The sequence below is a fragment of the Empidonax traillii genome, unplaced genomic scaffold (assembly GCF_003031625.1).
Source record: "Empidonax traillii isolate 1590-97213 ecotype Southwest subspecies unplaced genomic scaffold, ASM303162v1 scaffold15:size5535645, whole genome shotgun sequence".
In the NCBI taxonomy this organism is placed as follows: Eukaryota; Metazoa; Chordata; class Aves; order Passeriformes; family Tyrannidae; genus Empidonax; species Empidonax traillii.
The window spans coordinates 1,876,633-1,947,999 of NW_020955208.1; the positions used below are offsets into that span (position 1 = coordinate 1,876,633).

Below are 71,367 nucleotides of genomic sequence, written 5' to 3' on the forward strand. Positions count from 1 at the left end.
GAGTTTGAAAATAAAAGGACAAGCTAATAGGTGCAAGACTACATTAAAGCTACTGACCTCATCCCTCACAGGCTGCAAAGCTGGTTGTTCTGTGAGGGACAGAAGGGATGGAGCCTCTTCCCCTGCCCCTCCCCGTCTGAATGTTGGTGTCCCCCTTACCCTGAACTCAGTCCCCGTGTCTCTAATGGTAGCCCCAAACCCTTTGTGTGGTGGCCCAGCACAGAGCTGCATGTTGCTAGTAGGTTATTTAGGAGGTGAGGGTGGCTTTACCTGCAGGATGCTGCATTCCAGCTGCTGAGGAGGGTGCTGAGCAGAGCAGCTGAGAGCTGAACTTGCTCTGACTTTTTCTCAGCAGCACTGGCTGGCTTGTGCTCTACCAGTGCTCTTGCTCTTCCAGAGATCTCTGCACAATGGTGTGATAGTTTCACCATCAAAATGGCCAGGGGCATCTAAGAGGGGCAGTGCTGGATGGACCAAAACTGTGCTCATCCCATGGAGGCTGGAGCAAGGTTAGGAGTCAAGTAGAAAAACGGATCATGGCTCTGTGTCTTCTAAAATATTTTAAATTCGAGGGAGGGCCAGTGATGAAGATGGGGCTGATGGGTTTGGGGTTTGCTGTTGGTTTTGATATTTTTTGTCAGATGAATGAATCAGTCTCATATCAGGGATATCCAGGCTGTCCATTCAGTGCATGGCCAACATGGCCTGGTTCAGTATCTGTCACTGCTGTATTTATTTGCACAATATCTGCAGGGCTCGTTGTGCAATAGAGTCACCAAGGAATAAAAGGGTCAAAGCAGGAGCTCAGTGTGCTCAATGCTTTGCTGAAGTGGGGTTTGTTAATGAACATCTCCTATTTGGTCATCTCCAAAGAGAAGATTGAACCAGTTGCATCAGAAGACAAGCACTGGGCTGTTGCACAAACCAAATATCCTTTATGCTGCCTGAAGCACCTTGCCTGTGGTTGGTCCCTGGTGCTCAGAGACAAGATGAGATCCAGCCCCATTCTCCTTCTCCATTTTTGGGATGATGGGAATGAGGTCAGTCCCCGATTTGCAGAGAAGCAAATCCAGCATACTTTTGCCCTACCCATTTATTCCTCCTTCCAGCCTTGGCTTGAGGCTATTTAATCCTTCATATGCAGCTGTGATACAGAAAATTCAAACAAATCAGAGAAATGTCAAATGAGACTAGTTTGAAGAATGAGGGCAGCCTGTTTCTGAGCTCAGTTGAGATTGCTGAAGAAAAGAACACCTTAGCAGGCAGATAGAGTTAAAATTTGTATAATAAAGGATGCCACGTCTACCTGCAATCCTCACCTTCTCTTTCTGCCTTCTTCACCAACACTCCACAGTACACTCACCCCCATGAATGCAGCAAGGACAGCTTCGTCTCTCAAATCCCGAAGATCTCCTCCACAGTTAAATCCTCATGTCCCCTGAGCCCTTTAATGGCACCTGAGGTGGAGATCCCCCCATACAGATTTACCTCTCCGTGCTGAGCCAGCATGAAGCCAATTCAGTGCTAAGTGCGATGTTTCCCCCATATGTTCTCGCAGATAGAGCAATATTATCCTGTATTAGGGAAGTGGCTGACTATGTTGCTTGCAACATGCCAAAAGCCATAAGACTATATTGGTTTTCAGACCCCTGCTGTGTTGGCTTGGGCATTTTCTGTTCTCTTCTATCAGAGCACTCTGTTTTCGGCAGAGACGTCAGGACGCCAATGAGCCAATGAAAGAAATCTCCCTGGCATTTATCCTTTAGTATTTTTAGGCTCTTAATCTTGGGATGGGAAATCCAGTGCTGGAAAAGGGAAGTTAAAAGGATGGCTGATTTTCTTTATTCTTTTCCTAAGAATGTGTGTGTGGTGTTTTTATGGACAGTGGCGCCGACTGCAACTTAGGTCTTGTACAATCAATTAAAATGTCAGTGTGATGGGATCTCAACTTGGATATTTCTTGTACTCCCTTTCAGCAGTATATGATATGGGGGATGAATAGGAAAAAAATAAAAACTGACTAATGCTTGCTCTAGAAAGTCCTTGGTAAACAAATTTTGCTCTTGTGTAAGTTTGCTGAGCTGGTAGGTAGCAGAAAACAGAGCAAGAGCCCAAGGTGAATTTACAGACAAACCACTACCTAGGCACTAGCAGGAAAATCAGACTTCCTCAGCAAGTCATTCATCAACAGGGAATATTCTGAATAAGCCATATTTGACCCTTGTTTGTGCTGAAATAACTCCAGAGTATCATCCTGACATTGGTGGAGCCATTCTAGCTTCAAATTCATGTAACAAGCATCTCAGAGAAGTCAGGGAGCCAATTGCTTCAGGGTGAATTTAGCCAGCTGGGACTTCTTATTGCGTGAAGGTCTGGAGCATCACCTGAGCTGGATATTCCAGCTCACAAGACCCCTCACACTGCTGATGTGGGGCCATCCAGGGTACACTGCTGGGCTTACTGGTCTGCTAAAAGAGAACAAAGTAGATCTCAAGACTGGGATATGGACTCTAGCTATATCTTGAATAATCCCTCCAGACAGGAACCCCTAAAGTCTCAAAGGTGTCATGGAGATTATATTCTGGAGACAGCAATCTTCCCTCTTCCAGCATACAGGCAGAGGCCATCCAGCACAGGGTCCTGTCCAGAAGCTTGACATTCACAGCAGGAACACAGTTAGAGAGTTCCCAGCAGGTTCTCCATCTCTCTGGTTCCTACTATTCATATCCAGCTAATTAGTCCCACAGGTAATACTTTCTTTAAGCCCACCCTATTTTGCAGGTTTGGGTTTGTTCTCCACAAGTTGCAATATGCAGCTCTTCCTTCCAGAGCTGACTTTAGCAATCCAGGAGCTGCCTGAAGACCTGTGCACGCCACACATGTGCAGAAGCTGCCATCTCCTCCCTGTGGGACCCTCATAACCCACTTTTACTTCTAGGATCATCCAAGTCCCCCAGACATGTCAGCCAACAGTTCCCAGCGCTGTGTGACTTCTGCTCTGGCCTGTGATAGTTCCTATGAGAACATGGCCCAGCGAAAACAGAGGAAGGAGCCTTATCTATCAGACCTTTTCTCCCTTTGCAACCATGGTATTGTGTTTTTTTTTTCCTTTTGAATTTCATTTTGCATTTCCATTGACCTATACTTAAATAACTGTGGCTGAATCAAAACCCATTGTGAAACACATTTTTCTCCAGTGGGGGGATCGGCTCTCAGAAACTCTGTAACTTTTGAACAGCTACCCACCTGTCCCCTTCTTCCACGTTTTCCCAACACACTGGACTTTGTAATTTCCACAGTGTGGAAGCATTTTTCCCATTCTTACTGTTCTTGCTGGCTTAAAAAAATATTTAACATGTTCTACCAGCAACCCTGAGTCACACAGATGTCCTCTGTTCTATCAGTTTCTCCCAGATTTCACCCTTTTTTGTCATTCACAAGCAAAAATGTACACACCAAATCCCATCCTTCAGCATACCAGCTCCTGAACACTGCAGCTCACCTTAGGTGAGATGCTGGGACAGAAAGTGAAATTACTTGTCTTCTTTATGCCTTCAAGGGAGGGGATAGGATTGTGAGGGACCATCCCAAGGGGTGAAACACAGAGGAAGGTGTTAAAAGGGAAAAAAAAAAAAAAAAAGAAAGGGAAAAATGTAAAGAAGAAGAAAATAAGTCTTCTTGGTGGAACACAAATGGAATTCTAGCTAGGTATCATTTGCTGAGGAAATTGCATTTCTATTTGGGAATAAATGAGTGTAAAACTTGTTTGAGGCCCAGGTAATAATAGAAGAGGGGAGGAGGAAATTGAAATTTATGACTTTGCAAATGACTCCTGTAGAAAAGAGAGACACACATCAGAGATGTCTCTTTATCCTCCCCCACCCCCCGCCACTTCTCTCCCTCCTTGTTTTCTCTTCTTCCCGCAGATGAGGAGGACAGGTCTGCAATAAAACAGGTCTAAGCTCTGCAGGCCCGGAGATGCTGCGGGGAGGCGGGGGGAGAGGCGGAGGAGGGAGCGGGGGAGAGGGGACATTAGCACTTGCTGTAACATTGTCAGTGCCGATGTAAATGGACGTGCTACATAGTCAACAAGACACACTTGGCTGCCTGCAAGTGGGAAGTACTTAAATCTTGGCACTGATAAATGAAATATTTTTAAGGGAGCTAATCAGTGAAAATGGGGTTTCATCAGGCACTGACATGTCTCGCTTGCTTCAGCGAGTCCAAGAGAGAAAAATGATTGTGTGGCGCGGGCCGGAGCCAGCCGGAGATGGGGAGCGAGGGGAAGGGGGGTGAGAGGCGGCAGCTGAGGATGCTCGCGGGGCACAAGCCGTGGGGACCGGGGCCGGTGGCAACCCCTCCTCCGTGCACCCCCAGCCCCTGCCGGCCCCCCCCGGGGTGCCCACCCCGCGCTCCACGCCGGCTCCGCTTCGCCCGGGCGTGATGGATGGCCTGGCACAGAACGGGCTCCCTGCAAATCCCCAATCTGCAGCCTGCTGGGCTCAGTTGGATCAGCAGCAGGCTAGCTGGTATTTCTGGATAAACACTAATAAATCTTCCTTCTCTCCATGGCAAGCGGTGCTTCCTCTGCCTCCCCAGCCCCCCATCTTTCCTCCTCTCGCGCTGGTGCGAGGGGAGAAGGAGGAGAGGTGAATTCAGGGTGCAGCGATGGAAGCCAAGCCCTGAGATGGGCAGAGATCTGGCTGGGGAAAACCTCTGGACGATGGGCTTGCAAAGCCTCCCACAAGCCCTGCCACCTCCAGTTTTGCTGCTGGCTGGTGGGGAAGTGGGGCCTTGGTTTCACCGATGGATGTCACGATGGTCTTCCATTTCCCAAAGTCTGGGTGAGCTGTGGGTGCAAAGAGGCTCCCAGGAATCTGGGTTTGGCCCTTAGTCTCTGGGGAGGGAAGGGGAACACGATACAGGGCTTGTGTTCAGCATTTTCAACTCAGAGCTTCACAGTGGCTCTTGTCTTTGGTTCCATGAGTGTGCTGGGTCTAGATGAAAGCCACATGGACCAGTGCCTTGGGCAACAGAGAAATGGTCTGGGAAAAGTGGCTCTGACCTGGCTCTGACTCCTGAGTACACAACTCCATGGAGGTTCCCATGGGACTCAGCAGGTGGATGACCACAGACATCCCATCAGGACAAGGCAGACTTTTCACCTACATCAGCCAAAATCCAGCTGCTGAAGCTGTCCCTGTTACCAAACTACCTTTAAGTGACCTCAAAATCCCCTGTAAACCGAGATACAATCAGCTAAAGTAGCAACTCCTACCATGTCCTCACTCTGTACCAGTGAGGGACACCCCAGGATTTGTTCTCATCTGAAAGGAAAGATGTGAAAATTATCATCACTGAATGAAACTGTTTCAGCAGACTAGCAGAGAGAAGATGGAGATAAAAGAAGATGGAGAAAAAAAAAATGAAAAAAGAAAGAAATCCTGGTGCTTACATCCTTTAGTCATAAAGATTCAAAGAAGGATTCCCTCAGTAATCAGGAAATGAAAATGTCCTTCAATTACAGAGCATTTTAAGACATGATTATTTCATGTGCATGCTATTAAGAAAATGACAGTGGAAAATTCATCATGAAATAAATTAATACTTAAACATTTTTGAAAGGTTCCCTGGTGTATTCTTACCCTCCTCCCTTTCTGACACAATAATGTGTTGTTTCTAAAGAAAATTTTATTGGACTAGAGATGATAAAATACACAATAAAAAATACATTTGGAAAGCAAATTCATAACTACTTTTTTTAAAAGGAGGCAGCTTAGCTGAAAATACACAAAAATCAGAAGGACAATTTATTATTTTCTGCTAGTGGAAAAGAGACTTTTTTTTTCGTTTCCCCAAGTCAACCATGCTGATGTTTTGAATAATGGCCTCCCAAATTTGCACAAACCCAACAATTTTGCCTATACTTGTTTTTTGTTTTATTTTTTTTTTTAATTCTACATCTCTCCACCCTGCCAATGCAGCAAGTGTTAGACATCAAATTACAGTATGAATTTATAACGACTGTGGCGAAAGCTGATGCTCACTGGAAAATGCAGACAGCTGTAAGAAGTGTAGGATTTGATCTGATTACAAGTGAATTGGTGCTGGGGAGAGATACAACAGTGTGGCATCGGATAACTGAGCTCTCCAAATATGTCTGTTCCAGAGTCTGCTGGAAAGTCAATACAATTTTTTTTGGTGTGGGTTTCAATGGAGTTTGGCTCAGAGGGTGCCTTGTGGGAGCCACGTGGTATTGCACGTATTTACCTCTTGGCTGAGCCTTGCTGGGATGGTTGGAGATTGCCCTACCCAAATGCCCACCCCAGCCAGCAGCAGAATGACACCTCCACCCACACACCAGACCACCAACCAGCTCAACCAGAGCTTGGTGTCTGGTCCAAGCCAGCAAAATAAGCTTGAATTGAGGTTCAGGAGCTTCAAGTTGAGGTGGGAACCTCGTGGAGGCTCTGTAGATAAGCCACGAAGTTGCAATCTGAAACCAGAGAACGGGGTTTATGTTTATGTACAGTTGCCCAGATCTGCTCCTTCTTAGAGCAAGCAGGTGAGGGGATCACCTTGTTTTGAACAGACAAGTATGTCTGTTGGACTTGATGGGAGTTGGACTTGATGATCCTTAGGGGTCCCTTCCAACCTGAGGTATTCAATGATTCTATGATTATAAGCCTGCTCTGCCACTGTGGTTTTGTATTTGACCCGCATTATATGCTTGTGGAGTATCTATTTTTCTGTTCTATGGCTCATTTTTTTGAGGAAGGACCATAATTCATGAGGGGAGCCTGCCTAGATAACTCACAAGTGGGATATACATGGCTGTCTCTTACTGAACTACATTTTGCTGCTAACATGTATTATATTTGTACCATGCCAGAGGGGGTGTCTGCAGGTCTAAAAATGTTGGTTATAACAGCTACTCATGCTATTAGTATAGTTGTAGATATTGTATGATTTATTGATGTGTTTTTATTTCCCACTGGTATGGTATAAATATATTTATTTCACAAAAGTGGCCAATAAATTTCCCTTATGAATCCTGTTATCTGCACCATTAACCATTGATCATTTTTATGAGGTCACAATTTAAGGTGTACATGAATTTACACCTTAATTTGTGACCCTTTCCAAAATAATACATAGCCACTTCTGAACTATTCACCTCACAAGAAGCACTGCTCATTTTGCTGCTTCCTACTGCACTCAGTATTTGTTTCTCATCAGATGGTGTCCAAGCATCATGTGCTGTTCAACTGTTTCATCCTCTCAACACAGACAGAAAAGTGGATAAAACACTAATGAGATGAAACTTTCCTGTACTCAGCTCATTCTTTATGGCACTCTGGAATTCAGCAAAACAGAATAAGATGACAAAAAACCAACAACTAACCCAAAGACACACTTTAGTCTTCCTGCTTTAAAGACAGAGATTTCCTAACAACATCCAAAGAACAATAGGAATGCCAGAAATGCAGGTGTTCCCAAGTAACCCTCCCAATTTTCTCACTTTTCATTGTCTTATAAACAATCTTTAGGATGCTGGGCAGCATGGAACAATTGTAAGTCCATCCCTTCTACTAGAAGTTGCCTGGAGAGAGTATTTTGCTTGGCCAGGCTGTAGGCACTGTACTAACAAGCAATGCCAAATAATCTCCAGAGTTCGAGCACGTTCCTGGGGTTGTACACTGGTGATCACACTTTGTGTGACAGGCAGCTGTGCAAAGCACATGTTTATAGATATGCCAGGCACAGTGTCCTCAATCAGTGGCAGTGCAGCCCTTAGTGACCTGGGTTGAAGAGAGGAGACAGCTTCAGATCCTGCCTCCACTATCTGTTGCCCCCTTTTCATCCATCCTGTTTGTCCATGACCCACTTGGTGCCCAACTTGCCCACGGACATTTCATCAAACAATGCAGCAAAGAGTGTGATATTCTCCAGCCACCGATGGACAGGGCACGCAAGATGCTGCCCCATGTCATGTGTCACTGTCAGAGAGGAAATACAGGAAAGCTTTCACATCCCATAGGTCCTGAATGTGATGCCAAGTGATCAGGAGTCCCACAACCCTTTGATATCATGGGTGGGGGAGAACCTGAAAACCTTTGAGGGCAAATGTGTTCTGTAGCAGAGAGATTAGTCCTAGGTTTTAAACAACAGGTACGGCATGAGCCAGAGGCCTCCTTCCCCACGCCCCCTCCATAGCTCTCTTCTCACCCAGAGTTTGGCTGCACAGACTTTTTATTTGCACACAGTTGTCCTTAAAAATAATAAGTGACTATTTGCCTGTTCAAAGCCAGAAACAAGTTGACCAATTGCTGCTGTGTTTTACTTCAGGGTATCCATCTAAAGGCAGAGAGAGAATCAGTCTATAATGGTTTGCCTGGCTTGAAAACTCCATTTTGGGCCACAGAGAGTCATATTTCAGAGAGTATTGATCACAGTGCAGTTTGTGTTTCCTCACGTCCATGATCCTGTTTGCAGCCCTGTAAAATAATAACAGTACTCATGTCAGTAAGGTAATTACCATTGATCTAACACACTGTGACAAATTTTTCAGTCATGCCACTTGATTCATACTTAAAGTTATGGCACTGCTGACTGCTCCTTAAATAATTGAAGGATGCCTTCTGTAAATCAGCACACTCTTGCCAAAAAGTGGCAGTTTCTTCTTTGTTCCAGGCCTTGTTTCTTAGCTTCATCAGGGATTTTGAAATTAAACAGACAGCTTTCCACAGCCCACATAGTTCACACTTGGAGCAAATATCATCTGAGCTGGCAAATCACTTATGACACCTTTCTTTGAGAAAAGTGGGGGGGAAAAAAAAGAAGAAAAAGGTTAAACTACAGGGAAGATCAGGGTATCTGGGGTGGGGGGGAGTGGTGAGCTTGCTAGCAGGTGGTAACAACAAGAGAGACAAAGCCAAATTTGGTTGATTCAAAGCACACATGGAAGCACTCATCATCCTCTTGTGGGTGGGATTACCAAAGGCTGAAGAAGAGCAGGGAGAAGGGTCCCATCAGCAGTGAAGACAGTCCCTGTCTCCTGCTCCCAAATCCACTGACTACCCATGCAGGAGAACTTTGCAGCCTTTCTCCAGAGGAAATTGTTTAGGGGTCTGCACCTCCTCCAACCAGCCTCCAACATGCTGAAGGGGGCACCACAGCTTCTTGGCCTGAGCTCTCCAGGCTGGTGTGCCCAGAAAACATTCGAGTCTTTGACCTGCTTGTACTGTGGACATTAAATACTACTCCTGGCTCTTAAGCTGCCTTTGGGACATGGTAGCACTACGAGGCAAGTAATCAAAGAGAGTATGGGTTCTGGGTGGTGGGACCCACTGGCAGGGTAACCATAAACCAGCTTTACTCCTAGGGAAGTGTGGACACTTGGATCAGCTCACCACGGTTTTCATCAAACCATCCTCCTCAGTTGTCAAGGAAGCCTTGGAATTAGTTTTAACTGGACATCAAACACCATGGAGGAGGCATTTCTCACTGACAGTGATGCATAGATGTTCCCTTTGGCTCTGAAGTACCTTTTGGAAGAGCTTCTCTCACTTTCAAAAAAATATGAAGACGACTGAGGGAGATCGTCTGGTTGCTTTCCAAAAGTATTCCTTAGCAGGGCAATCCCTAATGGACAAGTTTGCCTGTGGAGCAGTCAATAAAACCTCCACGTCCCAGCAGGCTGGCCCTAGCTCCTGGACTTCTCAGCTCCTTTCTTCTCCGCTGTCCTATTTAGAGACCCTCCTTTGCAGTGTACAGAGGACTTTGCAGTTGACACAGGGGGGTTGCAGCTCAGGTTCAAAAACAAACAAGGAAAGACTGAACTGTATCTCTGTCATTGCCATGGCTCAACTGCTGCTCCTTTTGCTTCCACTAATTAGGAAGAAATACTTGACTGTGAGGGTGTGAGGGTGCTGAGGCCCTGGTGCAGGTTTCCTGGAGAAGCTGTGGATGCCCCATTCCTGGAAGTGTTCAAGGCCAGGCTGGATGGGGCTCTGAGCAACCTGGTCTAGTAGAAGGTGTCCCTGCCCATGGCAAGAAGGTAGGAATGAGATGACATTTAAGGTCTCTTCCACCCCAAACCATTCTATGACTCCACGAGTCTTGGCGGATTTTGTGAGTCCTTTCACAAGACTCCTGAGTTCAGGGAGTGTGCAGATCAGCAGCAGCAATCATGGCATTATAGCCTTTGGAGAACAAATTGAATGAGCAGTCCTTCAAGAGAGCCTCAAACCTGCCCCTTTGGCATTGCTGGGACACACAAAGCATTGGTTCTGGCTTTGATCCACTCTGCTACCTGTAAAGTGTCCTCTTTTGTGGGCATTCTTGTACCTGCTTGAGATGAGGCCAGAACAAACAGAAAGCACCTTAAAGGAGCTTACTAAATAAGTCTGGGATTGAGCAAACAGCATATTCGAGGGGTCAAATTTAATTCCTTCCTTCCTTTTGTATTCAGATTAGAGGCCAAGGTAGATTTGTGGAAGCCAGGAGACTCCTCAGCTAATGCTGCTTTTGCACTTAACCTGCAATTTACCTGTCAGTAACAAATACATAAAAGGCCAGCTAAGCTCTTCAAACTTCCAAACAATTTACCGCACCATCAGATGGGCTCTTTAGCATCCAAGAGCACAACAGTCTGTTCACATCTAAGAAAAACATCTGCTGCCTAAAAAAGTCCCCCTCAAAAATGCATCTGGTGAGATAAATGTGCATATTTAAAGGAACGGAGTGTTTTAAGTCAATCAAACCCCTCAAAAAATAATAATAAAAAACCTTCCAAAGAGACTACTTGCCAATGATGTATTGGCTTGGTTAAGAAGGGCTGTGTTTCCTGAGCGTCCTAAATTCCTCAACTCAAGTGCTGAGTGGAGGTTTATTAAGTGACCTGTCTGGATGTATATCAGCCTTGTCCCTAGTGGGGGTCCTATGTTAAATTCCATCATTAAAACCTATTACCAAGCTATCAAAACCCGCTGTAATTCCATCTAATGACCTCATTTCCCTAAGCATAACTCCACACAAGGTTTGCCGATGTGGTGTTACCTCTTGGTGGGCCGTGGCCCCTCAGCAGAGCAGGGGGTGGGGAGGGAGAGAGGGAGAAATCAATGTCTGCGGAGATGACAAGGCACACGGCCAGTGACTGGGGACCAAGAAACTATCCAATATCCCATTTCCTATCCAGTCTATTAGCAGTTGAAGTCAGCCAGGGCTCTGGGTTTGATTGAAGGCTTAGCTGAGACCAGATAGAGGAGGAGAAGCCCAGGCAACATGGCCACCAGGCGAGGCTCCTTTCCAGCCAGCTGGAAATCACTCCTAGAAGTCAGGGTGCATAAAAATGGATTATTGCATTAAAAGTTCAAAATGTTCTTTTTATTTCATTTTAATTTTTTTTTCTCGGGGTGGACACGAGGAAAAAAAAAAGGGGGAAAAAAAAAAAAAAGCCTTTCCTTTCTTCCCCCCGCCTCAATCCCCCTTCCACACACACCTCTACTTGCCATGAAATCATTTCGTAAATACAAAAAAGGCCCCTCAGGCTATTGGTGCCCAGACACTCATTTTTAGAGTGGATAATTGACTCCTTTCAGTTGATAATTCATAGCTTGCATATGCCAGCTAATACATCAGTGCCCAGAGACTCAGCGAGAGCCCCAAGCACAAATGGGAGAGGGGGAAAGGAAAAGAGGAGGAAAAAAAAAAAAAGAAAAAGAAATATTTCGGATGATAGATGAGTGCATTACGGCTTTATGAATGAATTATGTCCTGCAAATACCTTGAGCAGGAGAGACTGTCGGCCTGTATCTATACTAATCTGGGAGGAATTATGACGATTTTCACATTAAAAAGGGAAAAGGGAAAGAATTAATTGAGCAATTGGGCCATTAAAAATGTATGTCAGCATGTTCTGTATGTCCATTTTCCAATTTATCATACGCTAGGAAGCTTCCTCCCAGGGTGACTGCCATTTTTCTTCTCTTTCTTATGTTTGATCTTTTTTTTTATTTATTGTGGGTTCCTGTCAAACAAAACCAGATCAGGATCATTTTGACAAGACAAAGTCTGGGTATTTTTTTGCAGGGAGGAGTTGTCTTTGTGCTACCTGTCCAAAAAATACGGGTGAGGGGACCCTGATGAACTTCTTCTTTGCACCCCACAGCTCCTACAGTCAGTGTTTCTGACTTAACAAAATGAGATTAAATCACCCTGTTTGTAGATTTTTATTCCTTTTCCATCTGAGAAAGTTTGAGATGAAGTTTGGCCGTAGGTGGGCAGATGAAGTAGAGGTTTTATTTAAAAAGCTGTAATTTGCTGATGCTGGCTCACCTAAAAGCAGTAAGTGCCAGCACATGCAAACACCTGCTCTGCTCACATGTGTGATATGCCACACACCACTGCTCAAAAAATTCACTGACACAGAATGATGCATCGCCCAGCTCCTGCATTTATCTGTGGATCATATCCATTGTTGGCCAAAAATGAATTCTGGGTGGTTATAGTGTTTGTATTCCACATAAGTACCCTGTAGAAAGTGTTAATTATTTTCAGGTCTGAGAAATAATTTAGTAGATTAAAAGAATTTGCCAGTGGGAAAGTATTTTTAGAATAAAAGCAATATTGGGAACTGTTTTCAACTCTATAATTAGTAGGGTTGTTTGAATAGCTGAAATAAGAACAAAATTTTTTTTTCTCCTTTCCAATACATAAATATTCCACTATATTGGCTCAAAATTTTAGCACCCTTAAAAAACAGATCTTAGAATCTAGGAAAAAATACCAGTAATTCAGTGTTAAAAAAAAAAAAAAAATTAAAAAAAATCCTGTTTAAGACCTGCCAGCAAATTTCAAGCAGCCTGACCAACACATATTGTTTAACCCGTGTCTTCAATTTTCTAATCCAGGAATTATGCTTCACCTGAACTTCCTCTAATACAATTAGCGTGGTGTGTTTGCTGAAACATAATGCCTTCACAGAATAATGTTTTATGCTGCAAAGCATATCTAATCTCTTCATGCAAGCCACTCTACGGCAAATCATTTTGTAATGTGCAGAAAATTTTTGATGTTGTTTATGTTCTCGTGTTTATGAGGTCTTTAATTGATTGTAAGCTGCTCTTTAAGTACTTAAAGGCTGGTGTTTGTTTTTTTTTTTTAAATCCTATTAATTTTTCTTCTCTTTGGGTGGGGTTTTTTTTCGGACTTGTTAAATATTTGTTCACGCGACTGCTGAAACATGAGAGTGCTGGAGGAGAATTTCGGCAAATTATTGTGTTTGTATTCAGGAACTTTATGAAGAATATGTAGGTTTATTGTCTTACTTGAGGTGCAGTGGGCCCCTAAATTCCCCTGGATCACCGTGTAGATGGGACTGGGAATTCTGCCGTGGGTTTGATTTAGTTATTCTCTGCTCTTGTACACAATGAAGAGGCAAGCGCATCTCAGTGTAAATGTCACCCTCCTGGATATCAGAGCTTTTTTAGCAGCTGCTCTGCTGTACAGAAGCTTTTGGGAGGTCTTAAACAACCCCTGTGAGAAGACAGATGTGTATAAAAGGGATGTGAAACAGATTTCTGCCTCTGCAAATCTTTCTGAGGTGTCTGAAAGGCACCTGCGTTCCCCGAGACTCTACAGTTTTATATAGGAGGAAAAAGCAGGGACACCGACTGAGCAGCACCCAGCAGTCCTGCGCTCAGGGCACCGTGGCAGAACCACCACCAGCTCTTGGTGCCACCTGGCAAAGTCCCCAGTGCTCTCAGGCAGCCCCCAGCTACAGTTATTCCACTCCTCCCACTCAGGTGGGAGCCCTCTTCTCCATCAGGGGACCACGTATCCCTGTGGGCAGTTTTGTCTTCAGCAAAATGTTTTTTTTCCTCCAAAAAACAACCACAGCATTTTGTCCCTCAATCAAGGCCCAGAAAGAAACTAGGAGGGCAGATCAAAAGCCACACGTGTCCCCCCTGACCTCGCCTAGGGGACAAGGCTCAGACACCATCGTGGCTGAATGTGAGATTTGGAATCCTACACGTGGATGCAACCTGGAGGGGACCACCTGAACAACGGCTGGGAGAGGCAGGACACTTCTCGTCTCTCCAGCATCATTCAGTCCAGCTTGGAGAGCTGAGCTGCCCTAGGGAGATGAGGCTCAGTCACATGGCAGGGGAGGGCTTGCACCTTGCCTTGAGGGGTTGGGGCCTTCCTGAGACAGTGGGCTACAGCACGGGGTCAGCAAGGAGCCAGAGGCACATTGCCCTCTATACACTTTGCCTGGCTCTTCTTGTCCTGGCCACTCCTGGCCTGCAGCACAGCAGTCACCTTACCTTTCCATGCCTCTGTCCTCCACCCAAAGGATGTGGGAACATGCTGCTTTCCCCACAAAACCTCTCTGAGCTGGGGATGGCTCCTTGCTCCGGGTCTGCAGAGTGAATTAACCCAGCAGGCCCTCCCACACCATGGCAACTGAACATAGTTCACCCAAAAACCAGCACATCAGTCTTGCTGATTGCACATGCCTTCTTCTGGAAACACACATCTCAGCAAAGGATTAATGACAGCCAGAATCCCATTAAGAAAGAAACACAAGTTCCCCAGCTTACTTAATATCAGGTTTCTCGCACCTGGGTCACTGAAGTAGGACATAACCCGCAGAATGTAAAATGTCCTGTTATTGCCTTTGCCACTGACATGCACAGAGAGGTGTTGTGAGGAACAGGCATTTATAATCCAGCCTCCCTCAGACAGGCTAAGACACGCACAGACCTGAAGGGTGCACGTAACCTTTGCAGCAAGGTTGCTGGTATGTTCTCCCTATGACTTAGAAGTTCATGTTTCAGATGGAGATGCAGGAACATGGATTTTGTTTCTTGATATATCCCACGAAAAGACAGGGATGAATATTTTACTGGACAACTCCATGGAAACATTGCTTTTGAAGGTCTCAGCTGGCTGAAACACTGAAAACACCAACGCTGCTAAAGGTGGGATCATGCAAGTGCAGGTGGGTGGCAGGGACTGTGCACTGCTTCCATGCCCAAACAAACACGGAGCTCAGGGCGTGCTGAAGGCCATTTGTCTACAAAAGTTTAATGATTTTGCCAGTGTCTGTACATTATATAAAAGGAAAGTCATGACCTGTCCTACCTACAGCTAAACCCCAGGTGCCGGACAATTGTATGGTTTTCAGCATCTTGCAGGGGGATTTTTGTGCCTCCTCAAAGCTGTTTCAGGGCAGACCAGGCATTGACAAAAATGTTCCCCAAAATGCAGTCTGAGTGGGGAACAAGGGAGAAGCCTTCAGAGTCAGAGGCTTGTCCCTGTCCTGCTTCCCAGAGGACTTTACCTGAGAAAAATTCTGCTTCAGAGCACCTCAGTTTAGTATCAGATGATTTTATGCCTTTTTTCTGATGTATTTATCATTCTATGGTTACACCAAGCAAGAGAAAGGCTAAATAAATATGGAGAAATAAGTCTATATGCTACCAGGATAGTAGTCTTTTGTTTCCCCCCACACTGTGAGATTAGAGATTAGAGTTCAGTAAGAGACTGAAAAAGTAGAAGCTACATGTTGCCTTTTGTTTTATTTATAAACAATTTTTTTGCTTAAAAAACAAATCCTCAAATGTTACGTTTTAAAGATTATCTGTAAGTAGTTTTAACTCTTGTCTCCCAGAAGTACAGGGTAGACTCTTTTGACCTACGTTGTAGAAAACGCAGAAATCACTTCACTTCCTGAGAAAAAAAGGTGGAAACAAAATAAAAGTTAGGATTTCTGGAGAAGCACTTGCAGTGGGAACAGCTTCTCGATGGAGTCAATAGCTACACCCTGACTCAAGTGAACCTGGGTCTTGCTGTTTCAATACCTGAGTTGAATCCACACAGCCACACAGTCCCTCCAGCTGCTCAGCAGGATGTAAGAATCAATTAGACAAAATGTGTTTACTTTTGGTCAAACCTCTATCACTAGCAGTGCCTCCTATTGCATTTCCACGGAGATGCCACTGGGACAGAGCAGCAGCCTCAGTGTCCATGTCGTGCTGAGGTGCTCAAAGGACTCCTGCATGCAGCTATAAGGAAATGGGTCAGGGATGTGGCACCTCTCTGAAGCCAAACCACCAGTGAAAACCACCAGAAAAGCACCTGCATCCAATGCCATTTTCTCCACCGAGCTTTGTATTGGGTCCTTTCTGTGGTGAGATTTTTTTTTTTTTGAGAGAAGGATTTGTTATTATTAGTGATAATGAAATCAGCCATGCCCTTTTCTCCACCTGCCTTCCCCCAAATCTCTCTGTTTGGTTACCTGCCACTTCAGGGATCCCACACTCAAACTGTGCTGATAACTCGGGCACGGGACCTTTCTTATTGAACAAGGTGGGAAAAGCAGCTTCCAGTGTCAGGAATTTCTTCCAGACGTTCAGCATCTGTATTTAAATTAAGAGGCTTAAAGCTCTCCTGAACTTTTCCAGGTTTTTAATTTTAGTTTAACTTCGGGAGTGAAGTTTTCAGCCCGGAATATCATATCCGGAGTGCCATCTACCGCGTCTTCCAGGGACTGCCACGAAATCATGTCTGAGCTTGCAGGAGCACAGCTGTCGGGAGCAGTTCGCTTGGAATTCTGGATGCAGATGTTTGTGCGAAGGTAGGGCTGGTAGAAACTCAAGTACCCCAGCGGGAAGCTCAGCCCAACAGTGAGCCAGTTGCTCACTCCCCCACAGTGGGACAGGAGAGAGAATTGGAAGGGTAGAAGTGAGGAAACTCGTGTGTTGAGACAGTTTAATAGCAAAAACTGTCTGTGCAAGTAAAGCAAGACGAGGAATTAATTTTGCTACTTCCCGTGTTCAGGCAGGTGTTCAGCCATCCCCAGGACAGCAGGGCTCCATGACGTGTAACAATGACTTGGGAAGACAAACATCACCACTCCGAACATCCCCTCTTTCCTCCTTCTTCCCCCCAGCTTTTATTGCTGAGCACGACATCATATGGTGTGGGCTGTCCCTGGGGTCCGTTGGGGTCTGCTGTCCCAACTGTGTCCCCTTCCAACTCCCTGTGCACCCTCAGGTTCCTCGTTGGTGAGGTGGTATGAGAAGCAGAGAAGTCCTTGTCTCTGTGTGAGCCCCACTCAGCAATAGCTACAACATCCCCATAATCACCACAGCTTTGGTCACAAATCTACAACACAGCACCATACAAACAGCTAGGAGGAAAACTGATTCCATCCAAAACAAAACCATCCCAGCTGAAGAGAAAAACAAGAAGTTTGTTCTTCTTGCACCTTGAAGTTATGCAAATGTGTGCCAAAAAGAAAAAAAAAAAAATAGAAAAGCTTTTCAAAGTACTGAAAGACAAAATAACAGATTAACTTATCCTTTCAACCTCAAGCCATTTTGTCATGACCTGACACACAAAAAGTTATTAGATTATTCCTGTCCTTTGCACCTGTCTCTGTTTAGAGCAGCCCCCTTCAAAACTCCAGTGTTGGTGAAGTGAGATCATGTCTAAGGGAGAACCCAGGGCTCCTCCAGCATTATCAAATCTGTCACTCTTGGCCACAGCTTTCCTGTCCTCAGGAGGTGTCCAGGGCACCACAGTGCCTCTGTCACTGTGACATCTTAATTCCCTCATGTGGGAACCAGCTATGAGACACCTCAGTGGGACCCTTTGGAGCTCAGGTTTTAACCTGCAGAGCTCAGGCTTGTCATTTGGGTCAGGTATTTCGGTAGCCAAATGTCGAGGTCTAGCCTTGGGGAATGCTCAGTGGGGCAGGAACTCTCTGGTGTGTTATGTTGGGAGGCAGCACAACCACATCACAAGAAACGTGATAAAAATGAAGGCGGTTGGGATTCACCCAAACTGAGAAGATGCAGTAGATGTTGCACGCCTGCCCCAGCCGTGGGTGAGCTGGCAGCTCTTAGCTTGTCAGGGTACAGGGCACCCACAACTTCAGGGCAGGCAAATCCCAGCTCCAGGTGAGGAAATGTGAGGAACTGTTCATACCAGCGGAGCGAGCTCCACCTGCTGCCCAAATCCCTGCGAGCGGCAGGGAGAGCCGCAGCCTTTTCTGTGATTCCTCTCCAAAAGCAAAATCCTGTTGACTGGGGAGCAGGACCCACTGCATCCCACAGCCTTTCTACAAAGAGGCTCCTGTGGCTTAATCCCACCTTAATTCCTGGGCCAGACTGTGATAACTGGGAGCCTGTGGCCACCAGCATCCCCTGTCCCAGCCCCTGCTGACCCTGACATCAGCCTGGGGGAGTCGGGGGTACACAGCTCAGCCTGGCCTGGGCAAAGCACTCCCCAGGTTTTGAGGAGTCACAGCACTTTGGAATCATAACATGCTGGGGCCACAGCATGTCTGTCCACCTGCAGCCAAGTGAAATGTTACCCTGTCTTCTTGTTGTTGTTCCCAGCCATAATTAATTACAGCAGAAGGGTGAATTTGCCCGTCTTTTTGAATGGTTTCTTGCAGTCAGATGCAGGCAGATCACATGGGCCTGTGTAGGTATGTGGCTCTCTGGCTTTGGCTAAAGGATTGGTGTAATCCCCATAAATTCATTAACATTTATCAGCTCCCTGTTTGTGGCTATATTGCTCCATCTCCCCCTTTCTTGCCCTTCTGCCTCCATGGAGCAAAGATTTATCGGTGAATTAAAGCCGGAGAGCTCCTGGCCGATGAGCTGGGGAAGGAGGATAATTCTATTACTTGTCAGAGCAGTTAAGGGGGAAGTTGTGTGCAATAACCACAGCTCAGAGCACAGGCTCCAGCAGTTCAAGCTTGTGAGATGGCATAGGGGAAAAAAGTGGGGGAAAAAAAAAAAATCTGGCAGATGCCGTGGTGGCCAGGGCTGGGGTTTTCCTCAGGGGATGTCCATGGCAAGCAGGCTCAGCAGCAAAGCCACCCATGAAACTGTTGCCCCAATACCATCATCCCTCTGCACAGTCATGAACTGCACTATCCTATCAGATTTTAGCAGGATGCTGAGAAAGAGGGTGCTCCTGCCAGGGACAAAACCTGCACTGAGGCGAGAAGGATTGCCATGGCCAGACCTGTGCTCCTGCTCCTCCTCATCACTGGCAGCAGCAATTATGGGATAGAGAAGGGAATTGATCCAGCAGAAAACTAACATTTTTGGAGGAGAAAAGGAGATTAAATGAGATTTTGCAGCCAGATCAGGTTTCTAGTACTGATAGAAAGAAGGAGTTGGCTATGACAGTGGAGGCAGGACCATCATTGTGGCAGAGGGGTGGACTAAGACCAGCTGGGCTAATGCTGAGGACCAGAACCCATTTCCATCATGTTTTACTTTTAACTGTGATCTCATCAGCAAGAAAGTACTGTTTGTGGGCAATAACTTTGTTAGGGAACAAAAGACACCACAGTGCTCTGGCTGTCGCCAAATCATGAGCTCAGCCTGGTTTGTGCAATATTTATATTTCCCCCAATATTGTGCTGTGCCAAAAATACACACCCAGGCCCAGCACTGAAGGCTTGATGTGCAAATCTGAACTGAACGTTTGTGCTCTTCTTTTTTCAATTGTACTTATTGCTAGTGACACCTACCATGTTCATCTGGCAGCACAGAAAATGGATGCTGCCACCTTTCCTTGAGCTCTGCAGAGGATTTGTCTTTCCTGAAGCTTTCCATGCCTGGGATGCTGTACCAGGTCTTAGCCAAGGCTACATTTTTCTCTGAGGGTCCCTGTTCAGCCCCAGGGCCTTTTCCATGACTGGGGCCATCACACCTCACAGCTGCAGCAAAACTCTCTGGCTGCTCTTCTTGGGAGTGTCAGGGTATGTCCCGCTTTTTGTCAAGGGTGGGGAAGGATTCAAGGTATGAGGATGGAATAGGGGAAATAAATTACTTCCAGGGCTATCCTGTGAGTCTAGAAAGCCCCAGACACCCCCAAATTTGCATTGCTGTCAGCTAAATTGCCTCCAGAAAGATTCTTCAGGCAGCATTTGACTCTCATCTTAAGGCATGAGGATTTTGAGGCATAACACCTGGTGCTTGAGTATCACTCCTTGCTCTCCAGAGGTGTTTGATGAGCTCAGGACTCACCTGCCTGATGGCAGCTCCTCACAGCCAGGGTCACAGACTCCCACTCCTGTGACCCAGGATGTTTCTGAGCACACGCTGGCCCATGCAAAATTTAAGAACAAAAATGCCAGTTTGGAGTCTCTTCTGGTGTTTGCAAATTGTCAAGTCAGAGGCTTTGGTCTAGAGGCTCTGCCATGCTCAGAGAGGTCACTGTAATTGCAGGATGAGATCTGGTCATCTACCTTCAGCAGTTGCTGCTGAAAGGCTGAGGGTATTTATTTCCCAAGGTCTTCTCTTGCAGCCTTGGATATAAATTTCCTCCCATTTATTCGTTAAAGTCTCCACTCCTGTGCTGTGTTTGGGCTGTCAGCGGTTGCCTTGGATATTTAGGTCAATCACAGATATTATTTCTGTCTCTGGAGCTGGCAGCTCTCATCCTGGGCCTTGAGCTTTGTGCCTTGCCTATAAATAAAACACCATTCGTCCTCAGCACAGTGGGAAGAGGCAGTGATGAGCTCTGAGTGATCTCTCACAGGGAGGGGGCTCATTTCAAATAGCTCGACCCCTCAAAGAATTATGAAGCCCCCTATTAAGAATCCCTATTGCTTTAATAAGGAAGCCTGGTGAGAATTAGGGGATAAGAATAGGTGTTAGAGCCACTGTGTGAGGCAACTTATACTTGCAGCTGATCATTCATGGGCTGAACAGAAGTCTGTGTGCGGGAGACTGGGAACAACTGGTGAACAAGGACAGGCAAAGGCAGAGCTTGAGGGGTGCAGAAACATTTGTGTTTGCTTTAATCCTTGTAGATGCTGGTTTAACATATGTTCCCAGAGGGAATGAGCCCCCAGAAGGAGGAATCTCAGTGATCCAAAAGCTTCTGGACCATGGGTAAGGTCAATCAATGTTCTTATTGCTGACAAACACCAGTTCTCAGACCCAGTCTGACAGTAGGCTACAGAGCATTTTCCTTTTCAGATGAGTATATTGACATTAAAAATAAAAACCAAACAAAAAAAATAAAACAAACCCACAAAAAAAAGCTTTTAAATATAAGTCCTAACCAGAAGTGTCTTCTGGTGGATACTATATTGCTCAGCTCAGAGGTTTTTAGAGGCAGCCTTGTTGGCTGTAGAGACAACAAATACTTGTTAATTTGGGTGGTCATAATTCTGCAGCCATTTCTTCTCTAATGGCCTATGAATGCAGATCTATGCACTGGTAAGTAGAAGAGGATGTAAGTAGGAGAGGGCGGTGTTTTTTTCCAAATTATTCTGGGTACAAACAAATTTGAAGGATTGACTCGTAAAAGGGAAATGGGAAAAGCTTGCAAGACTGCTGAAATACACATCAGGCAGGCGTCTTTTACTGTAAATTATTCCTACCCCAAAGCAGCAGTGATTATAAGCTCTAGGTCTTTGTTTAATCTCTTACTTCTTTAAGAGTGCATGCATATTGTTTTGTCATTTATGGGAGTCATTTTGCAAAGTGGATCCAGGGTGTTTTCAACAGAGGGTTTACATTGCTCATGATTGACTGAGCTGATTCCCTTCCAGACACTCGTGTATGTCACTGCTGCATATATTAGAGCTGAGCACTTTCTATTTCCTTGCAAGGGAAATGAGCTCTGACGAATGGGGATGAGCTGAATATCGCATTATTTGGAGACTGAGATAAGGTCAGGGGCCAAAGAGAAGACATTTCTCTGAGTTTGCCCCAGTCTATACCTTCTCACTTTTTTTTTTTTTTTTTTTTTTTACACCTCCATGCTGTGTAAGAAGTAAAAATACATTTAAATAATATTCCAGGCACCTGGTGATTGTTATATTAAGAGGTGATGAATTGCAATGCTCAGAACAACTGACAACCCTTTGCCTCTAGATTTCCAACCACAACAGTGAGGTATGGGCCAGATTTTGGCAGGGGGATACTGAGAAGCTTCTGGGGTGGGGGGATTATCAAGCATTCACTGTGCCTGAAGCTGGGTCAGCCAGTCCTGCTGCCACCCTCCATCTCAGCATCCTTCCTGCTCCCTGAGCTTTGTCCTTGGCCCAGAAGAGCCCACTGCATGGTCTGGACTGCCAGGCTGCTCAGAATGGGCCAACTCCCCCATCCTCCTCAGAAAGGCATAGGTTTTCCTCTGAGCTGCAGCTCCTACTCACTGGTAAATCCATCAGTGCGAGCCCTGGCTCTTTCTAACTCGTTTGCATGTCCCCCCTAATTAGTACATATTTAACCATTATTGTGGATAAAAGGCAGGGACACATTGCAGTCATCCTCACAAATCATCTTTTGTCCAGATGGCCCACAAAGTACATTCTAAACTTCATTAACAGATTGCAACAATTAATTAACCGATGTGGGAATCACTTGGCTTGCCACTGAAGGCAGCTGCCCCCAGGAGGGAGTGCAGCCAGGGAAGGACCTACAAAACTCATCCCCAGCTGCTGGCTGGGAAAGGGATGAGGGGCAGCAATACCAGACATTATTACTGTTTTTTTCAAATTTTGACTTTTTTTTTTTTTTTTTTTTTAATTTCAAAATCCAATTTTTGAAGGAAATGCTGACTGTTTTCTTGAAAGATTTATCCTTTTGTTTCCCAAACTGGGAACTATGTGGCTTGAAATAGATCTGCCTTTCAAACCTTGCCAACGACAGGGAGCAGTTCTCTCATGGCCTTGGATGTATCTTTAGCTGTGTGAAGTTGTATCTCTTTTTTATACTCCAAAGTAAGCAGATTATAAAAAAAAATTTTCTCAGTCTGAAGCTCAGTACCTATTGATAAATCTGTAATGAATTTGTACTCTAGGCTATTAATTGCCTGGCAGATGTTTAGCCACAGGATTCCAGTGCAGATGGAGATCGATAAATGTTGAGATTAAATGATCCAACTATTTCAAAACCCAAATAATCACTGCTTGAGCTTGTTTAGTTTGGGCTGAGGACAAAAGTAAATTCCTTCCCTGTGGACATTTCTATAAAATATAGTTGACATAAGAAATGATGAGACTCTGGAAAACTAGATTGAGCCATAAATATTCATCTCTGTGGTGGATCCGAGAACAATAATTTAACTTTCTTTAATGCCCAGCTCTCAGAGTGCTTAACAAACTCTCTATTCTTGGCAATCCTCAGATGTTTAACAATTCAGAGCCCCTAATCCATAACTTGGGAGGGGAAAATGAAGATTTGGTTCGAATAAACCCCCAGCTGATGGAGTTAGAAGAGCTTCACTGTGGTATTTGCAATCAGCTAAAAAGAACAGAAGAGGACAGAGAAGAGTATCCTTGTCTGTAGGTATCTACAGCTACTCCAGATAGGCTCTCCTACCATTTCTTTGATGCTTTTAAGTAATTGCTTCCTAGGACAAGCACCCTCTACCAGCATTTGCATGCCCTTGACGGCAGTTTCCACCTCTCCCTCTCCTGGGCCCTCCCTGGCTCTTTTCAGCCCATGGAACCATGGTAGACCCTCTCCTGCTGCTTAAACATGCTCTGCCCAAGGGCAGGGGAAACCTTTCCTGGCCAGCTGCAGTCACAGGGGCACGTAAAAAATCCATTTACCTTCTGAAAGTGGTTTGCCCCAGCACCTAATCAGAGTCCTTGTCATCTACCTCCTTCCTGCCTGGAATGGGAATTTTGCTCTATGAATGAGCAGCCCAGTAACAGGGACCAGCGATGCTAAACTCAGTGTGTGGAGGTAGAGAATGGTTTTTAACCTGAATGGGGCAAACACTCAGGAGAAATGCTCTGTGTGCTCCCTGGGGAGGGTCCTACAGCACATCCCAAGCAGATTCAAGAACTCAAGTGACTCCTTCCCCCTAGAAGTGCTGCTTCTTCTCTCTGTTCCTCTGCCTTTTCCCATGTGATGCCTCATCCTGCCCCTCGCAGGGATAATGCAACACAGTGGGGGGGTCTCTTTGCTGAACTCTCCTTTGGTTTTCCCATACCTTTTCCCTTCATTTCTGGCTGTCAAAGAGCTCTGTTGTTGTTATAGCAACCTCAGTGTGGTTAAGTCTCTAGAGGCAAGGTTTATAGGGAGAGACAGTATATTTTATTAGACCGCCTGATAAAGCTGAAAGAGAAATATAAAAGAGGGGGAAAAAAAAAAAAAGGAGGGAGAGAGCAGCTCTCTGGCTCCCAAGCTCATCACAGGTCCTCAGAGCTGTGGGTAGAGGGGAACAAAGCAGGTACAGAGAAGGAGGTTACACTTGTGGGCACCAGGGCAGACCTGGCTTAGGCTTGGTCAGGCTGGTAATACAGCAGCCTGACAGCCCAGGAGTTGCAAGGGTGCTAATCTGGTGTTATGAGGTGCAAAGCAGTGACTCAGTGGGAAAGAAGACTCATAGGCAATGTTGTCTCTTCCTGACAAACACTTGTACTGTGCTGGCTTGCCTTCACTGCCCCACTATCTTCACAGCATCTCCCAGGCACTGGTGGCTGCACTTGCTGCTGCAGGAACCAACTGCACCCAGTGCCAAAATAACTCCAGTCCTTCTGATCCTCTGTGCATCTGCTTTTAACTTCTGATGAAGCTACTCAGAGCAAACCTTGGCAGCACCCAACCTAAATGCTCCTTTTGTGGTACACACCCCACCTGATGTATCAAAGGCAGAAGAAAACACTTCAAGGAGTTTAATCAGCAAGATAGTGCCTAGGTCAACTTCTGATCTAATCCCCAGCCATAATTCCAGCCCCTCAGCTGAGCCTTCTGCTCTTAACATTTCTTCCAGTGCATCTCCAGTAGCATCAAGTGTCTCCTTGCTCAGATCCCACCTGATCTGCTCTGCTCACTCAGGACCTGATCTCTGGCATCCATCAAAGACAAGCCACTGCTTTAAGGAGCCTCATCCCTCAAGCAGGCAGCGCTCCTGATGTTGGCACATCCTCATCAATCAGTCTGGATAAAATCCACCTTCTGTACAGCTGATGCTCACCTGAATGGGATCTATTTCATACGCTGACTGCTGGGGAAGTCTGTCATTCAGACTGTCAGTTTTCAGTTAAATTTATGGCTTGATGATAATTTTATGTAAATAATGAACTCAGGGCAAAAAGCTTTGCAGGCAGTAATGTAAAAGCTCTTTTCTTTCTGTCTGGTGTTTCTAATCTTCAGTATTGCTCAACTGGCAAGTCACCTTTCATTTTGCATATTCTGTTCTGTTTAACGAGGCCCTTGTAACCTCCTGAACAGAAAAGCAGATCAGGCAATAACTCACAGCCTATCTGCTGAAGAAAACACAAGCACTTAAAAGAAATGTAAATCAACTCAGCATTAAACAGGTGGCTCTGAGGAAGGATGGGCTTGCAAGGGGTCCAACAGAACGATGCAGGTTGGAGTCAGCTCCCTTGAGCCAAAAAGAGAAGAAAGGTCTGTGGTTGCTGTTTTCTTCTTTGTAAGAGGAGGGGAAGTTGCACAACACTAGATAAGGTAGTGCAAGTCTTCCTTTATTTTAATAGCTGCAGAAATTTTTATTTTGACATGCCTGATGACCACAGATGCTCAGGGATGTTCAGGGGTTGGATGGGGCTTTGAGCAGCCTGGTATAGTGAAAGGTGTCCCTGCCCATGGCAGGGCGCTTGGATCTAGGTGATCCTTAAGGTCTCTTGGCACCATAAACTCCGTTTCAGGCTGGAAGGGACAACAGGCTTGCATACCTAACATGCAACAAAGTTATAGGCTCAGCCTTCTGTAGGCGTTGAAGTGCTTTTTAAAGCATCAAGGACTTTCTCCTTAATCACAGCAAGGGATTGAAGGGATGACATGGAGGGATGATGACAGTGTATCCTGGATGGGAAGGTTGCAGTGTTTCAGCACTGCATTTCCTTGCCCTGAGTGCTGCTGCATGCAGGCTGTATGGTGCTATCCTGTACTGCCACTGCCTAATTGGATCACACTGGCTCTGATTACATTTAGGGACCTGATAAATAGCATATCTGAAAGCCACTTGCGCGTTACAGCCAAAGTGGCTCTTGCTGTAGGGAGTTAATTAAAGCCAAGGCTATAAAGCTCTTTATGCTGCTCTGGAACTTGGCTTTTGGGGGCAGCTGGAGGCATCAGTCTGAATGGAAACAATCTGAGGAGCCCACACAGACTTATTTCCATTTAGAAGCAGAGTTATCGCTGCGGTCCCAATAAACCGTGAAGCTGAAATGTGAAGCCTTGCCCAGAGCTTGTCTAGAGCTCATCACCAAAGCAGGTTTGATTAGAATATGTTGCCTCCTTGACACTGACATATGGTAAGAGTCCTTGGTTTCCAATATGTTTTTTTCTGCCAGAGTTTCATTTCTCTAGGATATTGGACACGGGAGGGAAAGGCACGGTCAGAAGACGGGGAAGAACTGTGAGAGTCAAAAGAGCTTGAGGTATTTTTGTTGCTCATTCATATGAAATAAAAGGCCAGTTTAACCCTTCAGTCCTTCCTTTTGGTAAATTCCCTTCATCCAAGGCTCCCTCACCCCCTGACAGCACCAGAGGTTTGTGAATGTGAACAGGAATCACCGTGTACCCACCTGTGTTGCAATGGCTGTGCAGACGACACCTCAAATGTAAAAGCACAGTCCGAAATGCTGTAGTGCAGGGGCAGATGGACATCAGTTCTGGATTAGGAAGAGCAAGGAGACTCTTAGGTCCTCCCTGGATGCCAGAGTACGTTCAAGAGCCCCGAGGTGGGATGCACAGCCTCATGGAGGCCCTGGGGAAGGCTGTCCAGCCATAGCTCTGCTCCCATGGGACACACAAGTTGCTCACCACACATCTCTGGTCGTGGGGATGGAGCCTGTCCATCAGGCAATTGTTTGTGGCTTGATACAGATAAGTTTCTATCCCATCACCATCACATTCCTTCAGTTTTGCTTCCCACATCGTAAAAGCAGACAGGTCACTGCTATTCTCACTCTAGACAGTCCATCACCACCTCTGACTGGCTCTTTCGTCTTATTAACACAGACCCATGCTCATGGAATGCAAACCAAGTACCTTGAGTCCTCTTGCCTGCCCAGACCCATGACACATCTGAGGGTCTGTAATTGCTGATCCAGGTGGCTGCTGCTCATCTCAGCCAACACCATCTTCCTAACTTCAGAAATGTGGTTTTTTCACTCCTAGCCTCCAATCGAAACAAAACCCTCTCCACATACTTAGGAAAATAATAAAATCCAGAAACCCTACACAAACCCACTCTGGCAGGCTGGATTGTATCACTGCTGATGTGAACTTTTGCTCTGCCATTTGCCTGAGGGACAATTACCAGCTCAGCAGAGCTTACCCAGAGGGAGCAAAGTGATAATCTTACAGAGTGAAATACAACTTTGTAACAGAGTGACCTGTCCTGGTGAGAACGTGGTCAGCAGCAACAGCACTGATACAGCTGGTGCCTTCTCTTTGCTGGGACTTGCTTTCTTGCCTTTGGAACGTTCAGGAGCTGCCAGTTTGGTGTTACTCCATCAGCTCTGGCCCCGTGCTGAGCCTCCTGCAGGTACAGAGCCCTGGGCAGAGGAAGGACAGATGACTGGGAGGGAGTTGATGTGATTCTGTCACCTCAGCTACGAATCTGTCTGGAAGGGTGACTGTGTGCCTCCAGCAGAAAGCACATCTAGGCAAAAGGGAAGTCTGGTGTGTAAGTCACAAGATGCAGTGACTTTAAGCAGTGTGTCCTCCTCTGCCACCAAATCCTTATGTGACCTTAGTGACATCATCTCCTGCTGCATTCAGTTCCCTACCTCCAAAATGCAAATGTTCACTCCTTTCTCTCTTTTGCCTGTTTGTTGCTACTCAGACTGTCAGGTTTTGGCGGCAGCCACAGCTTCTTATAAACACATTATATATATTGCCTCATATATACACATCCTGACCTCTGGGAGCCTACATCACTCTGGGCATTGATGCAGTAAAACCCAGAGTGCCTGTCTTTTATGTGCACTTAAAAACGTGAGGAGCAAGATGTACACCCTTACTCCTATTCACTCCCTCCACCTGCTGCTACATTCTTGCCTGTGAAGAATAATATGGCAAAATATTTCACACGGAATGGGCTTTCTCCTCTTCTCTCTTCAGCACTTTGCACCTGCTCATTAATGAATGTACACCATCCACACTGACCAGGGCTGGTGCTGAATTGAACTTCGAATGTCTTTTCAGTGCCATAGCCTAGATAATAATTACTTTTATGACTCACTCGACTCCATGCTGCTGGAGCACCATTAGGAGAACTGACAGCACAAATAACAGAAACATTAAGCCTAATGATGTTGCCAGTGTTAGTCCTGATAAAGTGTTCCCAGAGCCACCAAAGAAGAGCTTTTCCCTTTAGCAGTTGTCCCTCCCAGAGGAGTTGTTTTCTTCCCATCCCTGGCGTCACACAGGAATGTCAGCTTTGAGTTTTGGCAGTAGGAGTGTGGGGTGCACATGTGTGCCACGTGTGCTCATGCAGCAATCATTCCCATCCCAGGATGGAATCATAGAATCGTAGAAAGGGTTGGGTTGGGAGGGACATTAAATCTAATTCCATAACCTATGACATAACGTAATTCCAACCCCACTGCCACAGGCAGGGATGCCATCCACTAGAGCACTTTGCTCAGGATCCCATCCAACTTGGCCTTGAACACTTCCAGGCATAAGGCATCCACAGCTTCAAATTTTCAAACATCGACCAAATCCTCTGGAACAATTTTTCCCAGTGGCTCCACTCATCTTCTAGACAGTAAGTTCCAACCCCCTCCTCCCCAGGACCCCCCTTTATTCCCCATGAGGATGAGTAACTCCCTGGAAAGTCTGGCCAGAGATGAGAAGCAGAAGACAGATGTACCTCCACTGCAGTGATGCTTCGGTTACACCCAACGTGCATCTCACTGCGATAATTTACTCCTTTTTCCCACTAATTTATAATTCTCAGGACTGGATTTAATACTTCCCAAATTAGCTTTAAATAGCGTACCTAAGGATCATGAAGCTTTTTGAATGTGACAATGGACCTGATAGATCTAATAAGACACTTTAGTTCGTGCAGGGAGTTTTCACCGCTGTTATTCCCAAAAGTAAAAATGTTTCTGTGAAATAGGCATTTCCTTTTCTTTTAACAGGAAAATTCAATTTCTCTTCCCTTTTTCTTAGCCGGTTCCTCCTCTATGCCTTCATTGCCACAAATTCCCTAATCTCGTTATTCTTGGGTGCTGGAAAAGCATAATCATCTGAGCCATGAAATCGAAGACAACGGCATCACTTCCAGGGAGGTGACTTAAGTCGGAGGAATTAATTCTCCCAGCAGACAGCTCTTATTTAGAACAAATGTGATTTTCAGAACTGAAGCTCTGTTTTTAATGAGGCTCTGCAAAAATATATGAAGCCCAGAGCTGCTGGGAAATTCAGCATTGTGCCAGAGAAATGCATCAAGTCAAGAAAACAACAGCCAAGAGGATTGTTCAGTCAGTTCATCCCTCAGTTTCCTGCAGAGAAGGCCCGTCTGTGTATTTCTCACCCTCAGGAACTGCTGCCCCAAACAAGGGAATCTACAGCCATTTACTGAGTGTCTGAAACTGGCCTACCCAAAAGGTGTATTTTGAGGTTTAAGTAAGAAAAGAGTAAGAAAACACCCTCTTTTCAGCTCTGTGCCTCAAATTCCTTTCTTGCCTGCTGTCTTTCTCTTTACCCAGAGCAGGGACTGCCCTACTTGCACCTACATAGCGAAACAGCAAGGGCATAGATGGGACTGCTGGTCACATCCGTGGTGTCAGACCACATGTAGAGTGATTTCCAGGGATTTATGGCCATGAAAATGGGTTTATCCAGCAAGGATGCAGCAAAAAATCTGCCTTAGTTTTGGAGCAGGTTGGTGTCTTCAGATGAAGCACAAAAAAGAAAAACAAATTGTAGACCATCACTCAGGGTGAAGTTGGGAGGGTGGCCTTGGGAGATCTTTCCATGCTCTGCTGCCTGGGTTCACCTCCCAAGTCAAACAGCTCTGCCACTCCCAGGTGCAGCTATAATTGCCAGCCAAAGGCTCTTTTTCTCCAGTGAACTTGATGGCCCTGGGAAAGGTTCCCAACCCAGAAACCAACTCTGGCTGCTTATTTGCACCACCAGCCATGGGGTACAGGCAGCAGCGATGTGCCCACCCATAAGGAAGCTGCAGAAGCCAAACCTCTTGGGTTTACCAGCAGCATGTCCTTCCCACACATAGAGTCTACCTCTGAATGGAGAGTGCACAGACCCAGAAACAGCAAAAGGGATAAAACACCAGACACTTGCCACGGGAGCAGGTCCTAATGACAGCATCGTGTTTGCCTGGCTCATCTGGAGATAAAAAGATGAACCACAGATAATACTGATTTCTTATGCCGAGATAACAACAGTGAAGGGTTTGTTTCCAAAGGAAGATTCTTTCCTGCCTGTGTGCCAGCAAAAGAAATAATTTTTCTGTCAGACCTTTTAACGAACTTCATCAAATATCCATCTGGCACCGGGCCAGAGAGCTATGTATGACGCTGTGTTCACTGTCACAGCAGATGGATGTGAGAAACTCCAGCAAAGGTTTCAGCAGGTTTCCCAAACTGTGATGGTTTTGGGAGGGTACCCAGTCCTCCAGAGGCAGGCTTATTAAAAGCACTCTTGCAGAGAAATCTGGCTTTTTGAATTTGACAGAAAACAGGGGTCTGATAAGGAAGTGTGGTCCCAAAGCTGCCTTTGAAGTTTGGTCCTGATGTAGAGAGAGAGTTTAACAAGGTCTTTTTTTAGGGGTGCCTGGAGGATTGAGTAATAGAGCAATTCTCAAGTGTTCAGATCGGAAATTTCATCTGCAACCCGGGAAGTTTATTTCCTGGCAAAAGCATCATGAGAACCAGTGTCTTCTCAGGACAGGCCAGTTTCAAGATATCAAAATTTCCAGATGAGTATGGGCTCCCAAGAAAAACTCCTGGGGACTCTGCGTGCAAGGATGCCTTTAAAAACATCATCTGTCCTCCCAGGCCCTGACAGTTTCTGCGCTCTGAGAATTCAAAGCCACGTCAGCGTGTGCAGGTCCCACAGAGAGAGACTGAGTGATTAGAAATAGCAGGAGATCTGCTGATGGAAACAGCAAAATCTCTTCTGTACCAACTTTGTAAATGAGACTGAGCAAAGTGTCCAGCTGTCTCCTGCAGCCTGGTGGTTCACTGTGAGCCTGGGTGAACAGCGGTCTCCTCCCTGCTGGTCAGCAGTGGGGTCAGCTGGGACAGCAGAAGCCCCCAGACTGCATGGAGCAGGTCTCATTCATTTGATTTTAAAATTTAAAAAAATCAAGCTCACAGCTTCTTTAGGAAGTGAGTGAGAGCAAACGGCGTAAGACGACACCAGGGAGATGCTCCATCTCCTTAATCCATTTAGAGGGCTGTGCTGCTGCAGAGGATGAACATCTGCTGTGGCTTCACATCACCCTGGGGACATGGCCAGGGTATTGTTCTAAGGCCACTTCGAATGAGGAGCTCTTTGGGGTAATCAGTCTGAAAGTCAGGAGTTTTAAACAAATATACAAACCTCTACTGGAGCTTGTTATAGTGGGGCTGCCAGCGGTGTTTGGGGGTCTCTTCCCTGGATGCTGAAAGCTCAGCTGAGCTGACAGCATCTGACAGTGGGAGAAAACCAGCTTTTCAGCCTCTAAGTTGAGCACATTTGCTATGGACTCACTGGAGACTAATGACATAAAAGTTCCTTTTTTTTTTTTTTTTTATCAGAGGGACTTTGCAAATGGAAATTTCACATTTTCATGGATGTTTTTGCTCTTTCATGGACTTTTTTTTCCCTCTTCCAGGACTTATCCAGGGAAAAATGCCCAATTTCTTGCACAAGACAGACCTGGAAGGTTTGTACTTTGCTATGAACTTGTGAGTCCTGCAAAACAAGGGCAGTTCAGGAGCATTCAGGGAGCTCCTGAGCCAAAATCAGAGCAATAAGCAATGAGGGCTCCCGGGCAAGGGTGAGTATTTCACAGGAGGGAAGGATGGAAGGGGTCAACCAGCTCAGCCTAATGAAAGGAAAGCTCTAGAAAATCTGCAGCAAATCTAAAATGTTCCAGGGATAAAATTTTCCAGGAGGTAAGAAAGTATCTTGGTTAAAAGCCATTGTTGGTACAAGGATAAAAGGAAATAAACCAGCCACAGATAAATTTGGGCTGGAAATCTGAAAGAGTTAATTACATTTCACGTAATATTTCTGGTTTATTATTCCAGATGGAGAGAGAAGCTCATGGTTCAGGTTAGTCTTGAGCTGCTGCTGTGGCAGGAGTACTACAGGCTGCAAGTCCAGCAGGATGGCAATGGATGCTCAGCAAACCCTCCTCTGTGCTTTTCTCTCTGGTCCCACTATTAAAAAACAAAAAAACAAAAAAAAACAAAAAAACAGGAAAAACCTTTCCAGGGAGTTCTTCCTAACGGCCAAAAAAAAAAAAAAAATCCTTTCTGAGGGGAGAAGGTTTTCATTTTACTCATTGTCAGTGGAGCCTTCTTAGCCAGCTCATTTCCCAGGTCTTTAACCAGCCAGCCTGCCTGGAACGGAGAGATTTCCTCTCGTCTCAAATCACTTGGCTGCACATGGGGGAGAAGGCCTTTGACGAGGTGAATTTGCAAGGCTCTCAAATCCTCTTTATTCTCGCTGTGCTACCCTTCCTTGACTCATCTCCAAGAGACCCTGTTGGGCTAAGCCCAGAAGGAGTACAGAAAGGTGACAGCACCAATCCTAGACACACACAAGCACACACAGATACAGCTTCCACCCCTTACCTGCACCCTGTGTTAAATATCATCTATACCCAGGACTGGGAGGGATCAGGTAAATAATCCAGTCCAGTCCTCCATCACCAGAGACTGAGTCAGAGTGGCCCACAGTCCTCACCCACCCCAGGCCAGAAACCTGCTCCTCCCATGTCCCTGATAAACCAGAGACCCACAATTCACAGCTGGCCTGTTCAGGTACCCAGGGGCAGTTAATGGACACATAAATAAAATTTTTTAAAAAGGCTGAATTTGGCTATTCCTGAGTTAGTCAAAGCAATAGTAGTGGGACCAGGCAGTGGGACTAGTGTTGAGACAACCAGGACTTCAAGGAAAAGTGGCATTCAAGAGGCAGTATGAACTCTCAGGGATGCTTTTTTTTCCTTGCAGCTACTTGCATTTCTAGGAAATCAAGCAGGAGAGCGAGGAGCACAAAGCAAAATGAATACAGACAGGATTGGGGCACACACAATCTAGGGAAAAGGGAGAAGGTGGTTGTTAGACTGAAAAAGCAGGCAGGCCAAATGCTTTCTGAGTGCAATTATTTTAATGGGTCTGTCTTTTCCAAATTCCACGTTGCACACACAGAAATAGCATTTCAAAAAAAAAAGACTCACACCAGAAACGCTGACTTGGAGAACAAGAAACTCTCCCTATCTTCCGGTACACAAGGAGGCACAAGATTCACAACAACATCAGTAACAGCCGGTCACAGAGGTGGAGAGACAGACAGATAGACATGGAAATTCCGAAGGACAAGTAAAAGGCAAAAGCAGGAAGGCAGCAGATGTTCTGGTGCCCACCTGGCTCTGCAGGTAGGCAGCTGGGGTGACAGCCTGGCAGACAGACTCACTGCACCAGGGGATCAGCATCTCACTCGTCCTACACCTCTGCTTGCCCAGGTTCCATCTCTGCTGGTTGTCATCTCTTGGGTCCCCAGGATTTCAGCTCCCAGAGCAACACTGGCTTTGTGGTGCCAAAGCACAGGTATGGGCAGCACAGGATGTTCCAGGTCCCACGGCTGTGTCAGGGCTCCCTATATGGCACTGGCTGTGATGCCACAATGCCAATGAACCACACTAAACTCCTAACTGCACTCCTCAAAATTCTGCTCCTCTCCTCTTTCCTGCCCAGAGGACCTTTGACTTGTATGGGATCAGCCGTGGTATTATCCATCATTGGAAGCATTTCACGGTGCAGCTGTGATAAGGAGTGATTCCGGTATGAACTCCAGACTTGGCTTTCAAGCCTTCAGTGAATAAAAAAAGGAGTTGAACTGTTACCACTTGATTTTACCAACTTTTTTGGCTCCAAGTGCTCAAAGAAAAGTGCTGCAGTAACTACATTCACTTGGGGAAAGCCTCTAAAGGACTTCCAAACTGTTGTTTGCTATTCCAAAAGGCAAGCTGGGAATCAAACCTACACCAACAAGCTACAGCACTCACGGGCAGACAAAAATCACGGGAGCCTTTTGCTCAGCACAGCAGTTCCTGTATGCCGATGGCAGGCGGTGCTGGAGGCAGAGCTCACCCCTGAGAGCAAGCTCTGAAGGAAATCATGCAGAGATCAGATCACACAGGCTCATCCACCTCTAAGCAATCTCCAGACTCGGGTGTGCTAATACCAACCTTGCTGCTCATCTCTAAAGCAGCTTTAAGTGGAGCTGGGAGCAGGTGTTTTCCCTTTGGCACAGGCAGGGAGCTGAGTGGCAGCACAACTAAACGAGTTGCCCAGGACCTGGAGGCTGTACCAAACACTTGAACCCACATCTCCGCAGGCCCACACAAATATCCTTCTCCCCAGCCTGCCTTTTCTCCTTCTAGCCAGTATAGACCAGCCCTGCTAAAATCCCAGACTCAATTATTTGATGTGGCAAACTGTTGCAGCGCTCAAGGAGGACCCACATTAGGACTGAGTGTTCAGTCACCTTTCATGAAGGAATTTTTCAGTCCCACCTTATCCTACCCAAGTTCACGAAGGGGTCATCAGCTGCACGGTGGCTGCCCAGAGCAACCAGGACACCACATGCATGGACTGCACAGCACTGAGGCGCTTCTCTGCAGCTCCCCCATGACCACACGTGCCCTCGCTTAACCAGCACACCAGTCATGTGGCTCTCACAGCCTGGTCATGCAGAGCTCTGCTTGCGGTCCTGTCACAACACAAATCCTTTGCAGCACTAATTCATCAGATTGGGGTCTTTCCAGGGCAGAGGGGGTGTCTCTGTTTAGAACAGCTCTCAGTAAGTTCCCATCTGCAAGCTCATCCCATTGCTTTTCAAAGACCACGAGTACACTGAACATCCCGTTTCCTGCAGCAAGGAGATCCACTCCTTGTAAAGGATCCCACAGTCACTTCAGGGAATGAGATCCTCTCACCATCTTCCAGCACAGCTATACTGAAGCCCACACAGTTATCTACTCGCTGCCCCAAGGTGATATGTGTCCCAGGCCAGCCTTCCACAAGAATATGGGAAGGAAGTTGCCTAGTGCTCAGTACATAATCATTGCCCAAAAATTTCACTTCCAGGTTCCTGTTAGTCTCTGGTTACTCCAGGATTCAGCCTGCCTGACCTTCCAAAATAAATACTTCGTGGAGTAGCACAGCTGCAGCTCAAACTCATTAACAAAAGAGGAAAACATCAAGGCTAATTGTGATCCTTGTGATTCCTTCTCTTAGAATGGGTGGTAAAATCACCCAAACGAAGGCAAGATGTTGCAAGGATTTTCAACAGGGGGGGATTGTTTCACAATGCTTTTCCAATAGCAAACACATAGCTTTGTCCCTACTGTCAAAAAGTCTGGCACTAAAAATGCTCAAATCATCTTGTGACTGAGTAGCAGCAAGCTGTAATTTACTGCATTCCTGCTTCTTTTATGCCCAAGAATTGCTTCACTTCCGAGAAGAAAGATCTGTCATTTGTCAGTCCCATGTAGCCTCCTCTTCCAACCATCACATTTCCACGTTATACTGGACAAATTAATTCATTCCCCTCCTCCTATCTGCTCCCCCAAAAAAGGCAGTGTATTTCCAGGAACTCAGAGTCATCTTTTCAAGGCAACATCATTATCAGTTTTCTTTTAAAAACAAATAATGGTCATGTTTCAGCAAAAATCTGTTTGTTTTTTTTTTTCAGCTGTTGCATCCTCCTCCCTTAAATTGGTCCAGAGAGACCTGACTGTCTACTGGCTTCTCACAAGCACCTTCCCCACACCTCTGACTGATGGTACACCAGGGTTTTCCAGCCCACCCACTGCAGTGTTTGGCTGGCTGCTGACAAAAGCTCTGCCTGGGTTTAGGATGCAGCCATGTCCCTGGGCAAGTTGAGCTGTATGGCCTCTCCTCCTGTGGTGTATTTGGCCACTGGCCCGTTGCCTTCCATGGTGAAGAGTTTGCAAGTCTTGGCGTTCTCATGAACCGGTGTGGACTTTTTGGAGGAGATGGGGGAATTTGTGGGGCTCAGCTGAACAGCAGTGGTGTCCTGCACCGTGTGCTCACTAGTTTCAATTTCAAAGGCTGTGTTGCCAGGTTTGATGAGCCCAATGTTGGAACCTGGTTTGGATTTCCTGGCCCCATGAGCGGGGGGCCTCCGGCTGCAGATGCAGCAGGCACCGAAGAACGTGAAGGCCACCACCAACAGGATGGGTCCAATGATGATGGGAGGGTTGTTCACAGGGAGGAAGGTCCCAAAGGCAAATGCTCCCACTAAAGTGATGTTGATCCCTGCCAGCATGATGCAAAGTCCACAAGCGCAGCAGAGAGCAGGGGAGGGGAGGCCCTGGGGTCGAGTCTTTTTCTGGATGGGTTTTTGGGACAAAGAGGCGCTGCTCTTTTCGCTGAACATGTTGAGATGGGTCTCAGTGGTCACTTCAATCCTCACGGGGTGTATGCTGTGATGAGAAGGCTAGCTCCGGTCTCCTGCTGCCTGGAAATCCCTGGAGAGGAACAGAGAACCATGCAGCTGTCAGAGCAGTGAACCAAAGGCACCTTTCCGCCAGCAACATCTCCAGGTTTGCTCGTGCCAGCAACTAAGCTCAAATCCAAGCCTGCTCTCAAGTCTGGGCTCTCCCTGATCATGGTGGCCACACGCAGTCACCCTCAGCCTGGAGCACTGAGCCCAGCGTGCTCAGTGTGCTTGGCTATCCATATGGATGATGCCATCCACAGATACCAAATGACACATTTGAATCCTTTTATGGATTCAAAATAATTTGAATCCATAAAAGGATTCAAATGTGTGTGTTTTGTCAGCTAGACCATGCTTTCTACCATGAATCACACCATCTTCAGTGTGATCACAGGAGATCCCACAGAAGGGGACCAGGAAGATTGTTTGCCTCAGCAACTGTAAACCTGAGCTTGAATAAGGTTTGTGCACAAGCAACACCAGCTCCTGGATGGAGGCTCATGGAAACTGAGATGATGAAGCTGAAAAAGAGCCTGGAACACACAGCCCTGACTGACAGTAGCAGCTTCTCCATGGAGAAGGATATTGGATGTGAAAAGAGCTGGTTTTGTGTTTGCTGTACTTCGCTGGAAAGTCAAATTGCCAGAAGCCAAATTGTCAGCAGTTTGCTGGTGATGCCTTTGATTTTACAGACAGGAAAGCATTTCTCTGCCCAGCCTGATGGCAAACAACAGCGGTCTGCTCTCTCCTGCTCCCCTGTCTAGCTCCCTAGCTTCTTCCCCCCTCTGCTGTCAAATCCCCTTCAAAAGTGTTGTCAGCAGAAAGCTGACACCATACAGTTTCTACTGCAAGAGCCAAGAATCACTGTTGTGCTATTAACAGTCTACACCCACTAAATTAAAAAAAAAAAATAAGACCAACAAACCAAACAATAAACCATCACCCGTCACCCTGAAATGTGCCAGTGGGATCAGCCGGACATTTTCAACATGTTTCCTAGGTTATAAAATTGTCCAGCACCTCCAACTGAGGCAAAGCTCTCTGCTGCTTTATTGGGTGTCATATCTGATTTTCTTGGCTTAGGCTTTTGTTTAGACCTGAATGAGTGCAGCAGTGAACTTCAAGTGAAGTTCATATTCAGTGAGACATCGGCTGGAGCTGATAGGGACAGGTGCATGAAAAGATTAAATCCTTCCTCATCTAGGGATGCATGACTGGGGAGGCACCTCTCAGCAGGCAAAGATTTTTCAGGAAACTCAGAGTGCGCAAGGGAAAAGGGGTAATTTCTCCATCAGCCAGGTTAACAGATATGCATGTTTCCCTAGCAGTGTCCTTTTGTTCTGCTTGGGAACCCCGGCATGCTGATGTGAGCTGGAGCCCTGATTCTGCCTCCTTCAGCAGCCCTGGACCAACAGCAAGATAGTTTCTGGTTAAAGACACACGTACACACACTGTTTACAGACCAGCTCTTGCGAATGCCACTCTGAACCTTTCACACACAGAGGCTACAGACACCCCAGCGTGGCCATTCCTCCTGCATTCTCCCACTGCAAAGTGCTCACCAGGGAACTGTGTGGCTTCTCGTGGTTAAATCACATCACAGATTCGCTCCACCAGGTTTCCTCCTCTTGACTCCTCACCTGCTTCCACTCTGAAAGATTTTCCCCTCCTGAGAGAGCCAGGCAGCTATCACGGCTGCTGGGCTCCAGTGGGATGCACTAATAAGCTGGCTGCCTGGACTCCTAGGCAAGGCATCACCAGAGGTCAGGCTCCCACTGAGACAGATTTTCAAGAGGAGCTTCAGGCTGTTGCCCCTCGGATCTCTCAGTAGTCACCTGTGATCACTCTAAAGAGACCATGCTGGTTTCCGGCTGCTTTCAAGGTTGCAGTGATATCACCCAGCATGGTCCTTGGTAGCTTATTTTCTCTACCTGGCAATTTTTGGTCATCATTACAGAACCCTGAAGGTAGGGGATTAAGCTTGGGCAAAATCCTCACTGGACCTGGCCAGGCAGTAACAGAGGAGGAGAAGAGGCGCCTTCAAGCACCATTGACAATGATAAATTAAGGCAGTCCATCCAAAGACAGCTCACCCCAACAGGTAAAAGAGAACCACAGTTCCACTCCAGAAGGATAAATGACATGAGAGGATGATCCAGCTGAGCTCAGGATGGGTTCAGGCACCATCAGCTTCCCAGGCATTCATGGTTGTTCATAGAAGGAGAGGGGACCAGATCTACAGTACAGAAACAGGGATGTGGAATGTAAAGGACTGAGACCTCTCACACTGCAGCTTGACTGAGAGGGGGCACTGGCTACTCCTTGGGCCCCCGTAAGACAGGCAGACAGCTGGCAGGTTGTGCCAAGTGACTGCTCAGGAAACAGCCACTATCTGCCTCCTGGCAAGTGACAAGGGAAGAAAGAAGTCAGGGCTGAGGTCTCATTTAAACTGTGTGAGCTATTCTGGGGCTTATCACACCCTTTCTATAGCTGCATCATGAGTGTTCTGGCCATTTTATGTCCAAGGCAAAACTTCTTTCCTATCCTCCTTGCTTGGAGCAGCTACGTGGGGTAACAGACCTTTCCCAGTAGAAAGCAATCGACTCACTGGAGATTCCAAGGGGAACCTCTTCCATGAGCCTGGGGACAGATTATCTTGGAAGACAGGCTTGAGGTGCATGGGGTTGGGACATGACCTGCACTCGCACCACAGGGTAACCAACAGCACACAGAAGAGAGTATTTCTGGACTGGGAACATTCAGAAAGTAGATCACTGTTTGCTTTTTTCTTCATCTCCATGGAAAACATCAGGGATTATACACAAGGGATTCCAGTTGGAAAACCAGATGACATGGGGATGGGAAAGCCAGCAGAGCAGTGGAGGATAAAGCAAAAAACAACCCAAAGCCACAGAACGCTTTGTGCTATTCTCTACCTCATAAGTGCCTGCAACAACACAAAGTCCATGTTCATTCTGATTGTCATGTACAGCAAAAGCATCTTTGCTCTCCTGTCATTTCCTAAAGCACAGGTTGATGCTATGGATAATAGGGTCAGGGTCCTTCTCCATCCCCATCTCAGCTACAAGAATGTACTGGTGTGGGTCAGCTGCCACTGCTGACATACCTGAGGAACTCTGGCAGCTTTTACCTTTCACTTCAGCAAAATCAATGGCTTAAAAAAATAACCAACTTTCCAGCCAAATTATAATGAGCGACTCCTGTTCCATCAGGATTGGAAAAAGTTCTCTTTGGGCTCTTTGTTTGAAACAGGTTCTTTTCTTAAGGGTTGGAGTGTAGGTTTCTTCTCCAAACAACATTTCAGCTTGAAATGCACTACTGCAAGCACTGCTAGGTAAGAATAAAAGCTGCATATCCAAGCTAGCATGATGGAGATCCAGAGGCTGTAGTGATTCCTTTCAGGGGAATACCCATCCCTCCCTATATTCTCAGGGGGGCAAAGAGAGACTTTCATCCGCATCTCTGAGACTTCCTAGAGCTCAAAGGGCACACTGACATATTCATCCAGCATTTTAGGAGCATCTAAAGCCATACCAGCAGCACCAGCAGCATGTACAGCTAAGCATGCTTTCCTCTTAGTTGTCGTGAGGGGGATCGAGCTGTCATCCTTCCACACCATCTCATTGCAACAGCACAACCAAAATATTTGTCAGACCCCAGATGAGTCTCCTTTCTAGACGTGTGATGGCACAGCAAAATAATGACAAATGTGATCAGCAAACAGAAATTGCAGTCAGACAGCTACAACCACCCCCTGCACACAGCCACGCTCACAAACACATAGGCACGCACTCTTTAGCTATCAGGAGAAGCATACGACTTTTTTTTTTTTTTTTTCTGGCCAAAGTGCTGGAAAACTCTCCAGCAGGGCCAGAGAGAGCCTCGGTGTCTGGAAGGGCAGGACACTCACCTGGGCTGGAACGTGGAGCCAGGGAAAGCGATGGGGAGAACGGGTGCCCCGGGTCTCCCCTTCACCCTTCGGTCCGGGATGACAAAGCCATGGCTAGTCCCAGCAATGCCAGGGGTGGAAGCCCAGCTGTGCGCTGGGAGGAGAAGGATCTCACATCCCTCCTCCCCTCTCGTCACCGAGGTCCGGAAACTTTGCTGGGGTGTCAGGCGGGCAGTCCTCGGAAGAGCTCAGCAGGCTCTGTGCGAGCTCGGCCGCCTTCTCCCCACTTTCGTCCTTCCCCTCGGAGGATGGTGTTGTTCTCCTCAGGCAGAAGGGGGTTTAGGCGCAGCATCCCTGCCCCGCCGCATCCTCTCCCGCCTCCTCCTCCTCGAACGAACCCGCGGTCCCCAGCGAGGCTCAGCCCACCGCGCCCCGCTATCCGGCACCGCTCACCCTCTCCCCGCTCCTTTCCCTTCTTCCTTTTCTTACTTCAAGGCTGCAGCTCCCGCCCCCTTCAGCTCACAGAGGTGCCCGGAGCAGAACAGCCCCCTTTTTTTTTTTTTTTTTCCCCCTAAGGAGAGGAAAAACCCACTACGCCGAGGGTCAGCCCCAGCCGCCCTCCGGCGGCCCCGGGGAGGAGAACAGAGCGCGGCCGCCGCAGGGGAGAAGGGGAGACACCGCCAAACGCCAAGGAATAGGATGTAGGCTCTCGATGCTGCAGCGAGGCACGGATCTCTCAAAGACAAGAGGTCTGAAACGCACGTTACGAATAAAAAAAAAAAAAAATTACAACTGGTGTGCGGTGCCTTTGGATGCTGGAGGGATGATGGAGGGATGCAGGAGGGAGTCTTTGCTGGGCAGCCAGCAGTGAGGGGTGCTGAGCCAGGACCTCTAGAAGTGGAACGTCCAGGGTGTGGGGGCTGGCAAATTAAAAGAAAATCCTCCCCAGATGCAAAACTGATGTTTCAAGTGGCAATCAGATCTCAGGTACACTTAAAGGCACTTAAACTAAAAACACACCTAATGCTAGACCTCGGTTGCAAGCACAGCCAAAACCTTAACTCCCATATTAAGAAGCCAACCTCTGTCTGTTTGTGGAGGTGATAACCACAGGAAGCACAGCAAACTGCAGCTTATGCACTGGATGGATCATAGATAATCCACCCACAGATGAAGAGGTGCTGACACTCACATGTCCTCATCTGCTCTCCGTGCCCCCACCTGCTGTAACCAGACTGGATGCTGCCAGCAACAGCTGAACAGAGGCTCCTCTCCAATTTATTGGAAGAACCCTTTGCAAACCAGGCTGGAGCTGATTGAACATCAACCATGCTCCCCTCTTTCTTGAATTACTGCTTTCATGATCGAGAGAGAAGGAGAAAGGTAACAAAGATGGCAAAAAACAAAGGTCAAAGAGATAAATCACTGAAAAGGAATGAACACTTACTTCTCTCTATTCTCTAGGCACCACTCCAGCCTGAGTATTCTTAATACAGCATCATCCTCTACTGCACCATATTGCATTTCACCTTGTAGGTCATCCTAGAAATTCAGGCAAAAACAAGTTTTGCAGAAAGGGGTTCTGTCTCTGACAAGGAAGACAACTCTGTTTTCTCTTTAGCTTGAGTAAAGCCAACAGCACATTGCACTGTTTGAGCAAGGGGGCAGGAGGGTGCCAGAAAAGCAGCGCTGATCAGATGTGTTGACTGCCTGGGCCCATAGAAAGAAATAACTGGGAAATCTCATTTCAGATCTTTCCAGAGATGCAGTGTCTCCTCTAGGGATTCCCTGAACTCCTAACATGAAGCTCAAAATGGCTCAGTACTCAACCCTACCAGAGAAGTGAGGGGAGAGTGCACAGTGGAAGATATTCTGGAGAAATCTCCCTCCGGCACATCTGAGAGAAACAATTCCACATGTGGCAGAACTGGTGTTTAGTGTTTGCTGACTGTTGCTGGGTAGAAACCGGAACGGCTGAACTCTTTCTTGGTGTAACTCCACAGAGCTCAACAGAAGCAGCTGAATAAGCCCTGTTTATGTAGAAACAGTGGACACCAGAGGGAAAGAGATCATCAGGGTCTTTGATTCGAGCCCACTGCTATCAAGTTGTATAATAGCATTCATAAAGCACTCAAGCTCCAAAGGAGGCCAATTAATACTGAATGACCTGCGAGTTGTTCCCTAATTGCTCAAAGCAGTGATGAAGAAGGCTGCTCCTGCTTCTGTTTTGCTGTTGCATGTCTCTCCATCACACTTTCTGCTTAATGGTCCGTAAACCCAATAAAAATGCTTTACTGAAACATTGCATATTTCGAGCTCCACTGAAACAATAATTCTGCGTTTCGCATATGTGGCCCTAACAACCTGGCAGACTGCGTTCATGTGATTAAAACAACTGCTAATTCAAGAACTAAAATTAAAGGCTAGATTTCCCACTGGTATAAATCAGAGCAGATTCATTTCCTTGCAGAGCTTTGATAGCTCATGAGCATTCATGATTTGCCAAGGGGGTTTTGCCAGACTGATGGCTTCTAGTTTTAAACTTGCCAGGAACTGGGAAGCCCTGCCTCCTTTAGAGGAAAGATCCCAGCTCTCAGCTGACTAGAAATTATATTCCTCTGGGAGAAGCTGTTTGTTCCCTGCTTCTGCTGAATTTGGAAATTAGCTGAAGTCAGAAATTATTGAATGTGAGCAACATTGCCTGTGTGCCTTTTCCCACTGTCAGCTCCTGACTCTGGTTTCAGTACTAAGAAATCTGTCTCAAGCACTCTTGCACCCACAAAGGCTGGGCTTCAGTGCCACCACCTCCTTGCCTGGAGCACGTCAGGATGGTGACTACCACATATGAAATCCTCATATAACACTCTGGTTATGTGAGGTTTCTCTCTGCAAAAATAACTGAAAAAGGCGGGAAGGGTGAGAATGATCCACGGAGGTTTCAAAGGATTTTGTTTGGGACTCATACTCGAGTGAAAGCACACGAGCAGCATCCACACTTCTGAGAACAGCAGCATGCCAACAGCCCAATTCCTCAGCATGACAGGACCAAAATGCAGCAGCCCATGCTGCTGCCAGCTGAACCATGCCCATCACACAAGAGTGTGTGGGAGACAGGGAATGGCTGGAAGTTTACGGCCCTTAATAAGATCATTAGACAAAGGTCACTGCAGAAACGTCCCCCTGCAGATTTCCATGAGATCTCCAGAACTGGCACTTCTCTGTGAGTTTACAGTTTAATTGCCCCTTAAGGGAAGGAAATGCCAGACTGAATCTGTTGTTGCTCCAAACCAGCTTTGAATGCCACCATGTCTGTCTGAAAGTTTGTGCTGTGGCAGAATCCTCCCTGTCTCATGGTTTTGCGATGCCTCTGGCACTTCAGAAGGGAGAAAGGTCAATTTCTGCAGCAATGTTTAATGTCTACAACATCAAGTACATAATGAAAGAGGCAAAAAAAAAAGATTAGTATTTGTCATTCTTAGAGGCAGCTGTGAAATTACTATGCAGGGGATTTAAACCCACGAAGGAGACACTTCCTTGCAAGTGTAATTAAAATCACAGGACTCTACTGTGGAGAACATCAGTATTAATGTTCTCAGACCCAGAACACAGATACAACTGGACCCGTCAAACACAGCAGACCAGCTGCAGCTTCTGGCTCGCCTTGTTCTCTTTGGGAATGACCTAAGGAGGAAAGCTTGCTCCAGGTTTGCCACTGTCCTTCTAATCTAAGCCTCTCTTATTGAGAGCTGTTGAGGCAAAATAATAGGTAAGGTAGATTATTTTACCTAGTCCAATATGACTGTTCCCACATCAGAGTGAAACTTTTGGTTTTTTTCTGAATATAGACCCAAAGTGGCTTTTCTTATCAGAGACACACTTCATGCCTAGTCTCCCTCAGTACAACTGCAATGTCCAGTGTACTCAGTGCATCTCAGCAGGGATGATTCCTTCTTTTACTCTTCCCAGGAGCTCTCTCACCACAAGCAGCACTGCCTTCATGACCTGAAGCATCTGGGCCAGCTGTCCCCAGTTCCACCAGCACATATTCCCATGCCCATGGCTTCTCATACTGTCCATCAGCCCCCTTAGAGCAGGGCTCAATTAGCTCCCAATTAATCATTTCAGCTGAAGACTGTAGGCAGAATACCTGTATTTGCTCACCAGGCTGGATCTCCTCAGGCTGCTGCAGCTCCTCATCTGTAGAGCACTCATTTTCCCCTTTGCACAAACAAACAAACAAACAAAACAGGCTTCCAGAATTTCAAACAAGTTTCTCCTTCCTGTGACAACCTCTCAAAACACTGGAAAGTTAGCAGACAGGAAACATCTGTGCAAGGGGCTGTCCTATTACACAAACAGTTCAGTAATTTTTTATGAAGCTTTCTCAAACAGGAGGAAATCAGCGGGTCAGTTATCAGCAAGGGGCAAATATTTTTAATTACCTGGCAGGGAGGATTATGTCTCCTCTGTTTAATTCTCAGTGTCTCACTGATAACCTAATTAGCAAGCAGCATCACTGGAAGAGCAGACTTGAAGTTATGTGGCTTTATTCTCCCAGGAGTCATGCACCCAGTTAATTTTCCTCTCTGATTCCTCCCCATATCATGGATCTCTCTGCTGACCAGATCTCACCAAGGTATAGTTGATCTGGAAGAGACAAAACCACACAGAGTACCCATCAGCAGCTCTCCCTTATGATTTCAAATGTGATTCATCAGAGACTTCAGTGTTCTATCTTCCTCTCTAAAAGAAGTGCTGGTAGAGATTTTAGTTGAAGGACTGTTGGCTCCTCATTAACTGAAATCAGAGTTTGCTTTTTATATTGTAGTTTGTACACGGTATGTTGCTCATTACACACTCTAATAGTTTTATTTGTCTTTCCCTTCTTTTCCAGGAAGAATACACCAATACATGGGATCTGCACAGGAGCTGCCAAGGCAATGGAAGCAGCACCACAAGAACCACCAAAATTCATGAGAAGAAGGAAGAGGCCAGCCAGCTGTGCCTCCCTCTGACACTGGATGGTGCACCACAGGAGTTCAGCCTTGGGAACCAAATCCACCAAGGGATCCGTTGGCCTGCCCACAGTGTCTTTCTGTCCATCCAACCACTCAAAAACTCCCTTAACCAAGGTACTGCTGCCCAGTCGAGCCACGGACAACACTGGAGGCTGGCTGCAGGCATGCTCGGGTGACTCACCTGCAAATATGTTTACATCCCTCATCCCCATGAGGAAAAGCACCTACATGGCTGTTTAGACCAACAGCATCTCTTTCCCAGTGGAAGCAGGCTAAGCTAGTTACTGTGTGTAAAAAAAGATGAATTATCGTTTTCCAAATTCAACTTGCCCCCAGACATGGAGACCAAACCCCCTTTGGAACAGATCTGATGTCGCTTTGTGAGATAACAAAAAGAGGCTTAATTTATGCCTCTTATATCCACCTGATAGCACGCCAGACCACAAGAGGTACTAATTACCAGCAGCACAAATCACATTACTCTTGCCAGTTTGGATTCCTGGAAAATCTAACTTTGAGGGATGTCAGACTCAACATCATGAACAGATGGTGTTTCTGTCTGAAGAGAAGACGTGTCCTTGATCAGTCTGTCACTGCTTAGGGAGCTGATGCTTTTGTTTCCCATCCAACAATCTTCACCCAAGGACTGAGGCTTTACAAGGCAACACAAAGTCTACAGGGATGATTAAGACCAGGAAATACAGGTAGAAAAGCAATTTCGAGGTGATATAGTTCATGTCCCTTCAAAATATCTAAGAGCTTGGACACAAGTGTGATCTCTTGAAAGCTTTTGTGACTTGCAAAAACTTTCAGGCCCCTCATAGCTCATTCTGCAGCACAACAGCAGAACTCTTCACAAGGCGAGTCCTTAACTCTTCAGAGCAGCAAAATAAGCAAGAATTAAGTGAAAATTAAAGGTCAGAACTGGAAGTCCTTCTGTGAAGGTCTGGAAACATTTTCAGTAGGAATCCCCTCTCCTCAACGGCAGGTTGCAGGAAAGAACCAGACTGCTTGGATCCTTCTGTGGGTTAGCCAGATCCCACAGAACTTCATGGAAGTTGTTGCAGTTACTTCAGCAAGCTTTGAACAAGGTCTGTAGGATGCTGCCTTGAGAATATTTACCCTCTGGAACAGAGCAGATGTCTGTGGCCTCCACGTGGGATATCAAGTTATAACACGGCATGGCACACATCATTAATCACATCCTCAAATGAAGTGATTATAAGGTCATCACGTCAAACATTGCCTAGCACCATTGTGCCTGCACAAGTTTTATTTTACATAAAGCCTGGGGAAGCATCTGTTTAAAGCACTTGACTCCAACTCATTAGCTCTGCCACAATGCCTCTGTCCTAATACACTTAATCTTTCTGCCTCTCTGTTCCTGCACCACCCTCCCAGCATCATCACTGGACACCCTGAGCAGCTTCTCCTCTCCCTCAAAGTACCTGCTGTCAGGATGGATTCAGTTCTCAGAGCAGAAGTTCTATGTTTGCCTGGAGCAGACACAGAGAAGCACAACCCCTTCACCAGACCCCGTAACTACCCACTGGTCCCAGAGGGAGAAGCTGCTGCTCACAGGTTTGAGTTAAGCTGCATGTGGTAGACATACAGCTTAATGCCTTCAAGAGCAGGATCGTTTTGCCTTCACAAGCAGGATCCAGAGGAGGAAAAGAAACCCCTTGTGCCATGAGAAGTATGGCAGCTCGTACATGATTAATTCAGCAGGCTTTGGAAAAAGATCCTCAGCAGAAAGCAGCATTATGGTCATATAACCCTTGCAGAGCTTTTTTTACAGTAGCTGAAGAGAGAGATGAAGAACCCAAACCAAACAAGATGTTGCATTACAGGAGCACTTTTCCAGTTCCACAGATGTGGTCAGAGCTGGACATCCCTTCCCTCATCACCTTTCAGGATGTTTTTTGTAAGACTAACATTTCACCCCTTCCACAAAGATCAGGGACTAAATGTGTGTTTGTGTGCCAGGTGCTACATAAACACACAGAGGTAAGGGATTTCTGCCTGAAAGAGGACAGGGGAATTTGTCAGAGTAGGAAACTGTGGTGGAGAGACTTTCCAGAGCTTGTGCAACATCCAGAGACACAGCATAACTACAAAGATGCTGTGAACATCCCATCCCATCCCATCCCATCCCATCCCATCCCATCCCATCCCATCCCATCCCATCCCATCCCATCCCATCCCATCCCATCCCATCCCATCCCATCCCACCATACCATGCAGGGCACTGGAAGCCATCAGCTGAGCACTCAGCTTCTCTAAGGTCTGCAGAAGACAAGGGTTTCACTCTTTTTCTTACTAAATCGTTTGTAAAAAGAGAGTAAGGACACTTAACCTGTCTGTGTGAGGAGTCACTGTTTGTCTATTCCTTGGGCAGTAGAAGTGGTGTTTAGAATCACTCACCACCACTTTAAACAAATGGGAAAAAATGGTCTGTGTGTCCAACATCTCGAAGATCAAACTGTGCAATAAACAAAGCAGCAGCTGAGGCTGAGGGTAAGAAACTGCAGCTGGGAGAGAAAGCCTGGCAGCCCTGGCTTGACCAGGGGAGGTGGTTAGTGCTACAGCAGCAAACTGCTGGGGAAAGATCTGCAGGACCTAATGGAGGTGGATTTGCAACAATTTTCTCATGCCCAGCAAGTCAGAGATTGCCCTAAAAACACTGCAGTGTGTTTGGATACAGGATGAATTCACCAGCTGTTTTCTGAAGAGCCTGAGATGCTGCAAACTTGATTAAGGAAGAGAAGGGAAAATAAATAAACCCAACTGATGGGAAGAACTTGGATGACTGTTTTTTAAAAGGAGTGAAATCATCTCCTCTGAACACAAGGTTCCCCCTCATCTTTTACATGTGCTCTCTAATTGATCATTAATTTATCTAAAAAAGGACAGGGGGTTATGGAAGCATTCCCCTGTCTTTCTGGTCAGATGAGAACTGAACGTTCCCTCCCTCCTCAGAGACAGGGATGGGCATCTGAGCTTCTGCTTAGCATTCATTTTCAGTTCTGATCTGCAGTCCCTGCCCAGCCAGCACAGAGTTTATCTCCACTGAAGAAACCCCTTTCCTAATGACTGGTGCTGGTTTCCATGCAGACGTGCTTTTCTCTCTTCAGATCTCTTTTCAGGATCTGACTCTGCACATTCCCATCCCCTTCCAATTACTGACTGAACTGTGTTAGCAGCATCCGTGGGATCACCAGGCTGGGAGCATACACAGAGCCGGCTCTAGAGATTCAGCTAACGAGGGGCACCTCATTAAGTACCTCGGAGAGAGCTTTCAGCTGATGTGTTTTCCTTTGCACTCAAGATGGGCCCGGAGCACACACGCGGAGTGCTGAAAGGAGGCTGCTCACAACTGCTACCTCATTAAGTGCAGTAACTTAACGACTTGCCATATCTGATGGTCTGTAAATAATTAAGCACGTCCCTTATTACTCCTTGCTGCTCCCTTAGCCAGTTTTCTAGCCATCTCCTTGCTGTCATCTTTCCCCCAGTGAAAATATTGGGGAGACTTTCTTGTATGTGCCCCCAGCCTTCCCCCTCTGGTGCTGCAGCTGCCACGCTGCCTACAAGAGAAGTCAGCACTGCTTTGGCAGGGAAGAAGCTCGTCAGATGGTCTCCAGCATCTTCTCCAGGGCCTCCATCCTCCTTACAAGCCTCACCTTACCAAGGGCACCACATCTTCTCTGTCTCCAGGCTTTTACCACCAGCTTGCCCATGAGGAAGCTGATCCCTTCTCTGTGCCAGACACTGCTCAGGGCATCCCCAGGCACAGAAGGATCACAGGCTTACCTGGGTGTTTGTCACATTTACCCCCATTTTATAAAATTGGAGGCAAATGCTCCCCCCATCCCAAACTCACCGGGGAGGAATCTTCTGTCAGCTCCTCTGTGTGTTCAGATGGGTGCAATTTGAAGCTGGGTGGATTGAAAGTGCAGTGCTACTTCTCTGTGAGATTTTCTGCTCACTGCTGGGGCTCGTACAACACCTACTCATCTCAGTGGGAGATGGTATATGCTTCATAGAAAGAGTAAGAAGCCAAAGTACTGAGTATGTGCATTTCTCAAGCAGTTCTGTATCCAACTGCAGCTTATTCGTGATTCAATAACATGGTGATCTCAGCTTCTGGAGAGATGGATTAAATCAATGATTAATTTAAAGTAATTTCTACCTTTTATAACCATTCAAGCTTATTTCCCAGGCCTGAGACCTGTAAGCCACGCTGGATCAATGCCTGGAAATCCATGAATATTATTTCAGGTGTAACTGTAGCACAGCAACATCCTCACTGCTAAGGAAACAGTTCAGCCCTTGGCTCAGCCAGAGTGGTGCTTTCTGGCATTCTGGGTCCAGTTTACTCATTTGCTCCCTCCAGGGATCATCCAGGAGGTCTGGGGATGTACAAGTGCAACACATGCAGAGATGTTTTTCTCGTCTAACTCACCCCTGTGGTTCCTCTCCAGCTGCTCCTGTACAATCTCAGTCCACTCTCAGCAGGGAGCCCAGGTCCGCAGTTCCCTCAGGCAAACACTCAAGGGGCTCTGGAGCAGCCCAGAGGTCAAGAGGCACTTGCAAACTCAAACACCTTCCCCATGTTTATCATGTAACAGAGGTTTGGTTGTTTTTTTCCTGATCAGGAGATTTTACTCAGCTCCTGGCGATAACCACACCACCCACGACACAGAGCAGAGACTCCTGCACCAGACTGGGACTGAGGAGAGGTTGCTGTGACTTAGGAAATGAGGAGATGTGCTTTTTTTCTTCCTGCCTTCCCTGAATCCCACGTGGCACCTTAGGAAGGGCATGACCTCTGTGCACCTTCTGCAGCACGTGGCTAATTGTGTTTGAGCCTCTCGGTCTCCCTGGCTCATCTGCTCAGCCATAAACTCTCCTGCTCTGCACCTTGCTCCAAGTCTGCAGCCATCTGAATGGCCAGAGGAATAGAAACAGCTGCAGAGGGACTGAACTGACAATGACCTGGTTTTATAGGCAACATAGAGTTGACTCTAATAGCCTTGAGTGGCAGAAGCGTCTGTGTGGGGAGGGAGGAGCAGAAGAACTGACTGCAGGAGAAATAAAAATTTAAAAAATTAACACAATACAATTTCCCCAGATAGCACTTGACTGCTTAGTTGTATCTCAAGCGATGGGTTCGTTAGAAAGCATTCATAAAACCTGCAGTATAATCCAGGAGAATTCATAGGAAACATTACACAGGAATTTATGGGTTTGCTGCAAAGTTTTATACTCTCAGTACTGAGGTTCAGTTCCAGAACACAGACTCTGGGGTGGGCTGGAAGCTCTCTCTGCTCTCCAAAACAGGCAAGAGGAAAATGGGAGAGAGAAGCCTCTTCAGGGGTGGTAGGAATCTCTGTATGACTTAATACTATGCCAGTAAGGTACTGGAGCATTCGAATTGGTTTCTGGTCCCTCCAAGGCAGAGAGAATTGCCCCACACACTGATTCAGGTTTTCATCTGGCCTTTTCATTTGCCAGAGCAGAAGTCAAGTGGATATTTTATTTTAGCCCTCTCAACTGTACCCCTAGTCCTTGTAAGAGCAGGAGGCAGGACAGGAGAAGGGCAAGAGGCAGGACACAGGAAGGACAGGAGCAGGACTCTCTCTGCACAGAGCAGAGATGAACAGATAAACAAAAGCAAAGCAGGGAGACAAACAAACACACACATGAACACCACCATGTGAGCCTCACTTCTGAAGGAAACCTGGCCAAAAAAATAATTAAGACCTATTCAGATCCTTGCCAGCTGGATCCAGCAATAGGCATGTGCATCTGCGCTGGCATTTCAGAGCTCTGCTTCTGTGACTCCCCAGCTACAGCTTCGTAACAGTGAGCAGCCAGGGTCAAATTTACTGTGCTGGGGGTGGGAGGAGGGAGAGGTGATGCTCCAAGCCTCTGCCTCACTGTGCAGTGAGCAGAGGTCACCCAGGAGACTGCCCACACCATGGCTGCATCCAGCCACACCAGGCATCCAGCTGAGATCCCTCTGCAGCAAGGTGGAGGGAAGGGAGGGAAGTCAGAGTGAAGGATGGAGAAAAATAGCAGTAGTCAGCCAAGAATTAAATACCCTGAGAAAGTGCCAGCAACCACCCCTTCTGCTTGTTATCATTCCTTTTCCATTTGCTTTTAATTTCCTTAAACTATAATTTGTTAAACAGGCTGCCCAGTAGGTATAATCTCAGAGCTGACTGCTATGCAGGTGCTGCTTCTAGCCTGGAGCAGAGAGAAACATATCAACATCAAGACTGGGGCACAGCCAGGAAAGCTGCTGATTCCACTGAGAAAATACTAAACATAAACGGTGTCCTGCTTCCTGCTGCCAACAGGGGCATTAAAAATCACAATGCAGACAGGACATTGCTCAGACCAAAGATGAAACAAGACAGAAAAAATGCAGGGACACACACAGGGGACCCACTTGGAAGCCAGAAGGCCCAACCCACACCGGAGAGTCCCAGTTTTTCAAGGCAGGGAGCTGTCTCTCTGCTCTGCATTTGCAGTGCAGCTCTGGATGACATAGTTCCTTGAGTGGAGGTGTGAGCAGCAAAACTAGGCAGAACTGATCAGAAGCCTTTCAAACCCTTGTTGCACATAGAAAACCAGACAAAGTTTCATCCAAAACGTGTTAGGTCCCATGAATCTAAGCTGATTTTCTTGCAAAGACTGGACACTTGCTTTCTCCTAGACAAATCAAGGACTGGCACCAGGTCCCAGAGGCTGCTGTCATGTGGATTAAGCAGGGCAGAGCTCCCAGCTTTCCAGCAGAGACCTTGGAGCCTGGAGATGGATACAGAGATCCCACATCAATCCCTGAAAAGCTACTAAAGGAAACCAGAGTCAATAAAAACCCACAAACATTCTGGAGAAGGTACCAGGTCTGAGAGCACTGAGGTCACACAAAAACAGGATTCCAAATTGAAGTCTTCTATCCTGCAGAAAAAAATGGATTTTTAAGCTTGCTTTAGACTCTCAAGGACAGCTGCAATCCCCAAACATAAATAACAGAAGCTATTTGGGTGCTTAAATGTTTTTTTATGGGAGGAAGTGGCATGATGAGATTGCATTCTGATGAGACCAGAACACCCATCAGTTCATTTGGAAAAGGAATCCACAATAAGGTATCACCTTCTGAGACCTACTAAAGCTTTATTTTCCCCATCAAGTGCTTTTGGACCCACAGTGAATGTTATGGGTCAGACACCCAGTGCCTGAGGGTAATTCTTTTGGGTGTGAAGGACAGATTGACTTCAGATCAGTTTGTAAAATGAGCCTAAGCTCCCACTTTCCCCTGTTTGCTTTTGCTTTCTGTAAAATTCCCTTGGCTAGGCAGCACCACTGCCAGGCAAGTTGTATTTTAGACCCTTTTAAAGACGTTCTATCCAGCTGTTTTTGGAGTGCAGTCCTGCATCTCCAGCACCACTGGCCCAAACTCCCCCACTGCCTTCACGTCCCCAGTCCTGCTGAGTGAGGCACTCACACAGGTCTAGGTCCAGCTGAGGACATAAACAGTATGTCAGAAGCAATTTCTGTCAAACAACACACAGCTCAGTTCACCCACAGGTGAACCCACAGAAAGCAAAGGAGTAAAGGCAACCCCTGGCCCATCTGCAAACCGTTTACCCAAACCACGCTCCTGTAATGTTCCCATAGCCCAGGTACTGCCAGCTGAAATCCCCAAGCCTGGCACCCCGCAGATGTCTGAGAAATGTTGTTTGTCTCCTCCTTCTCCCTAATTTTCAGTGACACAAGGCAGTTTTGTGGCCAGCAGTTTGCATCAGCACCAGCCAGAACAACCCCTTTGGCTGCAGGTGCGAGGATGGGGAAGGCGGTTCTGGCATTAACCAAGACCACCCCACCTTGTCCTGCCAGCCCTGACCTCTCAGAGGCTCATCACCCTTTTGTCTTTGCATGATCCTCTCCTCTCTTCCCCACCCACAGCCTCCTTGAACCCTACACTGGTCTCTCCACTGCTTCACACGTAGTCACCACCACCCTGGGCCTCTGGGGCTGTGGGAGCAGAGCAGGGCTGACTGAGGAAACGTGCCATGAGGCAGAGGAACACCTTGTGACCGCTTTTGGTGAAGATCTGCCACTAGAAAGCAGAAGAAGTGGATGTTCATCACCTGCTGAGCTGAACCCTCTGATCGCTGGTTCAGAAGGCAGGAACTCTTCCCAAGACCGCAGCTGGCACATCCCCACCCAGAAAGCTCTAACTTCACAAGCAGTTATTTCAGGATGAAGGTGAGCTGTTGTTTCTCTCTGTAAGTCTTGTGAGGGCAGTGTGACCCAGTGTTTTTCACCCGCTCGCCTCCTGCTTTCACCCGTCATAGGAAGCAAACATCAGCTCTCTGAGGCCAGACAACTTCCACTCAGGTTTCACCACCAACTAATTATTGCAAAGGGGTAGGAAACTGAAACCTGTCTAGGATCATACCAGACCTGGGCTAGGAAAATTCTCGAGTTCATCCTCTGTAGCTAAGCCACCTCTTACAAGCCAAACAAGAAAGATTATTAAAGATAATTGTTATTGCAGTTTTGAGCCAGCTGAGACAGCTTGTACTGGGAAGAACAACACATTGTGCCTGAGAAAACCCGTTGTAAGCATTGGATTACATTTGCTCAGAAAGGTATCAGGCTGAAAGATGGAAAGACTTAAATCTTTGGGCCACTAAACAGCAGCAAAACAAAGAAAGAGCTGAATGTCAGTGGAAATGGGGAAGATTAGGCAGAGGAATAGGGAGTGTGGCTGCAACACCAATACAAAGCCAGGTGCTGAACACAGAAGGCAAACACAAGCATTGCTGACCTGCACAAGGCACACACATCTTCCTTCCTGCACCAGCTTTTGCTAATTTTACAAACAACATTTTACTGAAGAGAGATTACTTCAGGTTTTACTAGAACTGGCCCCTCCACTTGTTTCAACTTTTGCATTAAGCACCAAGATGCTCAGAGCAGAAGAGGACAAGGTTCTCTAGCAGCTCACAAGCCTCCAGCCAGTTTGGGAGAGAGTTACAAGCTTCTAAGAAAATAAGCTGCTAAGCAGAAGGGGAAAAATGCTCTTCCTGAAGAAAGGGCAACAAATGGCTACTTGTCAATTGAATCTAGATAGGAAACAAGAAGGTCTAGGCCAGGGCACATTGAAGCTGCTCTGAAAATGCTCATTGCTAAGACAGCCAAGCCAATTGCATCCACATGAGACAGGAGTGGTACAGTTACCCCTGCGTTCCCTCCAGTCCCCACCCCACAACAGCTCCTGTTGGCAACAGGCCATAGGCAGGAGAGGCAATGCTTTCTGCAGCCTCTTCAAGGAGACATCCAGAACTCTGCATCCTTGTGAGAGTCCTTAACAGCCCATAAATAGAGCACTTGTGCTAAGAGACAGCTCCCACTTACACTGCCAGCGGCTGCCCTCTCCTACCCGTGGCAAGAGCACTGTGGAATAAAGGACCTTGCCCCTTTAGAGATGGTGCCTTGTTTTAGCTATAAGCCTTGAGGCCCTGGTGACTGGGAAGGAGGAAAAAAAGAACAAACAGCAGTGAGAGCCTTATGAAACCTACAGCAATGCTTCCCATGGGATACTCTTGGGGTTTGAGCCGAGCAGGAGGGGCTGAAAGGAGGAGAAACAGCAAGGTCAATAAACAGTACAGCTCATCCCTGAAGCCAGAGGGGTTCTCCACAGTCCAAGACTCATCTCAAACCACACAGAGGAGCACAACTTCAGTACTGACATTGCTTTGTTACAAAGTGAAAAGGTGACAGTCCCACAGGATGAGGTTATGTGGAGACACAGGGTAAGGTCCTGAAGACTGGATGTCCCAAATAAAACCAGGAGACAGAGGAGGATTAATTTTCCTATTTCCTTTCATGAAACAAGAGGTAAAGTGAGGCACGAAGCAGTTCCCAGGATAGACATCTGTGTGCATGGCTCCAGTTAGGGGTGCTAGAGAGAGCAAACATCTGCTTCATGCATCAAAATCTCCAGGGACACAATCCAAGGAAAAGGAACGTTGCTTTCATTGGCTGCCTTTTTAAAATAGATTGGGCATTTTCTTGCACTTCAGAAATCACAGCACGTGTGTTCTTGAGCTGTACAGACTTGGCCCCGGTCAGGGCTCCAGCTTCTGTCCGGAAATAAAACAATGGGCAAAATCTGCATTCCTCTCTGGAAGCGTTCCCACAAACAGCAGCACAACTTTAATTAATATAATTAGCACCCGTAATATATTCTGTTCTTACAGCTGTGACAACACAGACACCTCGATCTATACTAGGGCCCCTCTGGAGTGTGCTGGGATATTTTGTCCTTTCTCAGCATGTCACGCCACCACCACCAAAGGAGTTCTTCCTAATGGGTTTTCCAGGGGAAAATCACGAAGAGGGATGATTTGATGTTTCACAAGAGCCTTTGGTTCCCCGTCCCATCTTCAAACAGCCCTGTTAGAGCACATCCTAGCCACAATGCTGAGTAGCCCCAAGCTGTTTCCAGCTCCCTGAAGTGGACATGTGGGAGCCATAGTCTGCATCCCTGGAAAAGGCTGCAAGAAACCCTGAGCTGGGCTTCCAGCTGGGAAGACTGAGGTAGTGCTATCAGGCAAGTTCACAAGTTGCTAGACAGATCAGCAGAGAGAGATTGATTTTTACAAGCAAGCCAGATACAGAGGGGCAAGGTGGTATTAAATGTATTTTCCACTTTCCCTTGGCAAAACGCCCTGCCAAGGTCTGTGGATTGTTTAATCTGTGATTGAATTGATACCTAATGCCCCTAAGGATAGCAGGCTTTTCTGGAAGTGAGGGTTTTAAATACATCTGTTTGGGTGACAGACACAAAAAGTGTCAGAGAACAAAGGATAGGAAATGTTGTGGGTGGAGTAGGGGGAAAGGCATCCCCCAGACCTTCCCTTCCCAACTTTTCATTACCAGCAGGCTCACAGCTGTGCCAAGATGTAACTTGATAGCTCTGGAATAAATTCTGAGAGAGGACCAAGGATGCAGATTGAAAGACAGCACAAATATGTGCCCAATGGGCAAGAACCAAAAAGACCTATTATCCCTGTGGAGTGCACAGACATGCAGCAGCAATCATTAACTGCAGTCAAGTGTATTATCTCTTCATGTGCTCTTCTCCTGTGGACCTGACAATTTGTCTCATCCTACACCTTCAAACATCCGATAGCTGGGAGATGCAACAAGTGAGATCTCACACCACAAGACATCATTAGTCTGAATACATCCACTCAAGGCTGTTTATTTTTCTTCAAAATAAAGCAGAAACATTTAAAACCTTGATGTACAGTCATGAGAACAAGTGAAGCAAGAGCCCAGCACATCTGACAGTTCCCCTCTTTTGTGCACTCTGCTAATTCATGACCATTGATGTTATATGACAATTCTCTCCCTCATTAACAATTACTTATTAGCCATATAACTAACTCAGCCTCTTCACTGATGCTCTGTGAGATCCCTGCTCTTCCCTTTCCCCAGGGGGCAAATACACCTCTCACAGCCCTCACTTTGCCCCAGATCAGAATTTTTTCATCCTCCTCCTCCTTTTTTTTTTTTTTCAAGAAAAGAATTGAAATGAAAACAATATTGTTTCTACCGAGAGACGGTGGCAGCAGCTCTGAAGCTTTTATGAATTACAAAACGTTGAAGAGAATAAGCCTGATGAGAGGGAATAGGGAGGTATCACTTGCTGTCATCAGAGGACCTCCCGGGAAGAGCTGAACCCTGAGTGTCCCAAAAATTAGGAGTGTAAATTGATATGTGCTCCTTTGCTTCACAGAATCTGCGTCATATGAGGCAGGGGTAGCTGTTACCATGGTAACTAATCTAATCTTTATTTTAATTTTTGTTGTAGTCAGATCACAGCAGATAGGAAATAACTATGCTGAGAATTGGAGAAATTGTATGTGCAAACACATGCACAGAAAACATGTAATTGCGTACACGGCTGTAAGTAAATGTAAAAAAAAAATGTTTTAAAATGGGGAATACACTTTTTAGGGAAATAGAACCGAATTTGACTCAATCGTGGAGGCACACAGAACAGAGATAGTTCTATGCACAGACATTGTGTTCAGTGTAACTGAGCCTATGACTGCCCTAGGGAAAAGGACAATGTACAACTTCTATACCTCATTTGGAGAAATGCCTTATCCCATCCAAAACTGCCTGTTGGCTCATTCTCCTTCCCATGAAGGCTTCTTATGGAGAAGAAACACAGGAAACTCTCTGTTATTTCCTAATACAAAAGCCCTGATATCATCCCTTAAGCACGATCCCAGGGATCCAGGTATCTGGGTGGTGTCCTGGTTTTGGCTGGGATAGAGTTAATTTTCTTCCTAGAAGCTGGTACAGTGCTGGGGTTTGGATTTAATACAAGAATAAATTTGATAACACACTGATGCTCTAGTTGTTGCTAAGCACTGTTTACACTGAAGTCAAGGCCTTTTCTGCTTTCCCTTCCACCCCGCCATGAGTGGGCTGAGGGTGCATGAGAAGTTTGGAGGGGACACAGCCAGGACAGCTGACCCCAACTGACCAGAGGGACATTCCATACCACACGGTGTCATGTGCACCATAAAAAGGTGGGGGGAGGAGAAGAAAGGGCTGATGTTTGGAGTGATGACATTTGTCTTCCCAAGTCACTCTCAATGGAGCCCGGCTCTCCCGGGGATGGCTGAACACCTGTCTGCCCCTGGGATATGCTGAATGGATCCCTTGTTTTTCTTTGCTTGTGTTCACAGCTTTTGCTTTGCCCATTAAACTGTTCTTATCTCAACCCCTTGAGTTTCCTCACTTCTACTGTTCCAATTCTCTCTCCCATCCCACATGGGGGGAGTGATGTGTGTAGGGCTGAGCTTCCCTCTGGGGCTAAGCCATGACAGTGGCCCCCAGTTAGGTACCACCTTAGGCCACTGTCACCACCATAGGCTTCCAAAATGACAAGTTCCTGGTCTGAAGTGAGATTGTTTTCATGACTTCATCAACAAAGCTCAACTATTTTACATCAACTTTGTTTCGTCAAAGGGCCCTTTTACAATGACTCTTTTATAGCTGTTTGCTTTTGCCTGGAGAGCAGGATTTTCCATGAAGAGATCCCAGACAAAACACCAAACTCTGACACTTCTGCCACCAACCCAAATGTAGAAGGCAGCTTGCAAACCTAACAGCTTAAGGACATAGCACACAGCAAAACTCACCACCAACAGGACCCACCCTGAAATATCCTGAATCAAGAGCAACCTCAGCTAAAATTCAGCCTGTCTTCTGAGCCATGACACTGTAGGAGGATTGTGTCATGGGTGAATCAGACAGGAAGGAAACATGGAATAAAAAGGTCTTCTTTAAGTTTCATAGAGACAACAAACACCTCTGCCCTTTGCTGGCTGCACAGCACACATGAAGTCCTTTGGCTGCTGATTGCCAAAGGCTGGAGGTTGCCCACAGGAAAAGTACAGTAATCGCACGTCTTCTTTCAACATCTCCTCCTGGCCACCGACAGAAAAAGGATCCAGTTACACAGGATTTAGCTTGGCCCAAAACAGCCCTTCTAATTCTCAGCAAGAAGCCAAGAGATGTTCCAATGTCCAGTTTAGAGGGTGATGGGATTACCAACCTTCCCTTCAGCTATTACCAAACCAGACCCTGACCTTGAGGGCCAAATCTCTCTTTAGTGTAGGAGGAGGCAAGTCAAGACTGTGGAATAATAGGTTCCCTAAAAAAGAAGTTTTGCTTTGAAGCAGTGACTTAATTTAGGCAGATGAGAGAGGTGTTTAGAGAGAGATGGATGTTTGCGCCTGGAACAAGAACAAGCAGAGGAAGCAGCTCAGTAAATGATATGGGTTTAGGTATTTTTAGTAATGTAATGCAGCAGTAAGAGGAAAACAAATAAGAAAGAGCAGGAAAAAACAGAAATCAGCTTCAGCCAAGTACAATGGGATCACACTGGTGCACCAGTGCAAGCTCCTCTCACCACCTTTATGGTCAGGCTAGAATCAACCCATTCCCGTGATCCCGCTGTCTCACAGAAAGCCTAAGCTCAGGGTCTGACTGAACACACTCAATCCCATGGATTTTAATCACACCCCACTAAGACACGTCCCTGTTCATCCATCTGCTCCTGGTTGCTGCTGGGAACCCTCCCATCACCTCTGATTGCAAAAGCAGCAGCAGCTGCAATTAATACTGTGGAGACACTTTCAAATGCTCCTCTTGGCAGCCATCTGGCTTCACATCACTCATATCCCTGCTAGGCAAAGCAAAAGGGTATTTTATCTCCTGCCACCAGTAGCTGAAGGATGGACTAAGACACAAGCAAGACTGATGTGAAACAGGAGATGGGTTATAACCAAGCAAGAGGCAGAGAGAGGGTGCTCAGCAATACTTACATGCAAACAAAAGGGGAGCTGTCTTCCAGAAGTAACAATTGTGAGTTTGCATGCCCTGAGGGCCCGTTTTGAACAGTGCTCCAGGAGGTCTCAATCATTTGTTTTGTCTGCTTTCCCTAGTTTTTCCTACCATCATCATTTTTGCTCCTCTCGGTTTCCCTTCTCCAGGCTCTGAGTGCAAACAAACACAAGAAGTCAGGTCTTTAACTGCTCTAATTTGAGCAGTTCCCTGGATGTCCTGATTTAACTCAGCCTGGTGTCTTCAAAGGACCCTTTAATAGCAATTACAGGCCAGAGGAGTGAGATTTTGATTTCGAATTAATCCAGGCTAGCTCAATTCAGAAGTGCCAAGTTTTGCCCAGCTGTGCCATTCAGCTCAGAGTTCTGCATTGTGTGTAAATGCTGGCAACACAACAGGAAAGAAATGAGAAAACACACTTCCTGAGATCAGAACAATCTCTCAGAACCAGGTTTGTGCAGTCCCTATTATAACAGGGACCTTTGACACATATGAGATTTTTAGATTTTAAGTTCCACTGGTGAGAATTTTGCCCCAAGACCTAAGATGAGTATCTTTCTCGTGTTGCAGGAAACATCACACAGTTAAGATAACTATGTTGAACTCGGATGCAGTACTCAGTGTAATTTTAGTTCAGCTGCAGAATTTCACTGGGCAGGAATCTGAGATGAGGCAAATTTTGGTCTCAGCCAAGCTGCTGGCTCAAGGGAGGACTTGTATGAGCCACATCAGCTTGCATTTCTGCCTGATTCCTCAGTTATGCCAGTTATTGTCCTACAAAGGAGATGAGGGACCCTGCAAATGACCTCCCAAGTGGAACTCTTCAGGCACCCAAAGCTCCTGAACCCTTCTCTGGTAAGCAGAGGTGGGGATCCAGGAAAGGACAAGTTAAAGGAGGACCAAGGACTAAAAATGTTCATCTGAAACCTACCAGTGAGAATCTTGATCTGAACAAACTCAAAGCCAACGTGTTCTTAATGCCCTTTTAAGGCGGATTAAGCAATGTGCAAAAAGGCATCACGTATTTATTTTTTAAAATCCCATCTGTGTCACATGGACTGTAAAACACCCAGCTTTTTAAAAAAAAAATTCGATAAAGTTTGAAAAGAAAAAAATGCTTTCAATACAAACCTTTATTCACAAAAACATGGCAAGAAACAGAGCTGCCAACTGCTACACCTACGCTCATCCTCTGAATTAGGTCTCCTCAGCAAGTCAACATCCTTTCTCTTATACAGCTTTCCTGCTTGCAGATACTGAGACAGAATGAGGTTGCAAAGAGATTTCTATTACCATCACTTCCTTCCATGCACACTTCACTTACCCACTTTGTTTTCTAGTAGAGGGCTTGGGTTTCTTTCATTCTGTTTAGTTTTTTTCTTCCTTGCCCGCTTAAGTTAAGACAACAACATTTTGTTCTGTATTTCCACGGCTCTTCCATGGTGATTTGTTAACAATGTTGGGTTTGCAGTCAAATGACTGGAAAGATAAAAAGTTGGCAAGGTGCTTCCCTCATTAGGGAACACAGCTCTCAAGCGCTCCAGAGCCAGCCTATCAGCTGAATTATTCAACAGAAGAAAAAAACACTTGACAAAAATATTATAAAAAAAACAACACTGCAAGAGTAGGGAGGGAAGGGAAGCTCATCGACTTTGGAGCTTGTCGTAAAAGTTTGGCAGCATTCCTCAAAACTCATTTTGGGATTAAACCCATCTAAGGAACTCCGGCAAGGCTGAACGGCTGCACGGCAGCAGACAGAAGCTGGCATTCATAATTCAGACATTGGACTGTATTGTTGCTGTCTTGAACTGATAATGATGAAGCCCAAGGGGAGAATATCTCCGAAACCATAATGTAAGGGATCTGTTTATGTGCAATTTGTGAGTAACTGGTGGTGCTGGAAATCTTCCATATCCAGCCACAGGCTTTAACAACTCACCATGAAGAGTCACAGTAATAGTTTGTGTGTGTGTGTGTAATAAATACTGTGTAATTCAGAAAACCATTAACCACCCATGGGAGAGGAGAGTGTTGCCTCGCATGTGCCAACAGCAAGAGGAGCTGACGTGTGGCAGCTTGTGCCATAACAAAGCCTATGAACTGCACCAAAAACTCTGATGGGAAAGTCAGAATTGCCCAGCATCTCCTCTGGTGTAGCCTGGGAAAAGAAAGTACTTGTTTCGGGCACAAAATTAAGCAGGATGGTCAAGACCTTGAAGTTCCTTACACTGCTGGGGAACTGCATGGAAGTGGGTAAAACCAGGGTCTTAGACTTAAATCCTGAGGGAGATCACTAAGGATACAGACCCTGGTGAGAGATTTCCTTCATCTGAGAGGTAAAACAGAGCTGGTATCTTGGAGATGCCTCCAGATTATGGACAAAGTCCTCCGCTGGAGAAGTCAAAACAGACTGGATGGCACAGAAGACAACTGTCCAGAAGCAGTGTGGACAGGGAAGAAGGGGGATAGTTAAAGCACAAAATCACAGGGACTGTGATTTAGATATCAACTGGGAATCAGAAGCAGGAGAAATTTGGACTCGTCAAAGCTAAAACCCACAAATATTGTGAAGAAAACAGGAAAAAAAAAAAATCATGAGATCTCTACCTTTTCTTGCAGCTGTACGTTATTTCCCGTGCTAAAGTAAAGGGCACTGAGTTTTATACAGCTTCATAAGCTATAGGGATCTGTTTATTTTAATTGGTGTATGATATTAGGAAGGTAAAACCAAATCTGGAGATCCAGGAAGCACGTCCTTTAGCTACTGCAGAGCCTGAAAGAGCAATGCTGCATATGCAGCAGGTTACCACCCACTCACTCGTTCCCAGGCACGTTCTTTCTTTCACCCAGAAACATTGTACAAATAGATGTTTGTATTTTTTTTTTTGAAGAGATTGGTCATACACACATTTTGTGTAAAAGTAAACTGCGGTGATGTTAGCCCCTGAGAGGAATCTGCACAGAAGCCAGAACTTTTATGCCATGGTTGTGCTGAAAGGACGGGATCTAACAAATGAAGTGAAAGCAGGAACAGTGGAATTCATCAAGCAATTAAATCATTTTAGCTGATGACCCAGACAGAAAGAGAAGTCAGGCAGTGAGATCTGCTGATGACACTGAGCCCTCACTTAGAAGAAGAGCAGAATATCACAAGCATGATGCTGAGCACCTCAGTAATGCAACAGGGCTGCAAGTCAATAGGAGACAGCATTGCTATTAGGGAGCAATTAGAATTTTTGCTGTGAAGACTTGACCTCTGGTCTCTTGTTCCCAGAGGAGAGGAAAGGACTGGGTATGCAGCAGCAAGATAATGGCTGCAAACACCAAGACAGCAGAGGAATCTTAATGGAATTGGGTGAGAGATTTCTGTGAGCAGGGAGGGATGAGGGCAGTGTGTAAGGCAGTGACGTGCCCTAGGGCACACAGCTGGAACCAGAATGGGGGAGGTTTCCCATGTGAAGGGCTCAGTGTATTTACTTGGACACACGAGGGTGGAGAAGGAATGTGATTACAAGGAATAACTAGAAAAGTAGAGATATTAGAGATGAGGTCACTGCATGAACCAAGGGGTAGAGAGTGGCTACTGATGTGTTCAGATGCTCCCTTCAGGCTCTCCTCCAATCTTTACAACAGCCCAAACCTTTCATGGCTTTGAAGGTGGGAAAGGCAAATAGCCCTGACTTCCAAAACTCAAACTGAGCTAGAGTGCTTACATCGCTTCCAGCCCTATGAAGAAGGGAAGGGAAGCTACAAGGGAGTCTGAACAGACGGAGTAACTCTTCCTGGAGTAGCTCCAGTGCCAGCTTAGTGTCTTGCCCAGAGACCCCTTGGTATCATTATCCCTTGGGATAATGTGTGTGGAAGGGAAACACACCAGATATTAACAGGATCACTTTCAGATGACAGAGTTTGGTGTATGTTTGCAATGCTACACTGATGACAGCTGATATTTCCATACCAAGACAACCAGTCCAAGTTGCCAACTGATTTCCTAAAAAGCCCCTTGTTACCCCAGTTTTTTTAGGATCCAAAGCAAATTGGCCAAAATGGATTCAAATACTTGGTTGAGACTTCTGTAAATTTCTCCACAGATTCAACAAGGCAGGAGAGAAACTGTTTGAGCTGAGGAATGTAGGGCTTTGATATCGATTAAAGTAAAGCTGCTTCCCAGACCTCGGGCAATGCTTTTGGCAGTAGTGAGTGTGCTGCCATGGTTCAACAAAGGGTAATTAATCAGAAGCCAGTGTAATTGAACACTCCCACTGCTGCTCAATTAATCTGATCACTTCCCTTATAAATTCAGAATCCCAGCCTGTGACTGCAGCAGACCTTATTTATATGCCAGTGAGGTTTCCAGTTTGGATCAGACAGACTGTTCTGGCATTTCCAGCCCAAGCCCTAGGGCTGTGTTCATGCCACTAGCACAGATATCACCGCTGGCTTCCTGCAGTGCATCTGCAGGGGGAAATCAGATGCTCCAGCAGCACATTTGGTGAGAATAGCAGGATGAAGGCTTGCAAAGCTGCCTGAGTGGTTTAGATCTAAAACGAAAAGAAGTAGGATAGCCAAACCTCATAGGGCCCTCATGGTATTTTCTGCAGGAGACAGAGTCTGTTCCAGTTTCAAGTAAAACTAGAAGTGAATTGCTCAGAATGGGGCAGTTTTACAGCTGTCCCTTCCTGCACTGCAACAGAGCTGAGAGCAGGTGTAGAGATGGGAGGGAAGGCACCCTGCTCTGATGAAACACCACAGTGGTTTTGCAGGGCATGGATAGCACTGTGAGACAGTTTAAGGCAGGTCATGAGGAAAGCTGCATTCAGCTGATGCTGGAAGGACATGTGGGGGATAAAGGGAATCTTCTCTAGCCAGGGGTGACACGATCCTATCCCAAAACATGGCAAAAGGCATGTTCTGCATGGCCTCCACTGAGCTGGGAGAGCATTGGCAGCCTGCTGTGAACACAGCTTGAAAACACCTGAACTAGGTGAAGAGTTCTCTGTAGAGCAGCAAGGATATGACACAGCTCAATATAAGGGGAAACCAGCCAGGGTGGGACCAACACTTGTTGAAGTCAGTTGGAAGCGTTGTCCCAGCACTCAGTGCTTTGGATGAGCACGGAAAGCATTTGCTCCACAAAAGTTTTTCACAGCAGGCATAGACATTTTTCTCTGAAAACAGCATGTCCCCATGGAAAATGTCACACAGAAACAAAACACAATGCTGACTTGTGAGCTATCAAAAGGAATCCACCCCTGGATCATCCCAGCAGTGCTGAGTGCAGCCAGTTCTGCCCATCCCTCTCCAGCAGCACTTTGTCTCAGTCCCAACACAATCTCTCGCTTTCATTTAGCTCCTCTCTGCTAGAGAAGAAAAGCCAACAGCAGCTACTTCTGCTCCTGTAACTAAAGGATATTGTGGTTCTTGCATCCTCAAAGCCAGCATGTAGTACCCTCAAAAGAAATTTTAATTTCTAACACCAAACAGCAGGCACAGCAACCACAACCAAGTGTTCTGGTCAAGCCAGCTGCCAATAAGCCATGCAAAACATTAGTGCAGACACACAGGTACACCCTCCTCTGTCCCTGGCAACTCTTTAAAGCTGGAACAGTTTATATTGGGATTAATCTTATAACCCAGCTCTCTGACTGAAGAGGACAGGACTTGACCCTTCCCACATTCCCTTTTCACCAACCTTTGTCAGTCTGTGTCTGCTCTCCTCCCGCATGTAGCTCCATGAGTTTTTTCTCCATTTCATTCCACAGCAGGCTGCAGTGGCCATGGCAGTCTGCAGGAGTGTTCCCTGGATAAGCAAGCAGATCTAGAGCTGCTGCAAGAACATATGGATGAAGAATAGGATGAAACAAGGGAATGAAAAAAGGAGCGGGAAATAAATGAGGCAGCTTTGCTTTCCTCACAGGTAGCCTGGAGCTGGGTGCAGGCATAACGATTCCTAAAAAGAAAAAGTGTCTGAGGTCCAGAGTGATGGTTTTGGGCAAGGGAAAAATGGGGGAACTGAGATTCACAGACATACACATATACAGGGTTGCCCTAGAACTGGCCACAGGGTTTTGATCAGATGTGGTGCCACATGGGTCATGCGCTTTGTTCTCGGTCGAACAGAAAGCATAAACATAAAGCATCTGGCTCCAAGCTCCTCTGTACTCTCTGCCACTCAAGGGTCCTTGCCCTCACTCTGCTCCTTGCTTAGCAAAACATTTCAGGAGGGCCAATTCCCCCTTTCCTCCCCCTTCAGGCTGAATCAGAGCAAAGGAGCTGAACTGGGGCTGCTTCTCACCCTGCCAAACTTTGCTAACCAATCTTGGTGGAAAGCAGCTGTGACAGGCAGCAGCAGCAAATCTAATGTCAAATCGATCAGCTGGAAGGGAACCAGCAAAACACTGGTACTCTGGCTCACAACCACTGGATGAGTCAATTCCCTCCACCCTCACTGTTACAGATGTTTGACTGGGTGCAGGGTCCAATTCCCCAAACCAGCCCCTGCCAGCCAGTCCCCACAGAACAATCTAGAGATCAGGCATTTCTCTTAGAGTTTTATTTTCCCATTGGAAGGGAATTTGCATCTCAGTGACATCTCCCTCCAGACTTGAAATAGCCTTTTTTTTTTTTTTTTTGCAGACAATGCCAGTGAAATGCCACCATCGTTTTTACAACATTTTTTGTTTTCTTCCCCAGAGAAGCGCATTTCTCTGCCTGGAGCATTTCAAACGTGCTGATGGAATCTAGCAGGGGTAACCAAACACACACATCACATGGAAAACAGAACCAAGGAAGGAAGGAAGGGTATAAGCAAATATTTCTCCGGGATTGTCAGGCCTTTCAGTTACCATGGCAGTACGTTTCCATGGAAGCCAAATTTGAAGCCTGTTGCTGCCACTGGAGTGGCCCAAAGAAAATTATTAGTTTTGAAAATTAACAAAGCTACACACTACCTTGAAAGCCAGCCCACCCACAGCCCTCAAGAAAACAAAGGCATCTTTGCATCCCTGATAAAGGATTCAATAAACACGCAGGTAAGGAAGAGGCAGAGCAGAAAAAAATACCACACAATGAAAAACAGGAGCTTCCTTTTATGCAACCAATAATGCAGAAACTGTGCTGGTAAGCATAAGGCTGAATGCACTTGGTGAAATATTCCACATAAAGGTCAGCAAATTCCTACAGAGCATCCTGTGTCACTGGCTCCCAAGGGGACAGAATGGGGGGGGGGGGGGTGCTTTGAGACCAGTGCTGCTTGGTTGCCATTTGCTTGAAATTATTTACCCCTTTATCACGCTGATTGCTCTCCCTTGATTTGCTCACCCACCTCCCAGGAAAACCTTCACAAGGTGAACCAGTATTTTCCCGTGGGTTGCCTTAGCTTAGCTGCTTGGATGCTCCCTTTCCCAGTCAGAATATCTGTTCGAATTCTTGAAAGTTACCTTTTGTCTCACTGACCCCTTTTCCTCACCAAAAAGTCATTTCTACAGCCCCTGTCATTTTTCAGAAGCCAGGGAGCTGGCTTGGTGTAGTTTATCACCTGTACCTGAAAAAACATGGCACACTCTAACCCTTTCCGAAGGGAAGGCATTGGGATTCAGTGATGAAGTAATGTTCTACAGGTTGCCAAACAAGGGATATGCAGGCAACACGAGCAAAGTCAGCACTACCTCAAAAGGACAGATCACAGAGTCTCTGATTTAGAGACTTTCCACCTAGAATCAACTGCCTCTTATTCACTGACATGAAAAGAGCATCATGAAGGCCTTCCAAATCAGGTCTTCTGGGGATAACACACCTGAGGAAAGCTGAACTCTCATTGAAAGGTAAAGATCAGAGGGAAATAGGCACCTGTTGGATCATCAGCTCAATCTGACTTCTCATTTTTTAGTCAAAGAAAGATCTAAGACCTGCCTCACTGAAACATCACTCTTGCACCACTGCTATAAGGTCTCCGGTGCTCTCTGCTACCTCTCTTGTCCAGGAGGAAGGAAAAGCAGATGGTTTTAAAGCACACTTCAGACAAAAGCCTGTGATGTGAATACAGCAGATTTCCTTTGAAAGGAAGGGGAGTACAAATAAAAAGACCTTCCACCTGGTTTGGGATTCCTGCTCTGTTCAGATTTCACTCAAGCCATAAGCTGCACAGGGCACTGGGGAGTGCTGCATCCCACCTCTCCAGCTAAACAGCCTTCCCCACCCGAACCCCATCATAAACTCTCAGCCACAGACCTCCAAAGAAACAAAAAAATTGCTCTGCAAGAGCCAGTCTAAACTAGACTACACATGAGGGCAGAACAATTGGCTTAAGGCAATGCCTCCTCCCTGTGTGGGAAGGTTTTCCCAGCATTGTACAGTTCTGGCAACTACCACTACCCACTGCTTGCCTCCATCTGTGCCAGAGGTTATTGCCCTGCAGAAGGAAAAGCACGTCCAGACTTTAGATCTTCAGTGAGAAGTCTGACATCATACCTTCAAATCCTGGACAGGTGAGTTTGCAAGGATGTACCAGTGGGGAGCAAGGATGCTCTAACATAGGCAATGTGTGGAGGCAGCTGCTGGCAGCTGAGAGCAGCCCAAGGGGCAGGTGTGGCCCCGAGCCCTCAGCTGAAAGGCTTGTCAGAACCACCAGGCAAAATGTAACTATCTAGAGCAAGTCCTGGTGGGCACCTCCAGTTTCACACCATTTCTCAAAATCCTTTGTGCTGCACTCATCCAGCAGCTGAAGTGTTCTCCTGCAGGAGGAGGCTGCAAGTCCAGAGCAGGTGCTCACCCAGACTGCAACTCCCCCTGCTGAAGGCGATGGCACGAATATCCCTGAGCTGAGGTTTTCTTTGGACGTTCCACTCTCTCCTCCCACGGTCCCTTTTGAAAAGGTAAAGCAAATCTGGCTAGCAAGTCAGCTTCCTCCTTACTGTGCAGGACGCACACACTGGATTCACTTTCCATGTTGGACTGTGAGGAGAGAGAGAGAAAAAGGATTGACTATCTGGACCAACAGCTCACCCAAGAATACAGGAACACCAGCAGCTTCAGCCTTTGCTCCTTAACTTGCTCCCCGGGGCAACTTCTACCACCAGTGAGAGGCAGCAGGCACAGAGCAGAGTCTGCAAAGGAGCACTTACCAATGCTTGAATAAATCCACCAGACTGATATCCCTGGGCAAGCAGTCCCCCTTTTCACACTTCCATGCTAAATGCTGCTGCTGAGACTTCTGGAGTCTCAAAGGCTTCAGGCCTCCATCCAAGAGTGCTTTGCATCGTACCACTGCTCCTGGCCAAGTTTCAGGGTTTTTGCTCCATGCAGAAATCAAAGGGAAGAACATGAAATGTAACAGTACAGATAAGTTCCTGAACTCAGTTAGCTCATCTCTTTTGAAGGTAAAAGGATCACAGTTCCCTTTCAGGCCCCTCCATGCAGGCATAGCTTCATTTTGCCTCAGGAAATCTGAGACCAGAGACTGACAAGTCAGTAGAAGAGGGAGGTATGATTAGTCTTCAGAGACTTAAATTGTCTTAAATCCAATGTCACACAGAGTAGTAATTCTCTCTTTTTTCTGTGAAATCAAAAACTAAGAGGAAAAAAAAAACCACGCAAAACTGCCAAATGTGTTAAATGCATAACTCAGAGCATTTTAATAAAAAAAGCAAAAAAAACATTTCATAGTTTGTCGACTTGCACAATGTATAAAAACCTTTAAATAACAACTTTAATATTAGTCACAAAATACAGCCTGTTGTATAAAAATAGCCGTATGCACACCGATAAAACATAATGTAAAACCACTCTGAATAGGTCATGCAAAGACATTCAGCTTTGACCTTTCAATTTCCAAGTGCTCGTTGCATCTGCTACTTTATTCCTTCTTGTTCTGCTTGGGAGGGTTTTGTGCTGGCACCTGGGGGCCTCCTCCTCACCTCTCTGCACACAAAGCCCTGGCAAAGGGTTTCAGAAAGGGCTGGCAAGTTAAGGTGCATCATGTCGGGCATCTTAGTGGCCCAGTTTTCACAGCTTATGTTTTAGAAAGTGCTCAACATCCATGTCCTTCTCCATGGACACCTCTCCTTGGTCACTCAAAGTCTTCAGCTTTTCAGCCAGAACCCTTTCCAAGTTGTTCCTGCCCTCCCAGTGCACCACAGTACTAAAACTGGGAGCACAGATCCAGACACCCAGCCTGAGATCACTGCAGGAGGCAGAACACAACGGGCTGCAGCACCATTTTTGTACAGATGTACCTCTGCATTTGGCATTTCTAAATTATTCACACACCAAAATTCACTGAATTCTCTCCATTCACATTAGGAAGCCCAGGCAGGACACATAAAAGGTCACTGAGAAATACGGGTTTACAGTGAGGAAAGTATCACTTAGGATAGCCTTAATATAATAAAACCCCACATGAATATTCAAAATCCCACCTAATAGTAAATGTGAACTGTTACATAAACAGTATCATTATCAGATTTAAGAATGTAACTGAAGGGGACATAATGAACATCAAGCCCCAGAAAATGAAAAAAGAGACAGTATGGAGCACATTTTAGTTAAGAGCAAAGAGATGTCAGATAAAAAACCCATCCCTCCCAGTTTTCACTCTACATGCTGACACACAATCTATCAACAACATAAAAAACTACCCGGTCCTCTTCATCTCTAGAAGCCTGAGCAATCCTTGCACCTTTACAGTACCATCCCCATTCAATTTAAGCCCAATGAAGGTAATGCAGACAGAGATCCACCCAGTCACCACCTTCGTTTCCTGAGTCTACAGAAAGAGAGAGGGGCACTGTTGGTTGAAAACAGTCCCTGCTGCTGACAGGAACAGCAGCACCTTCAGGATGTGCCATCAAGGAGAGCAGCCATTGGCAGGGAGAGGCTTGATGCTCTGCTAGGCAAAGCGTTTTTATCCCTGATGTTTTCAAGTTTCCATTTTACAGCGTGCTCTTCTAAGAAGAAAATGAGGAAAACTTAGTGATTTATCACCTCGGGTAATACAGCAGCAAACCCATCTTCTGCAGTTTAAAAAGATCAGTTAAATTATCTTAATGCACCAAATCTGACAGGCAAAAAACATTCCCATAAAAAAAGCTGTCCCCTTAAAGTTACAAGTCACATCACAAGAGCGAGCTTCTAATCAAAGTGTCAGGAGCGGAGAAGCTTTTACCGGCGCCGAAAATCCAAATAAGAACACAGACCGATCTTGCCACCCGTAGCAGGAGAGAAGTTCAAAAGGCTTTATGAGGAGCTGGCTGGAAGTCAGTGGTTTTGGTGGCATGTGCCATCGCCCTGCGCTTGGCCA

General features: G+C 46.3%; 2 protein-coding genes across 7 annotated transcripts in view; both read right to left on the reverse strand.

Annotated features, from left to right (window-relative positions):
• Positions 1–22,044: 22,044 nt before the first annotated feature.
• On the reverse strand, positions 22,045–41,145 carry TMEM275 (transmembrane protein 275). 3 transcript variants are annotated; one of them, XR_003572350.1, is made up of 3 exons: positions 40,624–41,145; positions 34,751–36,720; positions 22,045–22,055 (listed from the first exon to the last, which is right to left on the reverse strand). XR_003572350.1 is itself a non-coding variant. In XM_027893616.1 (2 exons), the coding sequence occupies exon 2, from the start codon at positions 36,627–36,629 to the stop codon at positions 36,081–36,083; it is 549 nt and encodes a 182-aa protein (XP_027749417.1). In that variant the 5' UTR covers positions 36,630–36,720; positions 40,624–41,145; the 3' UTR covers positions 34,685–36,080. The 3 variants fall into 3 exon arrangements, 2 of the variants coding, with proteins under 2 accessions (XP_027749417.1, XP_027749432.1); XM_027893616.1 differs by lacking the exon at positions 22,045–22,055 and having other exon boundaries at positions 34,685–36,720; XM_027893631.1 differs by lacking the exons at positions 22,045–22,055; positions 40,624–41,145 and adding an exon at positions 40,257–40,334 and having other exon boundaries at positions 34,685–36,720.
• Positions 41,146–69,679: 28,534 nt separating this feature from the next.
• The window catches only part of MKNK1 (MAP kinase interacting serine/threonine kinase 1), a 19,595-nt gene continuing 17,907 nt past the window's right edge, over positions 69,680–71,367 (reverse strand). For all 4 annotated transcript variants that reach the window (XM_027893660.1, XM_027893650.1, XM_027893642.1 and 1 more), the window contains one exon: positions 69,680–71,367. This exon is cut by the window's right edge and continues 155 nt beyond it. In XM_027893660.1, the coding sequence (XP_027749461.1) occupies positions 71,294–71,367 (74 nt within the window). In that variant the 3' untranslated portion in view covers positions 69,680–71,293.

Excerpts from the sequence above, each read along its gene's own strand:
- TMEM275 (XM_027893616.1), bottom strand. The coding sequence starts at position 36,629 with ATGTTCAGCGAAAAGAGCAGCGCCTCTTTGTCCCAAAAACCCATCCAG.